At 36.6% G+C, this 72,089-nt stretch overlaps 3 protein-coding genes across 4 annotated transcripts; 2 read left to right on the top strand and 1 right to left on the bottom strand.

Moving 5' to 3' along the window:
- Positions 1-31,073: 31,073 nt before the first annotated feature.
- On the top strand, positions 31,074-33,864 carry LOC107810345 (receptor-like protein kinase HERK 1). The gene has a single exon (XM_016635108.2). It carries the CDS (start codon positions 31,351-31,353, stop codon positions 33,790-33,792), a length of 2,442 nt encoding a protein of 813 aa, XP_016490594.1. The 5' UTR covers positions 31,074-31,350; the 3' UTR covers positions 33,793-33,864.
- A 1,230-nt stretch (positions 33,865-35,094) lies between these two features.
- On the bottom strand, positions 35,095-45,660 carry LOC107811722 (uncharacterized). Of its 2 annotated transcripts, none has more exons than XM_075227800.1 (14): positions 45,510-45,660; positions 44,826-44,938; positions 44,474-44,715; positions 43,212-43,284; positions 42,740-42,814; positions 42,542-42,652; positions 42,292-42,334; positions 41,542-41,638; positions 36,548-36,650; positions 36,374-36,469; positions 36,213-36,239; positions 35,828-35,927; positions 35,447-35,531; positions 35,095-35,367 (listed from the first exon to the last, which is right to left on the bottom strand). In XM_075227800.1, the coding sequence occupies exons 2-14, from the start codon at positions 44,919-44,921 to the stop codon at positions 35,235-35,237; spliced, it is 1,281 nt and encodes a 426-aa protein (XP_075083901.1). In that variant the 5' UTR covers positions 44,922-44,938; positions 45,510-45,660; the 3' UTR covers positions 35,095-35,234. The 2 variants fall into 2 exon arrangements, with proteins under 2 accessions (XP_075083901.1, XP_075083902.1); XM_075227801.1 differs by lacking the exon at positions 45,510-45,660 and adding an exon at positions 45,027-45,046.
- A 2,470-nt stretch (positions 45,661-48,130) lies between these two features.
- LOC107811721 (protein RDM16-like) lies at positions 48,131-53,702 on the top strand. The gene is made up of 6 exons (XM_016636710.2): positions 48,131-48,843; positions 50,256-50,540; positions 50,796-51,260; positions 51,349-51,543; positions 51,655-51,818; positions 52,579-53,702. Exons 1-6 carry the CDS (start codon positions 48,274-48,276, stop codon positions 53,462-53,464), a joined length of 2,565 nt encoding a protein of 854 aa, XP_016492196.1. The 5' UTR covers positions 48,131-48,273; the 3' UTR covers positions 53,465-53,702.
- Positions 53,703-72,089: the final 18,387 nt, after the last annotated feature.

Below are 72,089 nucleotides of genomic sequence, written 5' to 3' on the forward strand. Positions count from 1 at the left end.
AGCTTACATATTTTGTTTATTAATATTGAAGATATTATTAATATAACCTTAAAAGGAATAAAAGTCCAATAATATTATAGGGTCATTTTAGTCTTTCATATTCAACTTTTAATTTTCATGCTTATAATATAGTATATGGTTCGCCTGAGATGTCGCGTTCTCACTAAGGTTTGTCCCACTACCTTCTCAAAGATGTGAGATTCGCCTAAATTTAGTTGACCGCTGAGGTTTGTCCCACTATCGTTCAAAGTTGCATGCGGATAACAACTCAATCTACTAGTAATATTGTCCGCTTTGGATCCGGCCCGTACGGCTTTAAAATATGTCATTAGAGTTTAAGGAGCGACGGATCCAGGATTTTGGCAGGATGGGTGCACTATTAAGAAGAGGTGGATCCAGAATATAAATTTTATGAATTCAACCTTTAGTTCTTAAGATTGCATACCCATTGTACTTTTGGAATTATAAGTTCAAATTTTTATTTTTTTTAAATAGAAATTTTCTTACATCTATATCTATTTTCTATGTTGAAACTATTGAGATCACTTGAACTCATTGACTATATGCTACATCATACACTGCTGCTAGTTTTAATATACACATTTTGTTTAATGATATAAGATCTTACAGCGACAAAAGAAGAATAGAAATTTCAATGTGTGAAAAGTTTGAAAGAATTAACCAAACAAAAAAAAGAAATAAAAAAAAGTACTTAATTAATACGCAAAAAATAATACCAAACACGCACATCTCTCATGGACGTCTACTTCTAGAAGAAAAAAAAATAAATAACAAGATTGACATAAGATTTGAACTCACAACCTCACCTAGAGAGATACACTTAATAACCATCACATCACATAATATTTTGAGCATGGGTGCACACACATATATTTAAATATTTTTTGAAAAAATATAATATTACTATACATGATTTAGGACGGGGAGCATGAGTTCACGTGCCCCATGGAACCCCCTAAATACGCCCCTGAGTTTAAGGCTTATTTATTTATATACCCCGCATCTCTCCAGTATTTTGTCGATGTACGATTCGCCGAGAATGTTACATTTGATTTCCCATTCGTTATTCATTATGCATTAGGCTAGAACTAATCTGGATTTGCACCACATATGATCCATTAAAAGAGAAAATGCTCCCTAGAAGAAATTTTTTATTCTCAAAGCTCGAATTCGAGACTTTTAATTAAAGGTAAAGAAATCCTATTCATTCTACCACAATCCTTAACGGTGTTTCTAATTTAGTCATTGAAACAACTTATTATCTCTTTTCCATGTTATCAATTCGTGTTTACTATAGATAGATATTCTCTAACTCGTTTGGTTGCTTGGTATAAGATGACGAATCATATAATCTTCAAGAAAAGTTTAATAAAGTAACTATTAGTTGCTATAAAATGACAATGGACTAAATACAATTAAATAGAATCTAAGAAATGATCCAAGTACAAATAATTTTCGAACTTGGATTTATTTTTAAATTTCAAGAAAGAAGTTAGGCGATACAACTCTTATAAGTTTATAGTTTACATGCACAAAATTTATTTAATAAATCGGTCAATTGAAATTGTTGGATGTATAAATATTACAGATGACCATATCAAATTTCTTTTATGTCTGTCACTTTATTTTTGTTGATGTTATTTACATATAATGATATATGAATTAAATATGTTTTATTCAACTTATTCTTTCAATTGATATTGAGATTTTGCCTATCCTCTTTTTTATTTTGCAAAAATTGAAACTTAGGTAGATGCTTTTATGCATATGATTTTGAATTTTTGAAGGTTTACGGTCTTTGGGATTGTACATTTGCTGCCAACTTTCATCTAAACAATAATGTTAGAACATTGAGAATATCGTCTCAAGAAACAACAAGAACTTGCTCCATGTAAGGAAGTCGTCTTTAGTAATGAGTTTTACCTTTAAAGTGAGACTTTTTGACACGAATCTGAATTAATAAGTTCGCAACTTTTAAAGTGGATATCGAATATAAACAAGAACTTTTTTAACTCCAATTTAAATCTATTCGAGTAGGTGTTTATGTCGTTGCTAATTGCGTATTATAGAGCATCCTTGCCCACAAATTGCCTCTCAGAACACCAAAGGGCACAACTTTTTTTCAGAGAGACAGAAAAGGAAATAAAAGAGCAATTACAGGTAGAGTGGATGATATATGACCCACCAATTGCAGAAAATGTGGAAGCTGTTGTTCTAATTGTTCATGGCAAATACAACAAATATTAGAGAACCTTTCTTAGTTCGACAACATCTGCACTGATACAACAATATTGAGCAAATTTGATAAAATTTCTCCTTACGCTTAGCTACCTCAAAATCTGCACGTTTGGCAGTCATTTCACGAACCCCATGCTTGTCGGTCAGTAGCGGAGCCAGAATTCTCACTAAGGAGATCAAAGTATAACGAAGTAAACCCATAAAAAAAAAAGTGTCAATATATAATATATATACATAAAAAATATTTTTTTATCTAATTACACAGTGTAATTTTTCCGACGAATGGGTGTCACATGTAGTTACGCCACTATTGGTAGGGATGAGCAATAATAAAGTTGTAATTGTGTGACCCGAAGGTCACGAGTAAAGTTGCATACTGTAAGACCTAATGTGTTTCGATCTTGTGGTCCGACCCTTTTCTGGATCCGATACACTCTTTATATCCTCAAAAGCATAAGAGGCCCTGGACAATGATTCAGCCATCCAAAAGACAAGACAACTTCCAACTTCTATATCAGGAAATTTTTAGACCATCTATTCTGTTTCACAAGAAAGAAAAAAGGTTAAACTGCTCCTCCTCCTAGTCTTTTTCACATCAGCTCCTTCAAAGCAAGCACTAGAGGTCCCCTTCCTTCCATGGACCTAAGTGTCTTCCGATAATGCGTCGCAAAAAAATTATGTGTACAAAATTAATATGTTTATATTTAAGATGTCGATATTAGTAAAAAATAGTAAAAAGGACAGCCTGATGCACAAAGTATTCTGCAATCACGTAAGGTCCGTAGAAGAGTCACAGTCTATCATAATGCAAGCATTAGTGGTTGTTTCTATTTTTTGAACGTGTGACCTATACAAAACGAATTGTGTCATATAGGCCAATACAACTTTTACAAAATCTTTCTTGCGCTATTGTTTAGCTTCACAATCACTAACATACACTAATAGCAAATTACTATACTGACAAGAAAGATGCATAATTTCGTTATTGCTGGAAATATTCCTATATACATGTTTGTCATAAGTGTGCATCTATGACCATTTAGTCTTGGGCTATATAACCGAGACGGAGCTAGAGCTTTGGTAATGGGTTCGGTTGAATCCAGTAGCTTTTGTGCAAATCGTATATTTCTTTTAAGAAATCCATTGAATAGGTATAAATTTTTTTTACTTTAGAACCCAGTAACATAAAAATGCTAGAATCGAGAACCTAGTAACTTTAAATCCTGAATCCGCCTATGTCTTTAACTATTTCTGAGCTTTGTGTTCAGATTTTAGTTTCTATTTCATACTCCATTGCTAAGTACAAAGATTTCCACCTACATGTTATGAAAGCGATCATCAAGTGAACTGACCCTCAATCCGTTAAAAGAAGAAAAACCAAGCATTAGGTTGTGAAATCACAGAGTTCACAATACATAAATGTTGTGAATTTAATAATGTATTTATGCAAGATATCAAAGGCCTTAAAATAATCAAGAGCTTTCTCTCCATACATTAAACAATAATTAGAGAAGGTGGCAAAAAAATCTACTTTGCACATAGGAAATCAATTGGAACTAATAACTGATAGCTCTGATGAAAATTTTCTTTAATTTGAAAAAATAGGAAGTAGGGAGCAACTAAAATGCTGTAGTAGTTATATGTATGAATAATGGGCCACAGTCATGAGCCCAAATAAATGCATCATCTTTATCAGTTAAGGACTTGCACATCACCTATGTCTTCTTATCTAGAAATTTGATAAGAGAAGTGTGAAAGAACTGCTGGCCCAATTCAAGGAATTTTAGTTAATTAAAGAGGAATTTTTACAAAGCACTATAGTTTAGAACCTATTAACTATCGCCTAAATACCATTCTTAGTTATTATTCAATTGTTAACGAATACAACATAAGTCAGCTGTATTCGTTCGCGATACAACTTGCGTCGACTGTATATAGAAGTGTATACTAAGGATACAACTAGTATCGACTGTATTTGTTCGTGCAACAAATACAACCAAGTGAAATACAGAAATACAGAAAAATAAAATGGTCTTATTGAGAGTCGAACTCAAGTTCCGCTACCTAAGCGGACGCTCTAACCGACTGAGCTACAAGAGCTTGTTGCTCTCTTATTTCGGTTTAAAACAAGTAATCTATTATTTTATGTATTTGCTATAAAAGTCAAATATAGCTACGAATGGTAAATTTGTTGAAAGTATAGATGCGGATGACAAATACAATGTATATATTTGATGTGTCGCGTAATTCCACGCAACTTTTAAACTTGATTAGGTCTTATAGGAAATTACACTCAATGACCTTGAAAATAACCACTCTTGATTTTTTGACCCTCACTTGCCCCGTGACCAAACCTTTAAGGTCAAAAGTCAAAAGTGTTACTTGTTAAACTTGATGTGTCGCCCACAGGACAAATAAGGTAAAAAAACCAATAGTGGCAGTAAATTATCCTATTTCTGTCATTCACCTTAAGTCCTAAATGTACTTACTAATTGTGTGATGAACATTCAAGGCAAATATTTGAAGGAAGGACAAGAAGGACGCCAGATTTCTTTAACTTAAACTTCTCATAATAAACAAGATCGTAACTCCATATCCTCTTAGTTTCTGTCTGCCGAAGTATATCCTCAAGAATTGAATGGATATTTCCAGAAAATTAAGTTTTTTTTTGGGTAACCAAACAACATAAAGTTAAATAAGTGTAAGGAAAATGACATCTTCCCACAAATGAATTTATAAAGAAACTTAAATTACAACTATGTTGGGCTCATGCCCATGTTGTCCAGCCAAAGGCCCAATGGCCTAATCTTATTCTCTTTTAGTTTCCATTCCTATTCGGAATTGAATTAAGTTTTTATTCCTATTTATAGTTGGTTGAATTTAAGAGAAAGCACCACCCATGATCTATTAATAGGACAACCTTGGTGAATTGTTCGATGCTCATTGGTATAAGTCTTTGAAAGATTTAAGCACATAAGAGTGGTTTTTGAGAGAGTTTAGTTGATATTGATCTAGTTTCTATTGCCAAGACACCTATTGCACATGAAGGAACTCAAGAAAATAATGAATATAGTGATCAAGATCAAAATGATCATCATAGTGTAGATGTTATGAGTACTCAAGTTGATAAAGTTGTGGTTGATCAACAACCAATTCCTCCTCATGTAGCTACTTCAAATGCTCATGAAACCTCTCTTAGAAAATCTACAAGGGAGAAGCAAAAAATCCATGCGTTATCCTCATGATGAGTATGTACTTTTGACTGACATGGAAGAACTTGAGAGCTATGATGAAGCCATGCAAGATACTCATAAAGATCAGTGGATAGAAGTCATGGAAGATGAGATAAAATCACTCCATGAGAAAGGCACATATGAGTTAGTGAAATTGCCGAAAGGTAAGAAAGCTTTATCTAACAAATGGATATTCAGAGTAAAGCAAGATAATCATACTTTTGCGCCTAGGTACAAGACGAGGTTAGTAGTTAAAGGTTTTGGCCAGAAGAAGGGAGTTGACTTTGATGAAATTTTCTCCCCTGTTGTGAAGATATCTTCTATTCGTGTAGTTCTAGGCATAGCCACAAGTCTAGATTTAGAGGTTGAGCAGATTGATGTCAAGACTACTTTTCTTCATAGTAATTTAGATGAGAAAATTTATATGGAGCAGCCTAAGGGTTTTGTAATTAAAGGAAAAAGAAAACTATGTCTGCAAATGGAAAAAGAGCTTGTATGGATTGAAACATGCTCCAAGCCAATGGTATTTGAAGTTTGAATTTGTAATAGAATAACAAGGGTACAAGAAAACTTCTTTAGACCATTGTGCATTCTTCTAGAAGTTCTCTGATAATGATTTTATTATCTTATTGCTTTATGTAGATGATATACTTATTGTTGGCAAGAATAAAACCAGAATTACAGTCCTTAAGAAGCAGTTGAGCAAATCATTTGCAATAAAAGACTTGGGGCCAGCAAAGAAAACCTTGGGCATTCAAACCCACTGACACAAAGATATAAAGGAGTTATTTTTGTCCCAAAAGTAATACACTGAGAAGGTACTCAAGAGGTTCAATATGACAAATGCAAAAGTGGTTAGTACTCCTCTTGCTAAACACTTCAAATTGAATATTAGTGAGAGTCCATCTACTGATGAAGAAAAAAATGAGATGTCTCGTATTCCTTACTCATTTATCGTTGGTAGCTTGATGTATGCTGTGGTTTGCACTAGACCAGATATTGCACATGTTGTTACTATTGTTAGCAGATTCCTTTCTAATCCTGAAAAAGAACATTGGGATGCAGTAAAATGGATATTAAGATATTTGAAAGGTACTGCAGATTTGAAGTTGTGCCTTGGCAATGGCAAGCATGAACTTGTTTGTTACACAGACTCTGATTTAGGAGGCAATCTTGATAATTCAAGATCCACTTTCGGTTATTTGATCACTTTTGCAGGGGAGAGTTGTTTCTTAGCAATCTAGACTACAAAAGTGCATAGCTCTATTCACCACAGAAGCCAAATATATTGTTGCCACGGAAGGTGCCAAAGAATTATTATGGATGAATGAGCTTATTAATGATCTTGGCTTTGAGCAGCCAAGGTACATATTATTTTGTGATAATCAGAGTACTATATGTCTCACCAAGCACTCCACTTTTCATTCTAAGACCAAACATATAAATAAAAAGTATCATTGGATAAGAATGACTGTGAAGATACACACTGATGAAAATTCTTCAGATATGCTAACAAAAGCAGTGGTTGCAGATAAGCATATGTTTTGCAGAAAATTGACAGGCATGAACCCTGTCAATAGTTCCTCTACGTGAAGATATATTGGCCCCTTGGCTGGAGGGGGAGTTTGTTGGGCTCATGCCCATGTTGTCCAGCCAAAGGCTCAATGGCCTAATCCTATTCTCTTTTGGTTTCCATTCCTATTCTAAATTGGATTCGATTTTTATTCCTATTTAGAGTTGGTTTTGGCTTTAAGAAAAAGCACCACTCATGATATATAAATAGGACAGTCTTGGAGAATTGTTTCATGCTCATTAGTACAAGTCTTTGAAAGACTTAAGCATATAAGAGTGATTTTTGAGAGAGCTTTCATCCACAGAGAAAAGAGAAGAAAAATATTTATTTTGCTGGAGATTGTTATTCCGACCAGCCAATTTCATATCACATTTTCTAATTTGTTGACCGTTGGACCGGGCCGAAAGTTTAAATGAGTGTTTGTAACATTTTGGTCTTTAATTTAAATGGTGGAGATCGGATTTTGAGTCTTGTAGAATCTGATTTTGTGGCCCAAACAGTAGCTCCAATTTTGTGACTTCTTCTCCTTCTTAAATTGATTTGTTGTTGCTCTTGCTGCCATTGTTGCTCCGTACTTGGCACTTGTTGTGTAGTAAATTTGAAGAACTTTTGTAACCCTCTTATTATTATAGTAGAATTTTTTGGATCTTTGTGATCCCGTGGTTTTTCCCTTCGATTTGAAGGGTTTTCTACGTTAAAATTTAGTGTTCTTTATCTTCTTTATTTTCGGGTTTGTCTCTTCCTCGACATAACAATGGCTTGTTAGGATCAAAAAAATCAGGTGTCATGCGGAAGCTAGTAAATCAGACCTTGAACGATGATAAATCAGACAATAAAAGAGACATAAATATTTAACGTGATTCGGTCAATTGACTTACGTCCACATGCGGAGATGAGCAATCCACTATAATAAAAGAGTGTACAAAATATCGAGAGAACAACCTCACAAAGAGACAAACACAAGTAATACACAAATACTTGTCTCGTAAAGTTCTCCCCCTAACAAGACTCTCAAACCCCATATGCATACATTGTAGATGCTACTGAATGAGAAGGAAAGATACTCAATTTAATTTATAGAAGTCAAACATTTTCGTACAAGAAAAGAGACTAATCAAATATGGGAGATTTATAATTTTCTTCTACAATAAGAAAAACTCAATTATGATAAACATGCTGCTCTTTCCTTCAAGAGATAGAAAAATCAAATATGTTACGAAAATTAGAACAACACCTAACAAACTATCGTTCCTATCTAGTCGCTCCCTTCAAATTACTTGCTCCAACTACTATTTAGACATTACTATTAATTTTAGTACTCAAAAATATCATCAGAACACTCTTCGATTTGTTAATGATATTCTTATTTTAATATACTTTTTCAGAAAATATTTTCCAACAAGAAACCAATCATCGAAAAACATTTACATGGTCACACTTCGATAATACGTTACAGATAGGAATAATTAGTTCAGTAAAATGACGTTTACTTTTGACCTGAGAATATTTCCATTCAAAATTTACATGGTCATATTAGGTGGCTGTTCAGGTTTTCAATATTTAGTGGGATTAGTTTACTTAATTAGTAGTTGGTACACCAAATTAACATGCTTGTCTAACCACCTCAATTCATAATCAGAGACATACTATAGTCACTAAAGTATCTCTGCAGCAGGAAAGAGACTATCGGTTAGCTAGATGTTTTAATTTCACTAACAATGTTTAAATTATAACACTTCAATCCAGGGGCGGAGCTACAGTAGTGGGTGCGGGTTCGGGTGACTTTTTTCGGAATTCTGTATTTGTATTGAAATATTTACTAAATTTATATAAATATATACTGCTGAACCCAGTAACAAAAGGGGTCTTGGTTCAACAGTAAAAGTTGTGGGTTTGCTGGGAAAGATATGGGTTCGATTCCTCTGCTTCAATCACCATTAGTAAAAGACACACCTAGCTCATAGTATCAACCTATCGAATTTCAATACTATATATTTTATGCAGCGTTATTTGACTGGGCTCGAGTTAAAATTATCGAAACAAGTTAAAATTTTGATCAAGCATAGACTAGTCTGTTCAGGCAGTCACAAGCTTGCTAAGGCTAAAAACTGAACTCAATAGACCTCAATATCTATCAATAAAGAAGATAAAGGAGTGAAGGTCTGATTGAAAGTAGTACGTCTGCAAGGATGTTTTGTCGTCGTTACCGATTTGACCGGGACATATCCAATTAAAAGAGACAACAGAAAAACAGTAATATAGAAATAAGTCGATTGTTACAACTTGTGATCTTAAATACATGAGATTTTCATGGCTATAAAACTATATATATGTCACTAAGGGTAAACGAAAAGTTTACAAGTTGTTTAATTTCCAAATATAGAAAATGACATTTTGAATGAACTAATAAAAGAGAAAAACTCATAATTAAAAAAAAGGAATAAGAGGGACTAACTCTTAATCGTAATTGTTGGATTTACGACTACCTCATCCGTTAGCATGCACAGAAATAATATTTCTATCTTCACAAGGTAGGGGTAAAGTCTACGCATACTCTACCCTTTTCACACCCCACTTATGTAATTATATTGGGTTTGTTGTTATTTTTGTTGTCATCCATTGATACACAAATCAAATAAAAAAATACTATGGAAAATATCCAATGAATTATGCTAAGAATATAATAGGTACTTAAGTCGACAAAATTGAAACAGATTCCCAAATCAATCAAACACAATTAAATTCAAGAATAATTTTTATATTCATTAATTCATCAGTTTGAAGTTTCTATTCAAGCAATATTGCAAAAGAAATAAATGTTTCTAGAACTAAAGCCACTGAACCACAGCATACGCAAATCATCTTTCTCTAAGTCATTTGTCCATATACCTATATGACAAATTAACGTACAAATAAAAAAGCCACTTGCCTAAGTTGCTATCAAATTAGTTGTTTGAAACGTTATAAACAAAGCGCGTTTTAGTCACATCAGACAAAGACATTAGCAGATAGCCCATCTCTATTTATTTGTGCCAGAAAAATCAAGACTTTTTAGTTTATCGTATTAAAGTTAGTAAATTAATTTTTGTAACAGGAAATAATACAATTATACTTGTACATCAAAGAACGTAGAACATGTCGGAAAATAATAAATTTGGTCCTAATACTCCCAGGCTTCCAAAATTGTCATCTAAGTATAACCATGTTGATCGCTTATCTTACATAATATCCACGTAGCATCATTTAAAGATAAAGAATCTTATTTCTTGACCCAATTCTTTTTTTTTTTTAAACATGACGTGTCGTATGGTGAACGACATAGGCTACACTACTAGAAAATTGTCAAAAACCGTCCATAGAATACCGACCAAAACCGGTCGGAAAATAGGTAAATTGGTCGCAAAAGTCAAAGAAAAAATTTCACACAAACATCCGACCACCATCGGTCAGAAATAGTGGTCTCACAACAAAGACGTCTGACACATATAACAAATACCGACCGATGTCGGTCGGCAATTGGTCAATCTTTGACCAAGACCTGATCATACTTTCATTTTATCTACTAAAATAAGTTTAATTAAAAAAATTCAAGTATACCAACCCAAATCGGTCGAAAATTTGAATTAATTTTTTTCCGCCCAGGATTAATTGGTTTTTTCCATAACAAAAATTATATATATAAAATTTACCAATCGATTTCGGTCGGTATTATTGTTAGATTATTTGTTACTTACAATATCTACATATATTTAACAATACATACACACACAAACACACACACACACACACACACACACACACACACACACATACGCACACATAGTCTTGAATATTTTATTCTCGATCATCTTATTAGTACTTTGCTCGGATACTTTATCAGTAGATCAATTGGAAATTCAATTATATTCGATTAAAACTTACTATAACATATTTAAAAATAAAGTGTATAGTTCTATAATATGTAGTGCTATATTAATACTTAAGTTGTAGCAACAACAACAACATATGTATATTTATATTAATATATATGCTATATTAATACTTAAGTTGTAGCAACAATAACATTTGTATACATATTAATGATATATTAACATATGTTTTATATATATATATATATATATATATATATATATATATATATATATATATATATGTTGTTATGGCTGGAAATTAATATATATAGCACTACATCTTATAGAACTATACACTTTATTTTTAAATGTGTTATAGTAAGTTTTAATCAAATACAATTGAATTTTTAATTGATGCACTGATGAAGTATCCGAGCAAAGTACTAATAAGGTAATCGAGAATAAAATATTCAAGACTATGTCGATTGTACACATCTTGGAGTATCTAGTTACTCATTTGTCATGACCCAAAATCCCACCACAGGCGTCGTGATGGCACCTAGTCTCTAAGACTAGGTAATCCGATTTAAATTACATTTTTGAAGCCATTTGTTTTTATAAGTAATCAAAACTAACATCGAAATAAATATGAATATACAACCTCCCATGACTGGTAGTACTGAGTTAAGAACTCTAACTGAATACATGGAATGATCATGAGGACCGAATATACAATACTGTTTAATTAAAAATTAACAGTACAATGAAATGAAAAGACTCCAAGGGACTGCGACGACCAAGCAGCTCTACCTTGAATCCTTACGGTCCCGCTTTAACTCTGCTCAAGTCCGATATCTCCAATACTTAGCTCTGCACAAAAATATACAGAAGTGTAGTATGAGTACACCACGGTCGGTACCCAGTAAGTATCAAGACTAACCTCAGTGGAGTAGAGACGAGGTACAGTCAAGACACCCACTAGTCTAATAACCTGTGCAATATACTGTACAAGATAGTAGGAAACAGAAATAATAAGGATATCATAAAACAACCAGTGATATGCACAGCAAGACAATATAACACCATTTAATATCGCACAACAAATAATAATACAAGTACACCCAATTAAATTAAATTCTTCAAATAAATGTCCTTCACATATAATTTTACCAAATACTCTCTTTCAAATATAATTCTTTCATCATAAAAATCCTTCCAAATAAATATTTTAAATATAATTCTTCAATTAAAAAGTCATCATGTGACACCTCATTTCATAATCATAAAAATACGGGTCTCAGCCCATTTTCATATTTTTCATAAACACGAGTCTCAGCCTATTTGTTATATCTCCACGATACTTCGTGCCCATAATTAAATCATCATATTTTTCCGGCACATCGTGCCCTCATTTCATATCTCAACTGCACGGACAACTCACGTGCAAAATATCATTATCATTTAATCACAATACCTCGTGCCCACATTTCATATCACAACCGCACGGACAATTCACATGCCAATATCCTCAATATATATAAGATCTACATGATCAATTTATTTCCACTAAAGTGAGTTTAGAATTTTTAAATCAAGTAAGAAATCAATAAATAATTAAATTTATTTTTAGAAATTATTTGGGTGAAGAAAATAACATTGCACTTAAATTAAAGTATCAGATAAACTACTGGTTTGGTTGTAAAACTATTTAATTTAAAATATAATAATAATTCCTGTTATTTAAATCAACTCAATCATTGAAAATCAGTAAGAAAAATCAGAAATATACTTCTTCAGAGTCTCGTACTAAAAAGGCAAAGCCAACACAATACAACTAGGAGCACAAAACACATGATAATAAAGTCAACTAGTACATCACGGAAGAAGACAAGAATTTACATATTAAATGAAACAAAATCACCCAAGGCAAGAACATAAATAAAGAAATATCAACAGGACACTCCCGAGGTACCGCCTTGTAGTCCCAAATCATAAATAAATTCACAATATCTCATTTCCTTATATCACCGCAGGAGACTTAACACTTAATTTTAAAGAAATTATTTTTTCCGAAATAGCATCTCGCGTTTTAGCCACCCTTATCATACCGCATGGCTTCTAGTAGTTCCCCTACTAGCCACGCGTTTCAAGCCACCCTTATCTCACCGCATGCATTTCAACACCCTAACCTTATATCACTGCATGACTTCTAGTAGTTCCCCTACTAGCCACGCGTTTCAAGCCACTCTTATCTCACCGCATGCATATCAATATCACAATATTTTACAAATCGCACCTCAAATGCCCAAATATCACAACATAATACAACTTACACCTAAAGTGCCCAAATATTACAACATTTCACAAATTGCACATCAAGTGTTCAAATCTTACAACATATCACAAATTGCACATCAAGTGCTCAAATATTCAACATATCACAAATTGCACATCAAGTGCCCAAATATTATAACTTGCCACAGAAATCAACAATACATAATTTTTTACAATAAGGAGCTCATGGTTCGACCATAATGTGCACAAAATCTTAACAAAAATATCCGAAAGTAAACCGCTCAACAAAATAATATTTCACATAAAATCAAGGTGGCAATCACACCAAATCATCGTATAAAATAATTTCAACAAACAAGGATCTAGGCATGACAATTAGAGGATTTAATAAGTGTCAATAATTTTTAATTTAATACCTAAGGGCATTTAAGGATTTTAATCAATGAAGTTTGCACATATAAACCAAGTACGTACTCGTCACCTCGCATACATGATTTTCAATTACACAGTTTGCATATAATACTCAATGCCTATGGGGTATTTTTCCCACTCGAGGTTAAGCAAGACACTTACTTTTTGAAGTTATGCCGATATTCCAAAATCGCTTTCTTGCTTAAATTGATTTCCGGACCGCTCAAATATATCCAAATTAATTGTATAACTTCATTAAAATTCATCGGAAATAATTTCGGATAATAATACGTCGACTTTAAAATTTATTCCAAAAAGTTAACAAAAGTCAACGCGGGGCTCGCCCCTCAGAACCCGATAAAATTTTCATGAAATCCGAACATCCATTCCGATACGAGTTCAACCATACCAATTTTATCGAATTCCGATAACAACTCGACCTCTAAATCTTAAATTTGTGGTTTACGTAGTTTCTACAATTTTTCCCAAATTTTCATCTCAAAGTACTAACTAAATGATGAAATTAGTGGTATATTCATGTATATTAACCAAATCCGAGTTAGAATCACTTACCCCGATGAATTTCTTGAAAAATTCACAAAAAATCGTCTCTAACCGAGCTCCAAAAGTCCAAAAATGAAATAATAACCTAAACCTCGGATATATAGTACACCTCTCGGATTCTCAATATGCCGACCGCGCATTTCCATCGCCCCCGCGAACGCCTCACCGCGGTCCGCGGAAATCCCATCGCGGCCGCGAAAGTTTGGTGGCTGTACTGTCAGGCTTTAGTATTTTGGCCATAACTGTCTCTACCGATGTCCAATTATGAATTCTTTACCTTTATTGAAACTAGACACGAAGGGCTACAACTTTCGTTTTTGAATCATCTTAAAATTCCTTGTAGATCAAAAGATATAGGCTTCTGAAATCGGACCGGCGAATCTGCAGAACTCCCTGGAGCGCCTCCGCGGCCAAATTTATGCGGTCCGCGCCCCCTCCTCCGCCCTCAACGAAATTTTGCCACCCTCAGCGGAATGTTTACCACCAACGGCAAAATTTTAAGCACCAGAACCATGCCTCAGTTCTGGTAATGCCCGGAATCGCTCAAAACTCATCCCGAAACTCATCCGGAACCTCCCGGACACAAACCATATATGAATTTCAATCATAAAAAATACTACGGACCTGCTCGCGCACATAAAACACTGAAAAGAGGTCGTTTTGACCCGATATTGACCATGGCCAAACTCCCAAAATTCTTAACTTTACAAATCTCTCAACTTCTATGTTTTGCGCTGAAACGTATCAAATCAATCCGGAATGACTTCAAATTTTGTACACAAGTCATAAATAACATAATGTAGGTATTACCATTTCCGAAATCAAAATTTGACCTCGTTATAAAAAATTCAGCCTTCGGTCGGACTTTTTCAAAATCTTATATTTTTCAACTTTCGCCAAAATGTGTCGAATTGTCCTACAGACTTTCAAATCCAAATCCGAACATACGCCTAAGTCCGAAATCAACATACGAAGCTATTGCCATCCTCAAAATTCTATTCCGGGATCGTTTGCTCAAAAGTCAACTCTCCGGTCAACTCTTTTTATTTAAGCTTCTAAATAAGAATTGCTCTTTTAATTAAATTTCGAATCTTCAGTAAATCAAACTCGACCACACCCGAAGGTCATAATACATATTACGAAGTTGCTCGAGACCTTAAGTCACTGAACGGGGTATTAATTCTTAAAACGACAAGTCGAGTCGTTATATCATTATACCGGAGCATGTAGTCACTTAAACTTCAATATTTGTTTTCTTATTTATCCACCGATCAAGCATTCGAGCGATGTAATGAAAAGTTGAGAATAAATCATCAACGCTTGTCATATATATGTAAGTATAAATTATCACATATGAAATAAAATCATACACTCTATTATAATCTATTACACGTATACAAATATGAAGTGTAATTTATACGAAAGCACACAGATGATAAATATTATAAATATAATTTATCGAGTTTAATTGAAATAGTCGTTATATTGGTCGGTTATTTTAATATAAAAAAATTAAAATAAAAATAAAAATCAGATTTTCGATCGAATTCGGTCGGTAAGTTTATGGTCAAACGGTCAATATTTCACTTAAATGCACCGACCGACTTTTACGACCGAAGTCGGTAGGAAATCTCCAAATTAGAGCCCACCAGCGGGCTTTCTTCCCCATTTCTAAATTTTCTCTATCTCTCATTCTCTCCTCAATCCTTAGCCGATTTCGCCCAAATCCCACCCAAAATCTATTTCTACTTCCATTCTCTAGCAAAATCAAAACCCAAAACATCCCCATTACCTTCTTCGTCCAAATCCCCAATCCCACTGCCTCATTGCCGCCGCCCTCCTCCACCACAGCCTCACAGTGACCGCCACCGCTGCTTCTTCCACCACCTGCCTCCCTTCTCACCACTGCTCAATCGCCGCTGCTTCACCACATGAAGGTTAGTCACCTAGTTCTTTTTAAGCTACTTTAATTCTTAAAATTTAGGGTTTAATTTATTGTTCTATTTTTATTTATTGCTTTTAGAAATTTAGGGAGGGTTTATTAATTTAGGGTTTATTTTATTGTTTATTTCTGTTTATTTCTTTTAGAAATAATTTATTAATTTGGGGTTTAATTTAATGTTCTATTTTGTTTATTGCTTTTAAAAATTATTAGTTTAGGGTTTAATTTATTGTTCTATTAGTGTTTATTGCTTTTAGAAATTTAGGGTTTATTAATTTAGGGGATAATAATATTATATTAGTATTTATTGCTTTTAGAAAATTAGGCTTAACTAATTATGCTATATTAATTGAATGAGTTAATCTAATTAACTGTGTTAACTAATTATAATCTTCATAAGTTAGTCTAATTACGATTAATGCTAGTGTTTGCTATCCTGCAAGTATTTCAATTATATTGCTTGTTAATGGTCTAATTGAATTTGAAAAGAACTTATTTAGGGATATATGAGAACTTTAAAATTAATATGCACTCAAATTATTCAAATTAACTACTTTGTAACTAAAGTTTATTATGTAACTTAAACTATAAATTAATTTGCATACTTATTTAATATAACATGCAATTTATTTGTTCTTTGTGTAGATGGAATATCGTAGTTGGATGTATAATAGGAATTATCCTAATCGTCGGTTTTCTTAGGGAGGAATTTATAGAAGGGGTTAATGAATTTATTAGGCATGCAATGTCACTTGAACCATTTCAAATCGGAGGGATGATTAGGTGTCCTTGTGTGAAGTGCAAGTGTTTGCATTTTTTTGGTTCGGAGGATGTTAAGACTCATCTTTATAAAAAAGGGTTTATGGATAATTATTTTGTGTGGACTAGTCATGGAGAGGTTGATGGTTGTGATGGTGTATATCATAACATAATTGTTGGTGAAAGTAGTAGGTCGGTGGGGAATAACGTTCAACATCCTAGATACCATGAAATGGTTGCGGATGCTTTGGGATGCATTTCGAGTTTGAACCCCATGAAAGTGTTGAACAAGCTCCTAACGAAGAGGCAAAATATTTTTATGAACAGTTAGAGTCCGTTAGTCATCCACTATGTGAAGGGAGTATGCACTCGCAGTTTTCTATTGCGGTTATATTATTAAGTATCAAATCAGATACCAATATTTCTCAAGCGGTAATGGATTCTTTTATTGGCCTTATGAGTGAACTAGTTGATCCAACTTTCAACATACCTAAAGATTTCTATAAGGCTTAAAAGATTGATTTCTAAGTTAGGAATCTCGTCTATGAGAATCAATTGTTGTGAAGATGGTTGCATGTTGTATTATAAGGGTGATGCAGATTTAGAAATTTTGTGAAAGACCTCGTTTTAAGTGGGTTTCCAGCGGGAAGAATGTTGTTGTGAAATCAATGCATTATTTACCTCTTATTCCTAGATTAAAGAGGTTGTACGCATCGATGAGTTCCGCTCCTCATATAAGATGGCACTATGAAAATAGAAGGTCGCCCGGTGTTATGTGTCATCCTTCAAATGGGAAAGCTTGGAAGCATTTTGATAGGACGTATCCGAATTATGCTAGTGAACCGAGGAATGTTCGGTTGGGTTTGTGTGCTGATGTTTCATGCCATTTTCTATTTCTGCAACACCATATTCATACTGGCCGGTCTTTATTACGTCGTATAATCTTCAACTTGAAATGTGTATGACTAGTCCATATATTTTTTAAAATTGTGTTATTCCCGGTCCCCGCAATCCAATGAGTTTGATTGATGTATATTTGCAACCTTTAATTGATGAGCTAAAATAATTGTTGTATGATGGAGTTGAGACATATGACATATCAACTAAGCAAAATTTCAACTTGCGTGCTAATTTAATGTAGACCATTAATGATTTTCCTACGCATGGAATGTTATCTGGTGGATGACTGCTGGAAAGTTAGCATGTCCTTACTGCATGAAAAATGGTAAAGCGTTCACTTTAAGACATGGCCGAAAGCAGTCATGGTTTGATTGTCATCGTCACTTCTTGCCAGTTGATAATGAGTTTAGAATGATGAAGAATGCATTCAAAAAGAATACAGTTGAACATGATTTGCCACCTCCAATTTTGTCCGGTGAGGAAATTTGGGAGAGGGTTCATAACTTCACTAAAGTTATCGAGGCCCCGCCTTCTAGATTTCCTAGGGACCTGCACCTACAGTTACAACTATGTCGAAGTATTTTGTGAATGGTTACAAATTTCACATTGAGGAATGCTCCAAGTATAAAAAAAAGTAATAATAGTGGGGTGTGTGTCAAAGGCGGTGAAGGCAACCAGGATAGGGAAAATGATTATTATGGTATGATCAAAGAGATTCTAGAATTATCATATTCGAGTTGTCCAAATAAGAAGATAATACTTTTCTGATGCAAGTGGTTTGACCCAACACCTAGAAAAGGTACAAATGTACACTAGTAGTACAACATAATTGAGGTTAATAAAAAGAAGGAGTATGATCGCTATGATCCTTTTATAATTGCAGAAAAAGCTAGGCAAGTGTATTATGCTCCATATCCATTACGCAGGGATAAGGCTGATTGGTTGGTTGTAATAAAAACTAAGCCTATTAGTAGGGTGGAAGTTGAGAATGTGCTAGATATTGCTTACCAAAACGATACCTCAAGTGTTAACCAAATGGTGGATGATCAGTTAGAAAATGACTTGGAGCATCCTCAACGAAGAAGTTGATATACAGGAAATAACAATCATAGAAAATAAGGATGAATAATCAGCTGATGAAAATGAAATAAGTGAAGAGGAAGAATTTTTGGACGAGGAAGGATACTTCGAAGACGACTAGCATGTTAGTTTTTTCAAGCGCTCTCAACTTATATAGATTTATATTCTCAATTCTAATTTTTTTTTAATTTATGCAGATGACCGGTAGGGGTCGAGGTAGGTCTAGGAAGGATAAGAGGCCTATTGATCATGATGATGGTGCTACACCCTCGCTTCCTTCCACTCCACACTTGTATCCCTCCGCTGCTTATGGCCGACATCAATCTTCTAGGCACACATCTTTTCCACCACATCCATCTACTCATCAGACTACCTACCATTCGCCATCCCAGCAGTATTCTTACCATTCTCCACCACAGGACTATACCCCGCTTCCTCCACATGATCCTGCATATAGTTATATGGGTCCACCGAGTCAGCAGTCACAGAGCCATGTGGTGATACGCCCGTCATATGCTCCATTTGCTTCACCACCAACAGGATCACATCTATCTAGATTTCAGCCACCCGGATCGCAACAGTGGTCTGGATCACAGCAAGGGTCTAGATCACAGCAGGGGTCTAGATCGCATCCATCTTCATCAGTGACCTCGTCTCCCTCTCTACGGAGTTCATCTCCTAGCATTTCTAGACTTCTCCTTCGGGATAGTAGTGCTGGGATAGATACCTCCCCTTCTACGCACGCTTCAGATTCATCGGAGGATATTGATCCAGAGAAAGTGCGGTATGATCGTTATCATAGGATGATCATCAGGCCTGAGGGCAATGGGTAAGATTTATTTATTACTTCTTTGTTTTTTCTGAATTATAATAGCTAGACTTATTTATCTAATGTAATTTGTATATTGTAGGTTCATACCTAGTCATCAGACTACAAAGATAATCATTGAAGCTCTTGGGCGGTTGTATGATGCACCCTATGCGACTTTGAGTGAATTTTCACCGAAGCTCGTGGAGCAAATTTTTAACCAATTTAAGGTTTTAATACAATTCTTATCTATTTAAGCATTATATTAACAATAATTTCATCTAACGTTACACACTTCATTTGCAGACTAAGTGTACTTGGGAGAACCGGCATAACACTACCATTCTTGCAAATTTTGATTTCAAATGTCGTAAGAGACTATATGATTCCTTCTGTTCTGCTCGAAGGAAGAGCAAGAAGCCTTCATGGGTTCTACTGCACATATGGGAGGATCTGCCGAGGCAATAGACTACTGATAAATTCGAGAAGAGGAGTGAACATGAAAAGAAGGCCCGAGCATCTAAGAAAGATGACTCCTTGCACTAGTAATTCCTTTAAATATTTAATTCTATTTTTATTGAAATATATTTATATATTTTAATTAAGTTAACATGTTTTATTATATTTGTAGGAAAAAAAATATGGGAGGAAGATGACTCATGATGAGTTCTTCATGGAGACTCACATCTCGAAGAAGAAGGAACTTACATATCTAACTAGATGGGTCGAGGACCGGGCGGAGACTACATATGTAAGTTTCATAACTACTATAATTTAAAATTAATATTTATAATATTATATAGTTAATAATTTTTTATCTTCTAAATAAAGGATCTCTACAAGACTAATGTGGAAGAGTACACTCAAAGCTTGCCACAGAGTGAGCAAGGCGAGCGACCACCCCTTTCAGACGAAGAAGTGCAGAAGATATGGTTGGATGTTGTCGGTGGTCCTAAAAAGGGGGTAGCATACGTCCTTCCAGAGAGATCATTTCGGCACTACAGAGCTGGATTGCAAGGTATACGGACTTTCGCCCAGGGCGAGGCAATTGATAGGTCGACTCTCTCGTCTATGGAGAAGAAGATCGCAAAGCTGACAGCAGAGCTTGAAGAGACAAAGGCTAGAGAACAAAAGAGAGATAAACAATTTGATATCCTTCAAGTTAAGCTAGAAAGGAGGGACCAACAATTTAATGTCCTTCAAGGTCAGCTGGCCAATCTTCTTGCTAGTGGTGCTTTTCCCATTCCCCGATCTCGTGAGCCTTCCTAAGATGCTAATCCTTCTCGTCGTGATCCTTCGAACCATGCCGATGATGAAGGTTCTAGTAGTGGATATGGAGATGATGAAGTACAAAACACTCATTGAATGATGTTTGAAACTTTAACTTGTGAAACATTTTGTTGTTGGATATGATATTTTGTTAATATAGTTTAGTGGAGATGGAGATGATGTTTTGTTAATATAGTTTTGATAGTTGTTGTTGTTATTGTTGTTGTTATTGGTTGAATGGCAACAATGTAATGCTGCCATTATAGGTGATTGATTGTTGGCAGGTGGTGCAACAATAAAACAGATCTATTCTGTCAAAAACTTACCCAGAAAGCTGTAACGACCCGGCCGGTCATTTTGAGTATTACAACCCCGTAGTTGGTTATGTGATTGGTTGTTGGCAAGTCATTTATAGTTGTTATATGACTTACCGGGGTAGTTGGTTCGGGTCCGGTGAGGTTTCAGAATGAATTGGAACACTTAGTTCCAAGGTTTAAAGCATAAGTTGAAAAGTTTGACCAGATGTTGACTTATGTGTAAACGACTGCGGAATAGAGTTTTGATGATTCAAATAGCTCTGTATGATGATTTTAGACTTAGGAGTGTGTCCTTCAGACTATGTTATCATTTAGATGCTCATCTACTCAGTGACCCCGGGTTTTGGGAGTGTATTTATATTAGTATTTGTGAGATTTTCTAATAAATTTAAATATTATGTTTTCAAACTTAAAAGATTATAGTGTTTTATTGAGGTTATCAGCTTGCCTAGTATTGAGATAGGCGTCATCACGACATGTGAATTTTGGGTTGTGACGAGTTGGTATCAGAGCCTAGGTTACATAGGTCTCCCGAGTCATGAGCAGGTTTAGTAGAGTCTTGCGGATCGGTACGGAGACGTCTGTACTTATATTCGAGAGGTTGCCTAACCCTTAGGAAAATTTCACTTTCTTGTATTCTGTCGTGCGAATTTGTTGATTCAGGAAACTAAAACTTCTGCTATTCTATTCTCTCACAGATTGTGAGGACACGTACTACCAGATCGAACGGTTAGTTGGTCGGGGCCGTGGTAAAGGTCGAGATATAGCTCGTGCAGCAGTTGGAGCAGCACCTGTAGAACCACTAGTTGCTACAGCTGAGGAGCAGGTTCCAAATATAGTTAAGCCCAGCAACCTAAATATGGCACATGTCGCAGGGCCCCGGCGGGACCAGCTCAAGAACCAGCTATGCCTATTATGATTCCAGGACTTCAGAAGGCTTTAGCCCAGATATTGACTATTTGCACTGGCCTTGCTCGGGTGGTTTCGGCTCAGGCCGCATCATCCACTTATCAGGCCGGGGGAGGTACTCATACCCCTGTCGCCCATACTCCAGAGCAGGTAGTGCAGGGACTTCAGATATCGGGGGCACTACCAGTCTAGCCGGTTGCAGCTGCTCAGGCCTAGGTGGGTCCATTATCAATGACAAGGAGCATAAAAGACTAGAGAGAATTGAGAGACTCCATCCTCCATCATTCAGTGGAACTAAGTCAGAGGATGCTCAGGATTTCTTGGACAGATGCCAGCGGATTCTTCGTACACCAGGTATTCTGGAGACCAGTGGTGTCTCATTTACTACTTTTCAGCTGATCGGAGTAGCCTTCAGATGGTGGGAGATTTATGAGAGGAGCAGACCAGTTGGTGCAACACCACTATCATGGAATGAGTTCTCCGTATTATTCTTAGAGAAGTTTGTGCCACAGACCCACAGAAAGGAACTGCGTAGGCAGTTCGAGCATATATGCTAGGAGGACCTGTCCATGACCCAGTATGAGATCCGATTTTCAGAATTAGCTCGTCATGCAATTTGGTTGGTTCCTACTGAGAGGGAGAAGATCAGAAAGTTCATTAATGGCCTCAACCATCAGTTCCATTTTGTTATAACTCTGGGAAATGTAGCAGGTGCTAAATTTGATGAGGTGGTTGACAGTGCTCGACAGCTAGAAATGGTCCGTACTCAGAAGCATGAGGAGAGGGAGGCCAAGAGGTCTCGTGCTCCGGGTAATTCCAGCGGTGTTCCCTATGGGGGACAGTCCTATCACAGCAGGGGTCGACCTTATAGGCCCGCTCAAATGGCTAGTCCAGCTCATCGTGGCGCATCAGCTAGCCATGGTTCATACAGTGATTGACCGAGTCAGTCTTCTCTTAGTGCACTTCCAGCTCAGAGTTCATCTCGTGTACCATCAGTTCAGGGTTCATATGTACCAGGTTCTTCTGGTAGTTATTCTGGTTCTCGAGGTCCACCTCAGTACTTGCCAACATTTTCAGATAGGGGTTGCTTTGAGTGTGGAGAGTTGGGTCATGTGAAGAGATATTGTCCTCGCCTTTCGCGAGGTCCAGTTTAGCAGAGGAGTCAGGCTATGACTCCCGCACCAGTTATTTCACCACCCGCCCAGCCAGCATGAGGTGCGACACATGTAGCTAGAGGTCTCCCTAGAGGGGGAGGTTGATCAGGTGGCGGTCAGGCCCGATTCTATGGTATTCCTACCAGGCCAGATGTCGTTGCTTCAGATGCAGTGATCACACGTATTGTCTCTGTGTGGCACAGGGAAGCTTCTATATTATTTGACCTTGGATCCACATATTTGTATGTATCATCATATTTTGCTCGTTATCTGTATATGCCACGTGAGTCCTTAGTTTCACCTGTTCGTGTATCTACGCCAGTGGGTGATACTATTATTGTGGACCGTGTGTATCGGTCGTGTGTGGTAACTATTAGGGGACTAGAGACTAGAGTTGATCTCTTATTACTTAGTATGGTTGATTTTGATGAAATCTTGGGTATGGATTGGTTGTATTCTTGTCATGCTATTCTCGATTGTCACGTAAAAACTGTGACGTTGGCGATACCGGGATTGCTGAAGGTCGAGTGGAGAGGTTCTCTAGATTATGTTCCCAGAAGGGTAATTTCTTACTTGAAGGCCCAACGGATGGTTGGTTTGTCATATTTGGCCTTTGTGAGAGATGTTGATGCAGACACTCCTACTATTGACTTTATACCGGTAGTGCGAGATTTTTCGGATGTATTTCCTGCAGACGTGCCGGGTATTCCACCCAACAGGGATATTGACTTTGATATTGACTTGGTGTTGAGTACTCAGCCCATTTCTATTCCTCTATATCGTATGGCACCAGCTGAGTTGAAGGAATTGAAGGAGCAATTTCAGGAACTTCTTGATAAGGGATTTATTAGGCCTAGTGTGTCGCCTTGGGGTGCACCGGTTCTGTTTGTGAAAAATAAAGATGTTATTGTGCGGATGTGCATTGACTACAGGCAATTGAATAAAGTTACAATCAAGAACAAGTATCCTTTGCCGCGTATTGATGATTTATTTGACCAGTTTCAGGGAGCGAGAGTGTTCTCCAAAATTGATTTGAGATCTGGATATCACCAATTGAAAATTCGGGATTCGGATATTCTAAAAACGGCATTCAGGACCCTTTATGGTCATTATGAATTTCTCGTGATGTCTTTTGGGCTAACCAACACCCCATCAGCATTTATGCACTTGATGAATAGTGTATTCCAACCGTATCTTGATTTTTTTGTCATAGTATTTATTGATAATATCCTAGTGTACTCACGTAGCTAGGAAGAACATGCACAACATTTGAGTATTGTACTACAGAGGCTGAGGGAAGAGAAACTTTATGCCAAATTCTCTAAGTGTGAGTTCTGCCTTAGTTCGGTGGCATTCTTGGGACACATAGTGTCTAGTGAGGGAATTACGGTGGATCCGAAGAAGATAAAGGCAATTCAGAGTTGGCCCATGCCATCTTCAGCTATTGAGATTCAGAGTTTTCTCGGTTTGGCTGGGTATTATCGTCACTTTGTGGAGCGTTTCTCGTCCATTACAATGCCCTTGACCAAATTGACCCAGAAAGGTGCTCCATTCAGGTGGTTGGATGAGTGTGAAGAGAGCTTTCAGAAGCTTAAGACTGCCTTGAACACAACTCCAGTTCTAGTTTTGCCTTCATCTTCAGGCTCTTATACAGTGTATTGTGATACTTCTCGGATCGGTATTGGGTATGTTTTAATGCAGAAGGGTAGAGTGATTGCTTATGCTTCTTGCCAGTTGAAGTCACATGAAAAGAACTACCATGTTCATGATTTAGAGTTGGCAGCCATTGTTCATGCATTAAAGATTTGGAGACACTATCTCTACGGTGTGTCCTGTGAAGTATTTACGGATCATCGGAGTCTTCAGCACTTATTCAAACAGAAGGATCTAAATTTGAGGCAGCGGAGATGGTTGGAGCTACTAAAGGACTATGATATTACCATTTTGTATCATCCCGGGAAGGCCAATGTGGTGGTTGATGCCTTGAGTAGAAAGGCGGTGAGTATGGGTAGCCTTGCATTCATTCTTGTTGGTGAGAGGCCTCTTGCAGTTGATGTTTAGGCCTTGGCCAACCAGTTCGTGAGATTAGACATTTCAGAGCCCAGTCGAGTTCTAGCTTGTGTAGTTTCTCGGTCTTCCTTATATGACCTCATCAGAGAGCGCTAGCATGATGATCCCCATTTGCTTGTCCTGAAAGAGACAGTTCAGCACGGTGATGCCAAAGATGTTACTATTGGAGATGATGGGATGTTTAGAATACAGGGTCAAATTTGTGTGCCAAATATAGATGGGTTGCGTGAGTTAATTCTTGAAGAATCCCACAATTCACGGTATTTCATTCATCCGGGTGCCACTAAGATGTATCAGGACTTGAGGTAACATTATTGGTGGAGAAGGATGAAGAAAGATATAGTTGGGTTTGTAGCCCGGGGTTTAAATTGTCAACATGTGAAGTACGAGCATCAGAGACTTGAAATTCCGGAGTGGAAATGGGAGCGTATTACCATGAACTTCGTAGTTGGACTCCCACGGACTTCGAGGAAGTTTGATGCTATCTGGGTGATTGTGGATCGGTTGACCAAGTCCGCACATTTTATTCCAGTTGGTACTGCTTACTCTTCAGAGCGGTTGGCTGAGATCTATATATCCGCGAGATTATTTGCCTACACGGTGTGCCAGTGTCTATTATTTCAGATCGGGGCACGCAATTCACATCACAGTTTTGGAGAGCAGTGCAGCGAGAATTAGGTACATAGGTTCAGTTAAGTACAACATTTCACCCTCAGACGGATGGATAGTCTGAGCGCACTATTCAGATATTGGAAGACATGCTATGTCTTGTGTTATAGATTTCGGGGGTTCATGGGATCAGTTTCTGCCACTTGCAGAGTTTGCCTATAATAACAGATACCAATCGAGCATTCAGATGGCTCTGTATGAGGCTTTGTATGGGAGATGGTGTCGGTCTCCAGTGGGTTGGTTTTGAGCCGAGTGAGGCTAGGGTATTAGGTACTGATTTAGTTCAGGATACTTTGGAAAAGGTTAAATTGATTCAGGATCGACTTCGCATGGCGCAGTCTAGACAGAAGAGTTATGCCGGCCAGAAGGTTCGCGATGTTGCTTACATGGTAGGGGAGAAGTTATTACTCCGAGTTTTGCCTATGAAGGGTGTTATGAGATTCAGGAAGAAGGGCAAGTTGAGTCCTAGGTATATTGGGCCTTTTGAAATACTTAAGAAGATTGGAGAGATGGCTTATGAACTTGCATTGCCGCCTAGTCTATCGGGTGTTCATCCAGGGTTTCATGTATCTATGCTTCGGAAGTATGTCGGAGATCCGTCTCATGTTTTGGATTTCAGTATGGTTCAGGTGGATGGTGATTTGACTTATAATGTGGAACCGATGGCCATTTTGGACCGGCAAGTTAGACAGTTGAGATCAAAGAATATAGCTTTAGTAAAAATGCAGTGGAGAGGCCAGCCAGTCGGAGAAGCCACCTGGGAGAATGAGTGGGAGATGTGGAGCAAATATCCATACCTATTTGAGACTCCAGGTATGATTCTAAACCCGTTCGAGGATGAACATTTGTTTAAGAGGGGGAGAATGTAACGACCTGGCCGGTCGTTTTGAGTATTACGGCCTCGTTCCCCCATTTACTGCTCATTTTGTGCTTTATAGCTGTTATGTGACTTATCGGGGTAGTTGGTTATGGTCCGGTGAGGTTTCGGAATGAATTGAAACACTTAGTTCCAAGGTTTAAAGCTTAAGTTAAAAAGGTTGATCGGATATTGAGTTATATGTAAACGACCCCGAAAAAGTGTTTGATGATTCCAATAGCTTTGTATGATGATTTTGAACTTAGGAGTGTGTCCGGATAATTATTTGGAAGTTCGTAGTTGATTTTGGCTTGAAATGGCGAAATTAGGAAATTGAAAGTTTGGAAGTTTGACTGGGAGTTGACTTTTTGATATCGGGGTCGCAATCCAATTCTGAAAATTAGAATAGGTCTGTTATGTCATTTATGACTTGTGTGCAAAATTTGAGGTCAATTGGACTTGATTTGATAGGTTTCGGCATCGAAAGTAGAAGTTGGAATTCGTTAGTTTTCATTAGTGCGATTCGTGATTTTAGCGTTGTTTGATGTGATTTGAGACATCAACTAAGTTCGTATGATGTTTTGCGGCATCAAGGTTGCAGAATCGGAGGTAGTGGAGGTCTTGACAAACCACAAAAGCGGTTTGTTTCTCGCACCTGCGAGACCGCAAAAGCGGCTAAGTGAATCGCATGTGCGGAACCCCTGGGCAGTATACATTTCGAAGGGGTTCCGAATTTTTGCCATTTTTGGACCTTTCAAGCATGGTTTGGGGTGATTTTTCAGAGAGAATTCATGAAAAATCTTGAGGTAAGTTACTTGTGATCATTGTTAGTTAATAATATTGAACTACCATCGATTATCCCCACTAGATTACGTGTTTTTGAGGTATAATTCGAGAAATTGGGCTTAAGGATTTGAAAATAAAATTTGAGATTTGGAGGCTGAGTTGATGTCGGAATTTGGTAAATTTGGTATGGTTGGACTCGTGGTTGAATGAGCTTTCATATTTTGTAACTTTGTTGGGTTCTGAGACGTGGGCCCCACTGACGATATTTTAGTTGAATTTCGGATTTTTATTGGAAAATTTAGTATTTTCATATGGAATTGATTCCTATAATTTGTGTTGACTGTATCGAATTAATTATGACTAGATACGAGATATTCGGAGGCCAATTCGCGAGGCAAAGGCTTATTGGAATAAAGAATTTCACGATTTGAGGTAAGTAACACTTCTAAACTTGGTTCTGAGGGTATGAATTCCTGAATTTCGTGTTATATGAATTATTTGGAGGTAACACACATGCTAGGTGACGACCGTGTGGGCGTGCACCATAGAAATTGCGACTTAATTATTTCTGTGGAGTTGCATAATCAATTAATGATGTCATTATCCACATATCCTATACGTGTTAGAGAAATTGAGTTGAGAGTCGTATTAAAGATCATGTTTAGGTTACGTGCCGATATTTTTGGGACCCACAGGGTCGTGTTGCTGTTGAATTAATTGTTTAAAAATGTAAATTTTGTACTCAATCACATCTATTATTTGCACATCATATCTCAGTCTCTGTTGTCATTCATTGATACATCATATCATTATGTCGGGTTGATTTTTATGCCATCGTGAGCCCGAGAGACTAGAGATTGTGAGTGATATTTATGAGATCGGGTTGCACGCCGCATCATGTTTTATTTATTTATGTGTGGATCTGGCTATTATAGCGCTTGGGCTGAAGGAGCCCCTCCGGAGTCTGCACCCCCAACAGTGAGCACGGTTGATTTTTTATTGAGGGATGGATCTTTCCCGAATCATTTATATTTTGGGATGGATTTTTTCTGGGCATGGATCTTGCCCGAATCATTTATACTTTGGGATGAATTTTTTCTAGCATGGATCTTGACTAATTATCTATATTGAGGGATGTATCTTCCCTATGTTGGATTGGCCTTATACAGTACTGAGTGACTGACTTTCAGTTGATGTATATTTGGGGATGGATCTTCTCTGGGCTGGATTGGCCATATATAGTATTGAGTGATTGATTATTCTGAGAGTGTGAGTATACAAGGTTTCCATTGTGGTACATCACATACATCATACATTTGGCATGTAGATATAGAGATGTCATATTCCTCTTATCATGTAGAATTTATCCATTTTACTTGTATTGGGCCTATTTGTTGAACCTGAGAACATGCCTATATTTTTGTACTGTTGTTTCTATATTGGACTGTACATATTGAGCTCGTCACTACTTTCAGTCCAAAGGTTAGTCTTGTTACTTATTGAGTACATGGGGTCGGTTGTACTCATACTACACTCTCCACGTCGTGTGCAGATCCAGGTACTTCCGGATACGGCGGTTGCTAGATTTCGGAGTTTCATCTGTTGGAGACTATCGAGGTAGCTACTTGGCGTCTGCAAACCTTGACTCTCTTTCCTTTTTGTTATGTGTATTGTTCTATATTTTCAGACAGTATTTGTATCAGTCAGACTATGTTATCATTTAGATGCTCATCTACTCAGTGACACCAGATTTTGGGAGTATATTTATATCAGTATTTGTGAGATTTTCTAATAAATTTAAATATTATGTTTTTAAATTTAAAATATTATAGTATTTTATTGAGGTTATCGGCTTGCCTAGTATTGAGTAGGCGTCATCACTACATGTGAATTTTGAGTCGTGACAAAAATCGACCGCCTACCGACCGAAGTCGGTCGAAAATGTTCAATTGATTTTCCAGAAATTCAAATTTACCGACCGACTTCGGTCGGAATTTTTTATGTTAAATTTTAAATATTTTAATAATACTGACTGATTTCGGTCGGAATTGAACAATTTTTAAAAAATGAATAATTAAAATTCCGACCGAAGTCGGTCGCTAATTTTAAAAATAATTAACAATTATTTTCAAGAATACCGACCGAATTTGGTGGGTAAGTTTAGTTTGTGTCATATTATTTAGTCAAAGTGCATTGAAAATTACCGATCGATTTCGGTCGGAAACATCGACCGTCTGCGGTCGATATCCGTTAGCGGCAATTGTTTTTTCGACGAATTGAAAAAGGTCAGAAATCGGTCGGTTTTTGTTCGATTCCAACCGATTTCAGTCGATTTTTCTGGACGCTTTTTGACAGTTTTTAGTAGTGGTGCGAAAATAGTTCTTATTTTTTTATGGTACCACGTGAATGTTATGTAAGGCGCGTTGTTGATATGGTATACTTGTATTTTCCATACATAATTTAGTAATTTCGGCATTATTTATTTTTTGGGATATATAGCATATTTTTCATTAAAAAGAATTAATTTTATGACTTTGGCGCAATATACTGAAGATTAGATGACATTTGGTGAAATTAATTTTCAAAAATCTTTCTTGTTGAAATTTCAAGGAAACTTCTCTAGCGTCAAAGCAATTAACAAATAAAGTTAGTTAAGTGCTTGTGAATATTCAATGTCTGTTGACAATTTATTGCCCTTTCTTTCTCACTTTAGTTTTCTTCTTTTTTACTGTCCAATCATAGTTCTAACATCATTTTCTAGTTTCACATGTAACATATGAGACCTTGTCCTAATACTAGCTGTTATCCTCCATTACCTACTGGTCTTTCTTTCTTTTATTTTGGAGCTTTGTTCATAATTCCATGCACCAATTTAGCCTTTGACTCTGGATTATTTTATTATTTTTTGGTCCCTTTAGATTCTTCTTTGGAAATTTTCAAATAAAATGTGCCACATTCAACAACTAATAAAAAAAGGTTTTGGTTGCTTTCACTTTTTTGACTTGGCCATAAAAAATTTAATTTTTTCGATTTTTTTTTAAAATTAGTGTTTGGCATGAAAAATTCAATTTCACTAGTTGAATTTTGGAATTTTTCGGAAATTTGAAAAATTCCAAAAAGTTATTTTTCAAAAATTCCACTTCAAAAATAACAACAACAACATACTCAGTATTATCCCACACCATGGGGTCTGGGTAAGTTAGTGTGTACGCAAACCTTGCCTCTAACTTGTGAGGATAGAGATTCATAAAAATTCAAAAACAGTTCCAAATTGTATTCATGTCAAAACACAACTCTAATTTTCAAATACTATTTTCACTTAAAAATATCCACTTTTTTCCGTAATTTCACAATTCTTATGCCAGTCTTGCTTTTTGTCAGTCTTGCTTGTGTTAGAAATGTGTAGAAAGGTGGTTGTGCTTTTTATCATTTTTCTCATCCACCAAATAGAAAATAGAAAATCTTCTCTCCATTTTTGCACTCTCAGAAATTAGACTTGTACTTCTTGAATGCTAAGTGCATCACAAAGGTGACAAGTTTTTTAAAATATAGAGGTTGTGGTGATATCAGAGATTGAGTTTATTTCAAGATTTCATTTGATCAATGACTTAAACCATTGAGTTTTTTCCTCCTCAGTTGAAGAAAATGAAAACCAATATGGATTTTGCAATATTTCAATTGCTTATTTTGGTATTGTTTATGTTGTTTTTGATGTGTTCTTCATTGGAATTTGATCCTGTTGATAACTATCTTATAGACTGTGGATCATCAGAAAATACAACTATAGGTGATAGAATTTTCTTGGCTGATAACTTGAATTCCACTCAAAGGGTATTTGTTAATACAAGTCTTGAGTTCATTCCATCTACCTATAGTTCATCTCTGTATAAAACTGCTAGAATTCTCAATGAGACTTCCAAATTCACCTTTTCGATCAAGAAACAAGGGCGCCATTGGATTCGCCTTTATTTCTTTCCATTTTCCAATGAAAAATTCAATCTAAGTTCTGCTAAGTTCTCTGTTTCTGCTCAGAACTTCACTCTTCTTAAGAACTTTCAACCACTGAATTCTCCTTTTGTAAAGGAATACTCTTTGAACATTACTAGCAATAGTTTAGTTCTTACCTTTACGCCATCTGCTACCTCATTTGCCTTTGTAAATGCTTTAGAAGTCATTTCACTTCCTGATGAGGTCATTCCTGTTGATGTTGGTATTCATAATCTGAGGACACAAGCATTAGAAACAGTGGTGAGAGTAAATATGGGAAATATTGCAGTTTTGCCTCAAAATGATACCTCGTGGCGATCTTGGGAACCTGATGAAAGATACTTAACAGGCAAGAACCTTGTCCAGTTTGTATCGAACACACGAGCTGTGAACTACACGAGAGGAGGGCCTTCTCGGAATATTGCTCCTCCGTTGGTGTATGGAACTGCCACGAGGCTGCAATCCGAGAAAGATCCTAATACGTTAGCAAATGTAACGTGGTCGTTTGATGTTGATCCTGGTTTTGATTATTTCATCAGATTCCACTTTTGTTACATAGTAAAAGGCCCCTCTGGTGATCTAATATTCAATGTTTTCCTCAATTCTCAGTTTGTTTTCAAGTACCTTGATCTTAACAATGAGACATCAAATGTCTTTGGTGCTCCATATTACATGGATGTTGTCACAAGGTTAGACAACAGAAATAGCATTGGCATTAGCATTGGTCCAACAGATGTACGTAATGCATATCCGGATGGACTCTTGAATGGTCTCGAGATCATGAAAATAAGCAATTTTAAGGGCAGTCTTGATGCTTCAGACGTTGAACTTCAGTCCTCATTGCCTGCTTCTAAGACTAAAACATGGTTGATTCTTGGATCAACTATTGGAGGATCGATAACTTGCATTGTTTTGGTTGTGTTGTCTGTTCTTCTTTGCAGAAGTAGAACACGAGCGCCAGTTGATCACTCAACTGAGGATCATCATACAACAGTTGGATCAACTACGGAGGAAAATAAATCTATCATTTCCAACTCAAATATGGGGTACTGGTTCCCTTTCAGAGCAGTTCAAGAAGCAACCGATAATTTCAGTGAAAGCATGGTAATCGGCTTTGGTGGTTTTGGCAAGGTTTACAAGGGAGTTTTGAGGGATAACACAAAAGTAGCAGTGAAGAGAGGATTTCCTCAATCACAACAAGGTCTTTCCGAGTTCAAAACTGAAGTTGAAATGTTGTCTCAATTTAGGCATCGCCATTTGGTTTCACTGATCGGTTACTGCAACGAAAAGAATGAGATGATAATTATTTACGAGTACATGGAAAATGGAACACTTAAGGATCACTTGTATGGCTCAGACCTTCCAAATTTGAATTGGAGACAAAGGCTTGAAATTTGCATAGGATCAGCAAAAGGACTTCACTATCTGCACACTGGTTCTCAGAAGGCAATTATTCATCGCGATGTCAAGTCTTCCAATATATTGCTTGATGAAAATCTCAGGGCTAAAGTTTCTGATTTTGGACTATCGAAAATTGGTCCTGAAATTGATCAAACACATGTTAGTACTGCAGTTAAAGGGAGTTTCGGATACCTTGATCCTGAGTACTTAACAAGGCAACAACTAACTGAGAAATCTGATGTCTATTCCTTTGGAGTAGTTATGTTTGAAGTTCTCTGTGGCAGGCCTGTTATTGATCCATCTCGTTCAAAAGAAATGGTAAATTTAGTTGAATGGGTGAGAAACTGTTTAAGGACAGGAGATTCAGAAACAATTGTTGATTCAACTATTGTACGCGAGATAAGACCAGAGTCTTTGATAAAATTTGTAAAGACTGCTGAAAAATGCTTGGAAGAATATGGTGTAGATCGACCGACTATGGGAGATGTTTTGTGGAACTTGGAATATGCATTGAAACTCCAAGGAAAAGATGAAAAAACAAGACAAGAAAATGAGATATCTGAAAATCAGTTGGAAAACAGTGTGTTAAGTACAGAATTCAGTATGGGGAGTATGGCTGATCTTGCTGGTGTTTCAATGAGTAAGGTTTTTAGCAATATGGTAAAAGCTGAAAACAAAGATTCATGTGACATATGTTAGATCCTAAAGATACAATGCAGGTCCATCTTTTGAACTGCCTATGGATGGTATATTTTGTATTCTCTTTTTTATAGATTCTCTTGGTAAAGTTGTTGACATGTGACCAGGAGGTCACAGGTTCGAGCCGTGGAAACAACCTCTTGCAGAAATGCAGGGTAAGGCTGCGTACGATAGACCCTTGTGGTCCGGCACTTCCCCGGACCCCGCGCATAGCGGGAGCTTAGTGCACCAGGCTGCACTTTTTTTTTAATAGATTCTGTATGCTTCTATTGCGCGATAGAGCAGTTCAAACGCGTCTGGTTGATAAGGTTGATGATCATTTATTTAAAATGTTGTGTCTTTATTCATAATCACAAATTCACAATTCAATGTGACAATGCTATTGCATTTATTCATCATCACAAGATTGGGATAATTCTACCCAAAAAAGTTACAGTACAACAATTTCACTGAGTGGTTCAATCAATCTCTATAAAACAGCTCAAATCCTTCAAATTCTCTTTATTTTACCAAAACCGATGGAATATATAACAATATCCTATATTTTCACATCACCCATAAGAAAAGAAGCTGATATTTTCGCAAATAATGGATTGGAAGAGGCTCAAGGAGGCGGCTATTGTTGGTAGTAAGGAAGTGAAAATAGCTTGAAATGGTGTACTCTTTGACTGTATGAAAGGGTAATGTGTACCATAAACTTTAAATTAGATGACCAATTTCATTTGTGATAAGGTTAAACCGATCGTTAAACATCACCATGCTAAATATCAAAGGTTAAAAACGAAGTGTATGCAAAAGATTATTACCATGAGCTGTGCTAATTTTTACCTTCATTGAGATTTGAGAATTAATATGCTTCATTGAATCGGTAACCACCTTAAATTAATCAAGTGATTCTCTTTCTTAACACAAATTCGACCAATTATTAACTTTCAAAAAAAGTAAATGCAACACATGAACTTCCTTTCTTAGCATAGAAACCAAAAGCATAATTATCCAAGGCTCGTTCGCAGTTCAAGATATGAAATAAAGGATCCTCTATGCTTATCACTAATACAAACAGAACAGAAAACTATTGTTAAACGGCATTACAAGTTACAGAACTTCCGCGAATTGCAGAGGAATCACACGTAACACTTACTCATTTTTTTTGAAAAAAAAATGCAGAAATGCGTAAAAGAGAGGGGAGACCAGAGGAAAGAGAGTATTACTGAATAAGAGGAAAAAAGCAAGAATGACAGTAGTTTTAATTATCTGTCTCTCATCTATAATTACCCCAATTAAATACCCAAAAACAGCATAAAGTGAGAACTATGTGATTAATGATTGATTACGAACTGACAACTGGTTAAAACACTTTACTAAGTACAGAGTAATAATCATTTGAATTACATATTTTATATCGAATAGGAACAATTTTAGGAGCCTTCAATTTTTGGGGCCTAATGCAAGACATTTATTGGCCTATGGGTAGAGCCGCCCGTGAACAAATTCTCAAACAATTTGGGGGCCATTGGTGGAAGATTTACAGGCTGAGGAGCCATGAAATTGACAATCTTTTCATGAATATTGTACCTGCAAGAACCAAAACAAGATTTTGTAATCCAGGAACTTTAGAAGTAACCTTGTATGATAGAATCGGTTAATCAATTACCGTATTTTACGACTCTTTGATGCACGGCGATCAACAATTTTTCGTTTCTTTGTTTGCAGTCTCTTCAGTGCATAGAATGCCGTCTCTGTAAAGTTTTGATAAAAAAGTGGTTAGTTTTAGGTGTTCTTTTTCCTGGAAGCAACGGTATAAAAATGCATTCTCTGCCAAAAGCAAGAACTATAGTTATGCGAACACATCGCAACAACACATTTTCTGATAAAGCTGATCTGTAGCTGTTACGTTTACAACTTTTTCATGATGGATACATGCAATCAAAACAATACCATCATCATAGAAGGTTAGCAAGGTGGATTATTTGAAACATGACCAGCTTATGTTGAGAGGAAAACGAAAAAGGGAGGGGGGCCTGACGCATCTTACCAGATGATGCAGGATCGACTGCCTCAAAAAACTCCTTCAGCAATTGTTGATAGAATTCAGAGTCATCCAGAAGCTCAGGATCACCATCCATGTTTGGTCCCTGGTCCAAGTTAAGGATAAGTAGATGTGTTTTACTCTCTAAGGAAATAATAATCCATGCAAGAGCATTCTAAAACAAAAACTAATGTATTTTCCCATAAGGAGAATGGCCAATTTCCTCTGTTGTACCAAGTGGATAAACCTGAAGCACTACTAGCATGCCTAGATTCTTCTAGGCAACACATCGACAAGGAGATTTATTGATCTAATCTTATATCAATTTGACTTCAACGACAAACACAATTCAGGCCAAACCTGGCAAAATGCATAAATAAAACACTGATACCTCTCCATTTCCAGTAGCATCTGAAGCCTGCACAAAAGCAGGTACATAAATCAAAACTAACGAAAACTAAAAATAATTATCCTGAACATTAAGAAAAATAGCAAGATCCATGTGTACAATTCAGCTGCCATTCTCAAAACAACTCACGAAGTGAGACTTACAGTTCCAAATAGTGCAACTGCCGATCTGCTCTGCTGCATTCCTTTTATCATTTTGCTAGGATCCCTCATATAACCGGCCACTTGTTGACTAATGTCCTGTACAATATCAGAATATTAATTCTAGTCATTGTGATTGTTGCTGTACGTATCAATTTTCAAGTCCCAGAAATAAACCTGATTAAATGCTTGCAATTTGCCTTTGATTGCGGCAGCACCAGAAGTCACCTGGGTCTTTCTCTGCCATTTATCTATCGATTTGTCCCTAAAAACAGCCATCCTATGACATAAAAGAATTAGCAACATCAATTTCCAACGGCGGGCCAATTTATTTAGCAAAAGGGAGAAAGGGCAATTGCATGAGAATGCAATGCCGGGAAAAGGGCAGAGTAATAGCTGTTCTGGAACCTAATTTTGGAGTTGTGTTACTTGTAACTATGCAGATTTTGTTCCTAACTGCTATAGATGTACATAAAATCTGACTCCAGAACAACATTAATAATGGGGCTTAGGACATTCTTCACCGGAAGCAGGACCTAACTGCATAGAAGAATGGAACAGATTATGAGAAACAATGACTAGAATAAAAGCAATCAAAAAGGTCATCTACAACACCAGTTCCAGGGCATATAACCCCAAATAAAAGCAACCAAAAAGGTCATCTACAACACCAGTTCCAGGGCATATAACCCCAAATATCCCCCCAACCCCCCAAAAGCCGCAATCTCATTTCCAGCAGCCTGTCATCTATCCCTTTTTTAATTAGGGGCAGCCTGCCCTCTACCCTTTGCCCTCTGAATTAGACAATTAAATTAACAAAACCAACACGGCTTAACAATCTTGATTATGTTGGGTTCAAGGTTCCTTCCCTTTAAATTTGATGTTTACTTGCTTTTAGCTCACATCAAATGGTAAAAGCAAAGTATTAATTAGCTCTCATTTATTCAAAAGAAAACATAAACTTAATCTATCCCAAATTTCTATGACACTCCGTCTATTTTGGGACGTCATAAAATATTTGATACCAAATATTTTCTTTTTGGATAAGGTAATAAGATTTCATTAATGAAGGGCATAAATACCTGTATACAAGAAGTATACCAAAATAGTAGAGAAACCTCCCAAAATAATATGGTCCCTCTACGAAAGACACCCAATCATCTATGCTTAAGGGAATCTCATGGGTGCACCAAAACATAATAAGAGAAAAGAGGCTATTTCTCAAACGTACAAAAACCTTCTCTATTCCATCGAAAGCCTCCTATTTCTCTCGGTCCAAAAAGTCCACATGAGTGCAAGTGGAGCGACATCCCAAGCCTTGCGTCTTCTTCTCCTCCTTCTGAAAGTCCAGGTGAACATTACTTATTTAACCGTGCCTGGCATTACCCACTGAAGTCCAAACCAACCCAACCTTCATGCCATAAGCAAGATGCAATATGACAATGTAAAGTAGATGATCTACATCTTTACCCGAGCACTTGCACATGAAACTCCAATTGACACATGTAATTCTACTTTTCCTCAAATTCTAAGTCGTTAGAATCACTCCCCTCGTAGCTAGCCATGTAAAGAAGCACACCTTTGTCAGTACTCTAGGAATGCAAACTGAAGAATAAGGAAAGGCTGCCTCCTCTCCGCCCAGTAGTAAACCACAAAAAAACTATACCACTATCTATCGATTTGTCCCTAAAAACAGCCATCCTATGACATAAAAGAATTAGCAACATCAATTTCCAACGGCGGGCCAATTTATTTAGCAAAAGGAAGAAAGGGCAATTGCATGAGAATGCAATGCCGGGAAAAGGGCAGAGTAATAGCTGTTCTGGAACCTAATTTTGGAGTTGTGTTACTTGAAACTATGCAGATTTTGTTCCTAACTGCTATAGATGTACATAAAATCTGACTCCAAAACAACATTAATAATGGGCTTAGGACATTCTTCACCGGGAGCAGGACCTAACTGCATAGAAGAATGGAACAGATTATGAGAAACAATGACTAGAATAAAAGCAATCAAAAAGGTCATCTACAACACCAGTTCCAGGGCATATAACCCCAAATAAAAGCAACCAAAAAGGTCATCTACAACACCAGCTCCAGGGCATATAACCCCAAATATCCCCCAACCCCCCAAAAGCCGCAATCTCATTTCCAGCAGCCTGTCATCTACCCCTTTTTTAATTAGCAGCAGCCTGCCCTCTACCCTTTGCCCTCTGAATTAGACAATTAAATTAACAAAACCAACACGGCTTAACAATCTTGATTATGTTGGGTTCAAGGTTCCTTCCCTTTAAATTTGATGTTTACTTGCTTTTAGCTCACATCAAATGGTAAAAGCAAAGTATTAATTAGCTCTCATTTATTCAAAAGAAAACATATACTTAATCTATCCCAAATTTCTATGACACTCCGTCTATTTTGGGACGTCATAAAATATTTGATACCAAATATTTTCTTTTTGGATAAGGTAATAAGATTTCATTAATGAAGGGCATAAATACCTGTATACAAGAAGTATACCAAAATAGTAGAGAAACCTCCCAAAATAATATGGTCCCTCTACGAAAGACACCCAATCATCTATGCTTAAGGGAATCTCATGGGTGCACCAAAACATAATAAGAGAAAAGAGGCTATTTCTCAAACGTACAAAAACCTTCTCTATTCCATCGAAAGCCTCCTATTTCTCTCGGTCCAAAAAGTCCACATGAGTGCAAGTGGAGCGACATCCCAAGCCTTGCGTCTTCTTCTCCTCCTTCTGAAAGTCCAGGTGAACATTACTTATTTAACCGTGCCTGGCATTACCCACTGAAGTCCAAACCAACCCAACCTTCATGCCATAAGCAAGATGCAATATGACAATGTAAAGTAGATGATCTACATCTTTACCCGAGCACTTGCACATGAAACTCCAATTGACACATGTAATTCTCCTTTTCCTCAAATTCTAAGTCGTTAGAATCACTCCCCTCGTAGCTAGCCATGTAAAGAAGCACACCTTTGTCAGTACTCTAGGAATGCAAACTGAAGAATAAGGAAAGGCTGCCTCCTCTCCGCCCAGTAGTAAACCACAAAAAAACTATACCACTATCTATCGATTTGTCCCTAAAAACAGCCATCCAAAAACAAAAATCACATCTAACACCATAATTAAACTGTGAAATATTCTGTTTGTGGAGCAAATCCGTCAATCTCTGTAACTCTACAACCTCCCAATCTTGTAAGTTCCTCCTAACCTCAAATCCCAATGTGTTTCTCCTCCTTATATCCTCTGTATGCAACATCGTTTTTGGCATGAAATCCTAAACATATTAGGAAATATGATACACGAAGTGTTATTTTCACACCATCTTTGTCCCCAAAAACTTACTTATTTTCACACCATCTTTGTCCCCAAAAACTTACTCTTCACCCATTCCCCACTCCAAGTGATATATTCCTAATAAACGTTTCCCACCCTTTTAAGATATTCCTCCATAAGCTGCACCAGTAAGGAAGTGTAATTCTTTTGGTCCTCCATCCCCCTTCCAAAACCCCATATTTCTCTGCAATCACCTCCCTCCATAGAGCATTTCCTCAAACCCAAATCCCCATAACCACTTCCCAACTAACGCCTTGTTAAACACCTTCCCTACAATTTTCAATACTTCCAGGTCACAAAACTATTCAAGTATTAATTTGAAGTGTGATTTGATGTTTTTGCCTGCCAACTAACTTCTCAACCGTTGCTTTAAGATGTGCTGCACTATGACTAATATATTACTAAGTCAAATTAATATCCCAAATTCTTCGTATACTGTCATATAAAATAGGAGAGGGGGAGTACAAGGTTAAGCGAAAACTTACATATACATTGTTCTTATCTAGCTCTCAGCTCTCTAGAACTAGACATTGAGATATGTCAGACAGACAGTCACATACATGTCGTAAATGCATACATACTTAGGGACAGCGGAAAAAAAAAAAAGATAAATTATGATCCAAATAGAGGTTTAAGATATCTGTAACATGCAATTCATATATTGCTCTTGGGAACTACACATTCAGACACATCATACAGATCGAGAAACACATGCATGGAGTAGACACATACAGCCTAAGAAGAGAAAAATAAGATAAATGAACAAAAATTTTGGTTTTCCATTACTCATATGTTAAAGTGTGCAAGGAAGACGAGAATGAACAAAGTGAAGATTGCAACCACCAGATCCGGTTACCTATTCCCACTTAAATTCTTCCACCACCAGTCTCTTGTTCATTTTGATTTTTGATGTGTAGAACATAAAGAGAAATGCACCTTGCATCTCGCATTCGAACATTTCCCTTGCATTAACTATATTTTCATAATTGGGGTTTATGCATTTAAAATGTAAGCTCATTTTAAATTCGACAAAACACAAAAGTTACTGTGAGGATTAAGTATTGTCTATTCACATTCTGCCAATGATGTGCTCCAACTTAGGATACACCATAATACCAATGCTGGTGTTCTATGGTATGCAAATGAAATTACCAAGGAAATGCTTACAAACAATTTGGCCACCTTCTGCTATTTTCTTTAGAGATCATAGGTCCCAGTACGCCACTCCAACGCCCGTAACTCACTTTATTTAATTGGTGTTATTTGAAGCCCAGACCAGAATAGCATATATTCTGCTTAACAGGTTTTCGGGCTTTTTAGGTTTCAGGAATAATACATGTCAATCCCCTTAAACGCCTAGGCCACCATAGTGGGGTCACCTGCAAATATCTTTTTTTTTCTTTTTTGTTAGTGGGGACGGACTACCTTCCCCAGACGTCTCTATCCTCACAAGGTATGGGTAAGGTCTGCGTACACACTACCCTCCCCAGACCCCACGGTGTGGGATAATATTGGGTATGTTGTTGTGTGTTGTTGTTGTTGTTAGTGGGGACAGATAAACATCTACCGGCTCTGTTGGCTGAATTTCCACCTAAATCACACTCGTCTTCATAGTGTTAACAGTTTCAAGGTTGGAAGTTTCTCCTGATGTGTCATATAAACCATGTATATCTTGTAGCAAAAAAAACTAAGATCATGATCTAAAGCAAAAGAAGAGTTTGACCAACTCCAGTTCAAAAAGGAAAAGGAATTTGGCCAACAGCTATAAAACAAGCAAATGCACTAATAAGCCTCAGTTAAACATTCTTACCTTGAATGCATTTGAGAAATCTTCTGCCAATCTTCATCAACTTCACCATTTGACTCAACAGAATCTTCCGAAAGCTTCGGCCTTTTACCAGAATTAACTTCAGGAAAGAAAATTACAAAAAACATCAACCAGTGAATATGTTAATCCCAAAAGGTATGTTTATGTTGTCTTTGTAGCAAATAGCTAAGAGGAAAATTGATGGTCACTAGGCCCTTAAACATGAAAATTATGCAAAAAAGTCAGGGACTTGGTTTTCCAGTTTTGGCAACATTCCTGAATGTGGTGACTTATCAAACAATTTCCAGAAATTCTTTCAGTTAATCAGAGTCAGAGGCTTATAGAACTTTACTCAGAAACCACAGTCTAGAGCTGCAAGATAGAGGAAATTGGTTTTTTTGCAATAGTACTTTTGGTCTTGAAAATCTAGCAAATTTCTGACACTCTAAAACCTAATTTGATGCTTTTAAGCAAGCCCCCAAATCCTTTCCAGTGGTTATTCAATCACTTAGTCAATACCTCGAGTTGAAGGATCAGATTTCGATAAAGATCATCTTGCTGAATTCTACTTTTCAGCAATATTTTATTATTAGATATTTCAAAAAGTATCATATGTTACCATCTCAAAACAAAAGATATTTCAAAAAGTAAATTCAGATTTTCAAAAAAATCAGAATAAAGATCGTTAGACACTCAAAATTTGCATGTAGATGCAGCTCTTTGAGTGTGAAAAATCAAATCTACAAGTCATACCGTCCATTGATTGAGTAATTGATGGATTCTTCTCAAGCAGTACCTGCCAAATGGCAAAATGTTTTTGAATAACAGGTTAAATAAGCAAATTCGACCAATTATTAACTTGGCACATTCCAAAGTGGAAACTCTATCACATAATGGGACAGCGGAGGGAGTAGCAACGATTAGGTTTCCAGCAAAACAAAAGCATACTAATCTTGTTTTACTTCAAAGCAAAATTGACTAGAAGTAACTGTTCTCACTGTACCTCTTGCAATTCCAGTATAGTATCCAAGGTTTTTCTGGAGGAGGCAAGTAGATCTGAATATGCATCTTTAACTCTGTCCTTAGAATCACAAAAGGAAGATCTTATTGGTTCCTGCAGGCAGTAAACATGCATTAAAGTTCAACTTGTCAATATCATGACTCTAGCATTGTGTTGAAACAAAATGGTAACCCAATGAACCTGCGGAAGTCTATTGGAGTTTGAGAAAGCCTTTTGCAGCAAGAACCTTAGTTCAAGTGTCTTGTCCCAGAGTGCCTTTGTGAAATTAAAAGAGGGAAACGAAAAAGGGACAAGTTAATAGCATAATTATGATATTAGCACTAGTCAATCATTAATCATGTCACTTTAAAGGAATAATCATGTAAATGATATTAGCACTAAAGCTATTAACTCAGCAATTAACAAACCAAGAAGCAAAAGATGTATCGTCTATATGCAACTCAATCACATATCTATTGAAGATACAACATAGATATTTATGGAAAACAGAAGGAGCAAATAACTGCAAATCACACAGTAGGCATTTCTGTTCCCCGTAACCAGGACTTCTTTTAATTGAAGCAATGGGAAGTGTGTATACAAACAATAAAGATACACGCTCATAAGAAGATGAAAATAAAGACTATCATCTGCACCATCTGGTACACTATACCTTCTGGTTTCTAACTGCTTGGCCTTTGAGAAGATCCTCATCTTTATGGAGCTTCAGATTACCCAAAAGATCTCTGTGTACACAATGACCGTCAAAATCAGATGTCTACCAATAGTAGGCAAAAGTGAACACATCTTAGATAGCAAGTACTTCCTATTTGTTTTACTGTTGACACTAGTAATGTTTTATTCTTACTATAAGACCATCAAGACTCTAACCGAGCTGGTAAGAGGAACTGGGCTGAAGCTTGATAAGAATATGATGCGAGTTATTTTAATATTAGAAAGATGCATTAAACTATGGCGAAGCTTTGATATAATTACGATGAATTTTTTTAATATTAGCCAGATGTATCCTCAATAGATTAAATCCATTACTAAACAAGTGATAATAACGAGTTTATAAATTGTAATTTGAATCATTCATTAGCTCTGAAACCTTTGTGTCTCTTTGACTGAGTTTTGAATATTAAGAACATTAATGAGATTAGAGAGCAAATTATGGGCTTCACTTTGGAGAAGCTTGCGCTTCATTTCTACCAAGAACTTATTGGTTTTACAACAATTTACCCACATACCTTGGTTCAGACTTTTATATTTTATTTTATTTTATTTTAAGAAAAGATAAGTATATACCTTGGTCCAGAGTTCCTGCCATAACTTTCTGAAGGATTTTCACAAACTACATAACTTTTTTTTTTAGGGAAAAAACCTATTTTAACTTTAGTAAGTATACTTGCGTTCACCAAATTTCAGTAATGATATTCATTCCTATAGAGAGAAGGAGTTTGTTATTGCTATTACATCAATCTATTACCTAATCTTTGCAATATAATCAAAGCACAAAGGTCATATCACTTTATCTCTTGTGTATTTAAGCAGCAAGGGGTGATGTGTTCCTAGCTGAAAACAACATGTGAACCATGCGGTTCAAATATGGGTTATGAGCTCAAAAGTCAAACCACGTGGGGTTAAACTGCAAACCAATATCATCAGTTGAAACGCCTAATCATAAAGACCAACCAATACCCAATCCCTCTTCCAAAGAAGTGACTTTCACATTATTTTACACTATATACTGCCAATCTTCATGTCATATCAATAGTCAGTTATCCCTTTTTATATTGAAAAAATTCAAATGAATTTATAGGTTATAAGTTCAAAATAGAAGCTACAATTCTAGAAAATGCAGACATGAAACAAACGCTTCTTTTAATAAAACGTATCATATAACTAAGCTATGTGGTAGAGAAAGGAACTTACTGTTCCTTGTGCTTAAGCTCCATATATTCTTTCTTAAGTTCTTCAATTCCAGCAATTTTATGGTCCTCAGTCAGTTTCTCTCCGTCTTCTTCTTCTTCTTCTTGATCTCCTTCCTCGTCTTCCTCTTCCTCTTGTTCTCCACTTTCATCTTCATTGTTGTAATGGTTAACATCATCATCGTCGTCACTGTCACTATAGTCATTGTTGTCATCGCTGTTGTTGACTTCATCAAAGTTCTCAACCTAAGCATATCAAAAACATATATATCACATGCAAACTATTTGCGCAAAAACGTTAAAGCTCAGAACAAGGTAAGAAATACATAAATGTGAGATAAGTGAGAAAAACTAACATCATCCGACATCTCATTTAACATTTCATCATTCTCAAGCTCAGAGTTGCTTTCACTCTCCTCTACTTTCCTCGATCTATTAGAAGACTTGCTCATTTTCCTGTCTCCTAAATCTGAAAAAAAAAAATGCATCAGTTATCAGTAGGGTTATTAAAGGTGCACATGACAAAAACAAAAGCCTATTTTTATCAAAAGCAATACTTTTAAAGGTAAAGTTGGAAATCTCCTTGACGCAAGACACACTCCAAAGGCCTCGAGATGGCAATGTAGAAAAAGAAAGTAGAATAGGAGCTCAAGCACAACTTTTCTCACTTCATACTCGAATACAGAATGGGATTACATCAAAATATCTAAAGATAAGCTACCTATATACAAGCCAAACTACATCAAACATCCAAACCATACTAACTAAAAATAAAATAAAAATACCAATGGAACCCCACAAATGAGGTGTGGGGAGGGTAGTGTTTCAGATACAACAAAGCAAAGGAAATAAAGTACTAAAAAGACATGGAAAAAGCAGTAACAACAGCAAGATAGTAACAGAAGCAAAGCATCATACTAACTAATTAAGTTAGCTAAAAACAAGAAGAAGCACATAACTCTTATGTCCCTTTTTTAACCTCAAATCCCAACCCCACATTATCAGAATAATGCCCTAATCGAGCTAATGAAACGACTTACCTTGAGTGAAATTACCACTATTCAATCGGAAATTTTGTCCAATCCTCCTTCGGTAGTAACCCTAGCAAAGGTGATTTGGAGATTTTAGGGAAGAAAGCAACGTTACTTGTCAAAGAAAAGAGAGTGAAATAAATGCGGGGGGCTTAAGCTTAAAACCTATTAAAACGAAAGGGGTTTAATTGGGGGCAATTAAAAACGAAAGGGGGTTTACTTAGGAGGGGTACCCTAATTAGGACACGTGTCATTTTCTGAAGAAAAACAGATTTTAAAGGCTCAATTGAGCTAAATTAACCCTCTCTGTGTTCGAGAGACTTAACATCTGCATATACATTACCCTTATCGGGCCTTATTCGTTGAATTATACTGAATTTGATATTATTATTGTTGAGCTAAATCTAAGGTCTGTTAGTGCGAAGTGATATTTTTAGGGCAACTTGCTCGCGACCATAGCATATATAACCTCTACTATTAACAAGGGACATAATTGCTCTATTTTGCATAATACAAAAGCATATTTTTGACCATTTCCCGTAATATAATTAGTACTCGTAACAAGTTATGATTTCATAGTTAATTCATGATGTATGAAGAATTACATCTCTTTTGAGAGCTTAAAACTCTTTTGTTGAATTTCAACATCTTGTCCTAGTTAAGAATCTTTACAACATATAATTATAAAGTTATTTTAAATCACATAAAAGTTATTGAATTTTTTTATTCATTAAATGAGTTGTAATGAATAATAACGCATTTCGAATACCATATGATTTGAAAGTACAAATAGATAGTATTTATAGCGATAACATCCGACTACTTGATAGTATTCTAACCTATAGTCATTGTTAAATACTAATAAACTTCTCTATGAGTTATTTCAATTCACGCAATAGAAATAAGATGGTTTCGATTTGATGAATTAAGGACTTATTTTTAAACCCTTGTACATATAACCTACGTAAGCGAATTGTCATGATCAAAGCCATGGCTAGGCTCAAAGTGGATAATACATACAATTTTGGGTCGTGACATATATGGTATCAACATCGAATCTCCATCGGTACAAAGGTGGGGCAAAACTCGGCGAGGATGCTGAGTCCCAAGGGTGGTAAATGTGATGCCTATAGCAAAAGACGGACTAATGATGGCGGGTTAGGAAGAACCGCCAGGCTTCTACTTTAGCAAGCTTCTAAAGAAAGGGTGCACATATCACATTAGGCGAACCCACATCGGAACAGGGATAGGAAAGTGAAAAACTTTATAAGGCACATAAGTTCACATGGTAAATGCACTTTTAGGGCTCGATGTGACGTAGCCTGAAAGATAAACTCGTACTTGCTTGGGTCTAAAGTGGACAATACGTGTCGTGGACTTAAAAGAAAACTATATTTAATTTATGGACAATTCCTATTAATTAATCAAGTAAGTAAAATAAGAATATACGTAATTCGAAGAAAATATCTCATATCTTATACAAATACACTCTTTCTGTCTCCGAATATAGCAAAATAGTTATTTTTTCATATACTTAACCTTTATAACATGCAAAAACGAATTTGGTCCATCATAATTTAAAATTTCTTTAACATTTAATATATCTTTAACTAGTAACATAATTTATGGTCTACCTGGAATTATTTTTTTTCATTATGCAGTTAGGCTTTACTTCACAAAAATTTAATCTGTCATGTTCCTCTTAATTTTACTTTTATCTTATATCTTTTTTCCTCTTTAGATTTGAATCAAATTTCAATATGAATTGTTTTCAGAGATGTTATTGATTACTACTAAAAATCTAACATTCTGAATGTAATAGTGATTGATAAAACATATATATTATGAATTAGCTACAAATATGATGTCTTTAATATCTTCATAAAATATAAGTTGCATGACTTAGTTCACTATTAATCTAAGTGTAATTATATTGTACAATTTTAATTTTATTTTCTTACTTTATATATTTCTCTTATTAGTTGGGGTGCTATATAGAGATGTGCATAATTTGGTAAATACCGAATTACCGTACCGAAACCGAAAATTTTGGTATTATGTATGGTATTTAGTTTAAGTTTTTTAAAAAATTGGTATTAGGTATGGTATTTGGTATTTTAAAATAAAATACCGAAATACCAATATCGTACCGAAATATATATTATATTACACAATACACATTTTATTAATTATAACATAAGTATAAGAAATCTAAAATTTTACTTTCCTTTATTGTCTAAGTTCATCAATTAACTTTAAACAAGTAACAAGACATTATTCTAAGTTTTCTCTCTCTGAGTTAGTATATGCTGGTTTTGAACAATTTTTTTGTCAACAAAAGTTTTTAGTTTTGTACTTTTGAGTACTTTAATTAAGAATATTACCGTCATGACCCTATGCACTAGTTAGTATTCAAATCGAATAAACCGAAGTTACCGAACCGAATAAATCGAAAGAAAAAAAACTGAACCATATCGAATTTAATTAGGTGCGATATTGGTATAGCATTTTACGAAATCGAATATAAAAAATATCAAACCAAAATATCTAAATACCGTAATTTACCGACCCAGTAACACCCATGTAAACTAGTAAAACATATAAGTGGAATTTAGCATGTTAAATTTTATATCCAATCAAATATCATCCTTAAACCCAACCCATCAGTGCGCCCAAACCCAAATCCATAATTTCCGGATTGTTCTCAATTCGTGAAACACAAATCTATTCGAGTGCGAGATATCTGAAGTTTCAGAAACCCTAGAAATTTGGAATGGAGAGAGAGAAATCGAGTAGGAGAGAACGAGCATCCAGAGAGGACGACGACGACCGCCGCCATCATCATCGCGACCGTTCGAAGCACCACCACCGCGACGATGAGAACCGACACCGATCCGATGATCGAAAAGGTCGCGATCGCGAAAGGCGTCGCGAGAAATCACACGAATCGGAAGTTATCAGAGAAAAATCTTACGATAGAGAGGATTCCTTGGAGAGAAGGCATTCGCATAGGAGGAAAGACGATCGAGAGAAACGCGAGAAATCGTATGAGAGAGAGGATTCAGTGGAGAGAAAGAATGCGCATAAGAGGAAAGAGAGAGGAGAAGAGAGTGTGGATAAGAGCAATGGAGGAGATGAGAAGAGAGCTAGGGTTTCGGAGGATAAGAAGGAGGAGAGAAGAGAGAGGAGGAGATTTGATGATAAAGTGAAGAAGGAGGAGGAAGAGGATGTGGAAATTGATGAAGAAATGAAGGGGAAAAGATTTGAAATGAGAATTGTGAAGGAAGAACCGAAACCCGAGCCCAATAATGATAATGGTCACGGTGTTGGTTCCATTGATAATGTGAGTTTCTTACTGCCATGCCCTTTTTCACCAGTATATACCAAGTTGCATGCCTTTGTATAGTGTTGATGAATAACAGTCTTTACTCGGATGTAAATTTGTTAGAGGCAAACTACTTGATTTCTTCCCATCTGCCTAAGGTGGGCAAGTTACTTGGTACCTATGCTGGCAGGAGCTAGAACGTACCCAGTAGAATAGCCAAGCTTGGCCCTGGCACCACCGTCATAGAAAAAGAAGAAGAAACATTTTACATTGTTATGCTTGCTTATACCTATGTTTGTATATGTCGTGCTTTGTTTCTTACTGCCAATGCCCATTGGCGGAGCCAGGAATTTATATTATGGGATTCAAAAAAGTAATGAAATGTAACACTTAGGATTTGGACCTATGAACTAAAGCAGTTTTGAAACCCCTTTACAACTACACTAATTTTTTCCCTTATGTTAATGTTAATGGGATTCAACAGTTTATATATAACCAAAAGGATTGTCGCGAAAAAGATACAATTTACCCCCCTTGACACAACTAGATCCGCCTCTGGCCATTCGCCTTTGTTACTGGGATACGAGGTTGCATACTTCTATATCATCTTGATGAATTACAGTTCCCATTTTATGAAAAAATCTATTTTGAGTTGGGTCGCATTTTGTTTGTTGTGCTTGCTCTTGGCGATATTTGTGTATGTCGTGCTTAGTTCAACCACTTTAGATGATTTATCCCAAGCTTGTAAGGAGATTTTTGGCTTTCCATGATGTTGCATTGTGTTAGTCTAGATGTCAATACTATGCCTTTGTGATAATAGGTTTCTATTTGTCGAAGTGCTGTCATTTTGTTCTTGTTGTTGCATGGAATACTATGTGGTAGATTTGGAGTTGCAAACAGCTTTTCATCTTTCCACCATTCATGTTAGACTAGGGAGCACAGACCTCAAGAACTGCATTCATCTGTTAACTACCTTTATTATCTATTGGCATGATCAATCGTTCTTCAATCTCCTTCATCCTCCAAATCTGTCCTATCCTTCTGCTTATCTTCGTCTAGTGCTCATGTGTGGAAATATCTGCTTCTGTTTGGTGAGTGACCATAGAAACTTATCTGAACTTAAACTTTCTGTAGGATTCTTTCATCATATTGCCACTTGGTATTATTGTCACGCTTTGTTTGGTCTTAGATAGTAGATTGGGGAACTTAGAGGAAGGATCCATGTAACTTGTTTGGTTATATCATGTTCTTTTCATTATGCTCTTATTATGTCCTAAGAAGTCTGTTGTGTGGTTTCCTTTTTATCTGATAGGGCTTAACTTGGTTAGTATGGCACTTGTTTCTCAGTTGTATTGTTTTATGGTGCATTTTATTGGTCCTTTCATCAGGATGTTTATCCTGATTTATGCATTGGACTTCCTTATTTGCAGGGTGTGACAATGGGACCATACAATGCAGCATCAAGGACCTCCCCAGATAAATCTTTGACTCGTATTGATCCTCCTGTTACCAAGGTATCTTCAATTTCTACAACAAATGAAAATAAGGGAGTTAATATTAACAGATCTCATGCGGTTCCTGGGAAATCTAGTACAGATGGGGCAGCTTCTGATGCTGGCAAGAGTGCCACCTTATCCCTTGATGCCAAAGGAAATGCAAAGGCTCTCATACAAAGGCAGAAGGAGCTGGCAGCAAAGCTTAAGAAAATTCCTTTGGTAAGTTTTTGCACCTAAAACCCGCCGTATTTCTACAGTTTGTAACTCTATTATCCTTCTCCTTTGGCTCCCTGTTCCTATCTGTTTCTTTAAGTTAGAGAAGCACTGCATTATTAGACGTATACAGAAGAGCTCTAAAGAGAACATGCTTTTGTTTTTTCTTTTCCTCTTAGGTTGAACGAAAAGAGCTTTCTTCTTTGTTTTGTGCCAAAGGTATTAAACTACTATTTATGTGCCCTCATTTTAATTATGTAGCTAAACAAGGGTGCCGACTTTACGAGAGAGGGAAGTTCACAGATTGGTCGCAAGGATAGCCTTTATGCCGCTTCAACAGATGCGGGGATATTGCCCCCACCGGTTGCATCTTCAAATTCAGGGATATTACCCACTCCAAGTTCAGCACCTAGCACATCGACTATAGCTACTGTGGCTTCTGCAAATACGCCACCCAGTGGCTTACCTCAGGTCGTGGGGCTCACAGTCACAGCACAGAACTACGATAAAGTGAAGCGTGCACATGAGCTTTTTGCTAAGATGGGATTCCGGCAGGACCCGGAGTTTCCCCCCCTCATTAACATGTTTCCTGGGCAAATGCCTCCAGAGGTTACCATTCAGCCAAAACCCGCTAGAGCCCCTGTTCTTCGTTTGGATGCATTAGGCAGGGAAATCGATGAACAGGGAAATGTGGTTAATGTGCCTAAGCCATCTAGCACCCTTAAGGTACGGATTATATGTGTTCATGCCATCTTTTTTTCATGTTTTAGTATTTATTAAAATTGCTTGTGGTGACTTTGGGTTGTTTGTGCAGGTGAACATCAACAAGCAGAAAAAAGAAAACTTCCAAATTCTCAAACCTGAACTTGATGTTGATCCTGATAAAAATCCTCATTTTGATCCAAGGATGGGGATTGACAAGAACAAAATTTTGAGGCCAAAGAGGATGTCATTTCAGTTTGTGGAGGAAGGTAAATGGTCCCATGATGCAGAATTAATTAAGTTAAAGGTACTTTATAATTAATCTCCCTGTTGTATTTTCGCATTCTTTTGTGATTCTCTCTTTATTCTTGTTCCTGCTCTTGATTGGACTTTACTAATTATGCAATACCTAATTTAGCAAAGCCAATATGGTGAATCACGAGCCAAAGAGTTGAGGGCAAAGCAAATGCAATTGGCAAAGGCAAAAGCAGAGCCTGACATAAATCCAAATCTTATTGAGGTGGCAGAGAGGGTTATCACCAAGGAAAAACCAAAGGAACCAATTCCTGATGTTGAGTGGTGGTAAGTTGATTTCAATCTCCCTTCTGTTTAACTTGCTTTTGGTTATCATGTGTTTTCCCCCTTAATGGACCCTTAATTTGTCTCCCAACTCATTGTTGAGCCACCATTCATTTATTTGTTTAGTATCACAGATGGAACTTGAATACTGTTAGTCTTATGTTTAACCATGAGATGAGATTTGTTTTGATGGTTCTGCATCCTTGGTGCTTCTAGTCTATGTACGCATCACCAAGATATGGGGATTACATAAATTTTTTTTTATTGCGATTTATCTCCTGGATGTGATTGTGTAATCTTATTTCGTCCGCGTCCTATCTGCTGGACTTTGCACTCTCTAGATGAAGTTCCTGTGATGTGGATTCCTCTTTTTTTTTTTTTTTTTTTTTTAAGTAATCCTTGCTTGTTATTTGGATACAATTGGTGTGAGATGAGTTTAAATGGAGTAATTGGTCAGTGAGGATTCATATAGCCGGCCACAACTTGTTTGGGATTGAGGTATGATTGTTCCTGTTTGTTGTTAATAACCCCCATTCCCCGTTTAAGAGGAATCCCTCAAAATTGACATCTGTTACTATTAGCGGAGCACCTTACTGGTCTTCTGCAATTATAGTCTGATTGAAGTGACTTAATTTTGCCTTGTGTTATTCAATTTACATGATTCGAGTGTGATTTCTAATTTTTTTTATAGCTATCTATGCTTACCTTGTTTGAATCTTCAATTTACACTAGGTGATTCTTGTTTCTTTGTTTGACCTGCCAGGGATGCTCCTCTGTTACGATCTGGTACTTATGGTGGTATGGTCGATGGTGACTTAACTGATGATATGTTGAGGATGGAGAAGATCACTATTTATGTTGAACACCCCCGCCCTATTGAGCCTCCTGCTGAACCTGCTCCACCTCCTCCACAACCATTGAAGCTGACCAAGAAGGAGCAGAAGAAACTACGTACCCAGCGTCGACTGGCTAGGGAGAAAGAAAGGCAGGAAATGATACGTCAGGGCCTGTTAGAACCACCAAAACCAAAAGTTAAAATGAGCAATCTTATGAAAGTTCTTGGCTCAGAAGCCACTCAGGATCCCACAAAGCTTGAAATGGAGATCAGAAGTGCTGCTGCTGAGCGAGAACAGGCTCACATAGACAGAAATATTGCTCGAAAGCTCACTCCTGATGAACGTCGTGAGAAGAAAGAAAGAAAACTATTTGATGATCCAAATATCGCAGCGGAGACGATAGTTTCGATATACAGAGTTAATGACCTTTCACACCCTCAAACTCGCTTCAAAGTTGATGTTAATGCTCAGGAGAATCGGATGACTGGGTGTGCAGTTATCTCGGAAGGTATAAGTGTGGTGGTAGTTGAAGGTGGTAAAAAGTCCATCAAGCGGTATGGGAAACTTATGCTTAGGCGAATAGACTGGGCTGCTGCTGTTAAGAAAGAAGATGATGAAGACGAAGATGAAGATGAAGATAAGCCTCTCAACAAGTGTGTGTTAGTCTGGCAAGGGACTGTTGCTAAATCAAGCTTCCATAGATTTTTTGTTCACGAGTGCAGGACTGAGGCTGCTGCTCGTAAGGTCTTTGCTGATGCTGGGGTTCCTCATTACTGGGATCTTGCTGTAAACTTCAAAGATGATGAATTTTAGGTTCTTTGGATATTATTTCGCCATTGCTTATGATGAACTCGAATATCAGTTCAAGCTTCCTACCGAGGAAAGGCTAGGGGAATACTAGTACTCATTTTGTAGATTCCTTTTCTTGAAGAGCACTTATGACTCTTCTAATGCGTTGGTGTCCATGTTGTTGATGACCTGGGTAAACATTACTGTATCTTGGTAGCTTCTACTTGCTGTTGCTCCATCTAGTATTACTTTAATTGTGCCATCTGTTTGTTTTTGTTGCATTGAATCTATATAGAGATTAAGTGATCTCGCGTTGATTTCTTGGGTATGATAGCTAATTTGAGCTGAGCTAGTGACGTAGTTTACAACCTGATAAATACCTCTCGCAACTGAAACCAGATGATTTCTTTAGGAGATCACAGGATAGGTGAGTGGTAAATATGGTTGCTCGTGTATGGACTATCTTCTACCCTTTTGTTCTGTTAGAAATCACAGAGAAAGTGTGGATATTTGTTATCAAGACTTAACCTGGTGCAGTTAAGTCTTTTATGGTTGCTTTATCACAAAAACAGTGATTGCTTTGTGTGTGATTTTTGGTCTGCTTAGTCCCTTTTTACCTTCAATTACCATGGTCCTACTCCTATGGCCTCGAAGTTGAAAAATGATTTACTTAGTTTTGTGTTCCTCTTATTGTTTGGGGATGAAATGATTCTGCAATCAGAGGCAGCGGATGCGTCCTGTTTTAAAGTGTTCAATTGAACTGATATTTTCGATACAGAATATAGATATTATGTAAAATAGACTACCAAAATTAAATAGATTTAGAATTCTGAATTTTAATTTTTCAATGCTAAGGGATTTATGATGGATGATGTCTCTTGTTTTGACATGTTTGGTTCATCCTATTCATGACTAGTTGAAAATGAGTTTCGTAACAAAATACTTTTGCTTTCAAAAAATGGTTTACAAATGAGTGTGTGTGAAGGTCCAGGAGAAAGATAAAAAGATAGATACCTACGTCTACTTATCTAGAGTTGGAGTGTTGATTATTTACTATTAATTGACTAATTAAAAGGTTTGTTTCTATTGTAGGAGTTGAAGCAAACGAGACCTACGTTTATTTAACAAAATTGACAGAGGGGTTTGCCCCACGGTGTAGGATAATACTGTGTATGTTGTTGTTGTTGTTGTTGACATGGAGGGGTTTGGAATTTCTGCAGTTCCATTTATTAGTAGAGAAATAGAATAATACATTTTTCTTCCTTTTATTATTGTACTTAATTATTTCTCCTCCTACCCGTCCTCTCTTTTCACCCCAATCAAAATAGTCCGAGTGCATAAATAAGGGGGGTTTTACACTACATAGCACCCTAACAAAACCCACAACAAAAAATAACTCTAATATTTATTTTTTATAAATTTTAGCCAGTATAATATGTGTATAATAATCAATATGTATGCATTATACATTGATTATATACTTGTTATACCGGTGATGGCTAAAATGTCAAGAATATGATTATAGTCCGGTAGTGCTTTCCCTTTTTTTCGGGGAAAAATAAATAAAAAATTGCCAGATTTACAACTGGTAATTGAAAAATAGCCACAGTTTCAAAAATAATCGAAATTTAGCTATTTTTTCATGTATAAATAAAATCTGAACAAAAACACCTTTAAAAATCCGGAAATATTCCAGCATAATATGCTGGAGTTCGAATATTTTTACATATGAGATCTCAGCATAATATGCCGGAGATCGAATATTTTTACATATGAGATTCCAGCATAATGTGCTGGAGTTCCAACATAATATGCTGGAAATTTATACGCAAGAGCTACATAATCCCGATTCTTGCATATTATGCCGGAAAATTCCATTCTGGTGGAGTTCCAATATAATCCGGCATATTATGCTAAAACTTTCCGTGTTTCAGCAAAACAATGGCAATTTTTCAATGACTTTGCAAACACTCACTATTTTTCGATTACCAATCCGAAAAATGACTAGCCCGTACTATTATGATAATTTTCTAAAGTCTAGTTCCAGTCATGAGTAAGAAAGTCTATGATATTTATTACGGCAAATGGCCAAATATACCTATGTACTTTCGAAAATAGTCTAAGAATACCCCTCGTTGTACTATTGGGTCATCTATACCCCTCCCGTCATACTTTGGAACAAATATACCCTTATTTTGGATGGAATGCCACGTGGCAGCACCAGATGAAAATGACCCATTTCTTTTTTTTACCCGATCTGTTTTAAAAAACCCACCACCCGACCCGTTTTAAAATTTAATTTTTTTCAGTTTTTTTAATGAATATATTTTGTAAAAACTGGATTTTTTTTTTTGTAAAAACTGAAAAAAGGAATTTTCAAAATATATATTTTAAAGTTTTTTCAATTTTTTAATAGTATTATTTTTTGTAAAAACTGAAAAAAATAATTTTTTTGTAAAAACTGAAAAATATATATTTTGTAAAAACTGAAAGAAAAAAAGAGAATTTGCAATATATATATATTTCAGTTTTTTCCGTTTTTTAAAGTATTTTTTTTTGTAAAAACTGAAGAAAAAAAGGATTTTGCAAAATATTTTCTTTTTTTTTAAACTAATGCATATGTAGTCGCTTTAGGAGTTTTTTTTCTTTTTTTTTTCTTCAGTTTTTACAAAAACAATACTTTGAAAAAACTTAAAAATATATATTTTGTAAATTTCTTTTTTTTTTTTTCCAGTTTTTACAAAACATAAGCTTTAAAAAAGCTAAAAAAACTGAATTTTAAAACGGGTTGGATGGTGAATTTTTTAAAACGGATCGGGTAAAAAAAAGAAATGAGTCGTTTTCATCTGGTGCTGCCACATGGCACTCCATCCAAAATAAGAGTATATTTATTCCAAAGTATGATGGAAGAGGTATAAATGATCAAATAGTATAACGAGAGATATTCTTAGACCATTTTCGAAAATACATGTTATATTTGGCCTTTGCCGTATTTATTAAGTACGATGCGGATATACTCAACCTTATTGAGCACATTGTTGCCATAAGAACGCCACCTCATTCACGCACAAGAATGCAATGGGACAGTGACAAAGGGGCGGCCAATAGAAATAGATAATGCCACTATCTGCTAGCAACCGTAGATTTTAGTAACTAGGTTTTGAGTTTAATTTTTATGTATGTATAATAAATTTTTAATACAAATATAAAATTTATATTAAAGTTACTAAGTTCGGCGTAATCCGTAACTGTCCTTCTAACTTTGGCCATGCCTACAATTGTAGTCACAGTAATCCTCCCGATGGAAAGAGTTGGCGTTTCTTAGCTGCACGTTTCATTTGATCTAGAAGTTCTTATGGCATTTCCTTTTTTTTTTGGGTGTTATGTAGATGATCCATGTCTTGTACTAAACTAAAATGAATACTATTAAATTGTTCAACAAGTTTGAATTTCTCAAAATTTTCTTTCTTTAGCACCTTTCGTGTTTAAACATCTTAAATAAATATTTGAAGTCAAAACTCCAAAAACAACTTGGTAAACCATCCCAAACACTTTCAGAATGAAGACAACATAAATTTGGCCAATACCACGTTGTTGTTGCGTTTCATTTGGTTAAAGTTTGTATTATCGTGTTAATTTTCTTCAATTTTCTCATATGGCTTTAGCTTTCGTATAGTACAACCTATATATTTCTTTGTCTATATATAAATTTTCTTGCCACCTTAAGGAGACTTCGTAAATAACCTTTGAGAAGTCTCTAACACTCAACGATTCTATTTATTTATTTAAGGAAAAATGAAACTGTATAGCCGCTTTTAAAATAATAGTTAAAAAATATATTTTATATATATATATATATATATATAATGTATGTTATATACAAAAAATATACAAATTTTATATACTTTTAAGACTAACGGATATAAATATATTTGGCCGTAGGCTAAAAGTGATCTTTGCCCTTTATTTTGCTTTGTCTAATGGGCTAAAGCAACACTCCCATACCCATTTCTTCCCCTAAAGAGCAAATGAAAAATATAGAAGAAGTAGAGAAAAATAGTTTCGTCAATTTTAGTCCATTATTGATTAGATATAAGTAAAGTCACGATGTGCATGTGGGGTTAGCAGACAAATTAAATGCAACAACTGTAAATCGATCGATAAGTATTTATAAGCTGCAGACTTTAAATTTATCAGTGGGAGGTTTTTGCACCCAAAGAACTCCACAATATTGTAAACAAATAAATAAAAGTGTGTTGTTTTACATGCACTTCTATATATCTTAATCATATGATTAATTAATGTATAGTTTTACCTTATATATATATATTATACATCCGACTAATTTTAATTTAAGCGTTGGACGGCGGCTATCTAGGATTTAATTCTCTCCTGTAACTTTATACCTCCACAATATTGTAAACAAATAAATAAAAGTGTGTTGTTTTACATGCACTTCTATATATCTTAATCATATGATTAATTAATGTATAGTTTTACCTTATATATATATATTATACATCCGACTAATTTTAATTTAAGCGTTGGACGGCGGCTATCTCCACAATATTGTAAACAAATAAATAAAAGTGTGTTGTTTTACATGCACTTCTATATATCTTAATCATATGATTAATTAATGTATAGTTTTACCTTATATATATATATTATACATCCGACTAATTTTAATTTAAGCGTTGGACGGCGGCTATCTAGGATTTAATTCTCTCCTGTAACTTTATTTTCCAGCTAAAGAGGCCCATGCGATCTGTTTGGAAATTTCAACCGTTTGGTTAGGGGAAGTAAATGGTCAGTTTTACCGGATAGAGATAGGTAACTAACAAAACTAAAGCTAACTCAAATGGTAAAAAATGAGTGAGAATCTGAGATGATGAGAAAGACGTTAGATCAAAAAACAATTTGAGGAATTATGGAAGGTAAGATTTTCCTCCTTTGTACCCATAAACGAAACTGAATAGATACATTGTAGAATAGTTTAATAAATTCATCTATTGACAGTTAGGAATATTTACAATATCATATTACTTAAAAGCTTACCATATGTAATCGGAAAAAGAAGAGTAATATGCTAATTTTCAAGTATTCAAAACTCATCTCGTTGGTCTGATTAATTTGAATTCGTCGGTAGATCTACCTAGGGGTGTCAATGGTTCCGTTCGGCGGATTATTTTATATAATTCGTATCATACCAATTTTTCAGTTATTCTATTATGTATAATCAAAATTAGACTTTTCGAAACTGTCCCAATCATGTCGTTTTCTCTTCGGTATCGGTACGGTTCGGTTAATTTTCGGTATTTTTTTTAAATATCATGTAAAAATCATTAGTAGAAGTAGAATGCAATAATATACGTACTTTTATAGAACTTAGAAAAACTCTAAAAAAAAATTTATTTTTTAAAGGGTAATGAATTAAGAAAAGATGAAAGATAGGCAGAGTATAGATCAATCAACTATTCTACAACAGTGTAAAAAGAAACTAAGTAAATACAAAGAAAATATAAATTACAACGTGAAAAGATATTAACCAAGCTGGGACTCAAGAATAAAGTCTATAAAATATTAAATATTCAAAAGATAAAATCTAAATCATATGAAAGCAAATATATTCGATACATTGTAGTTTGCTACTCATAATCACTAAAATATACCTTGTGTCTTGCTAGTGAATATGCTGAAAATAATTTAGTTTCAATAGGAGTAAGATAATAGGTTTGAGAATTAGAATTTTGAGTTTTAATTACTTGTTGGCTTGTAACTGTTTTCATAATTTCAAGTCCCAAAGAAAAATTTAATGCATTATTATTTTTAAACTTAATATATAAATATATTATTCGGTACGGTTCGGTATTTTTTTTTTAAAAAATAAAATTTAAAACCTATCTTAATTATCGCTACAGTTATAGATTTATATAAAATCCTACGGTTTTATTAAAAGAAACCTAAAACTCGACTCGGTACGGTACGATTCGGTAGGTTTAGTCGGTTTTTAAATATCCATTGATGCCCCTAGATCCACCCATAAAAAATAGATCTTGAATCAAACACAACCTCAAAAGTTAACTCTTGAGGCGAAGATTATCCAAAATCATACAAAGAGATCAATTATCACATTCACAACCGATGTGAGATTATTCTTAACACCCTACACGCCCAAGAGTATTGGATATCTAGAGCGTGACAATATAATATGGGGGCTTAACATCGGGTAAACCAATAATTGAAATATGTTTGGCTCTGATGCTAACAACAACAACAACAACAACAAAAAATCCAGTATAATTTCACAAGTAGGTCTTGTATGGGTCAAAGTCCTTCTTTAGTAGAAATGGTATTAGTAAAATATTTCTAGGACGCCACGTGTCGAAGTAATCTAATTAGCAACGAAGTCCGTGGTTGAAGAGTCAACAAGTACTGAGGTTGAAGAGTCATCAAGGATCGAGGCCGAGGTCGAGCACACTTGATAGAGTTATAACGGCTAGTTTCAAAATAGGACATAAAAGAGAATATTCTAGTGGATATTCTCTGCACTTGTACTGTTAGGGGTTTTAGGAATATGTTCCCTATAAATAGAAAGAGAAACAATGATTGGGTATATATGATATTCATTTGTAAAAACACACTTTGACTTTAGAGAGAGAATTGGATCTTATTGCAAGCATAAAAATATCACATTTTTACTAAGATTCTTGTCTACACTTTTTCATTGGATCAGAGAATAACTCTGATATTCAAAAGATTATCCATCACTCATCATTGTGAGAAAGAACATTCACTGGTTCCATTCTTTCTTGGGTGACTCATTCGTTCTATTTACTCGAATGCCATTTATTGCTATTCATCAATATTTAATGCTACATTATTTCCTTTGACTTCTTAAATACTGTTGTGTGCTGTCGTCGCCATTAAAATATTCCTGCATAGTATTTATTATATTTCTGGGAACTTCATCTTTGGGATATTATTGTTAACTAAGATTAACCTTCATTTATATAAATTTAATTAGTTAAACCAAGATCTATATTTTTTGGTCGAACAATTTGGTGCCTTCTGTGGGGATTTCTTAGTTAAATTTTTAGTTTCTTCTAGATCTATAATTAACGCACGTCACTAACATAAAAAACCCCGAGATCTCCTTTCTTTGTGCGTACAAAACCTTACATGGTAGTTAACCAAGGAGAAAGGACAAAAATAACAAGTGACTTTCCAAGAAATCTCATGAATGTTATCAACGGAAGTTGCGAAACAGTAGGCGAGGACGTGACGCCCAACGCATTCCCTAGGCGCGAGAGGTCGCCTCCCCCACACTGCAGCATAAAAAAACACAGTGGAAAAAGGGCCTCCACGTCTGCAGAAGAAGGAACGCCCCCAGCTGTGAAAAAACTCCTCGAAGCATGGCTGACCGACATGCTAGTGAGCGTCCTCAACAAACCTGCTCCAGGCATGACTGCACAAACCGCAAGAGCTTGCATGATACAACTAACAGACGAGCAATGGAACCGACCAAACCCTCCAACGGCAGATATAACTCACAATATTACTAACAGTTCAAGTGACAGTGCCCTCGTTGCCGTTCTAAAAAGAATGGAAGAAATGGAGAATGAAAACAAAGCGCTCCGAGACCAGATGAAAGAACACCAAGAACGAGTCGACAAGATACCGGGCGCTCCTAAGCTGCTGCCAAAAAGGGACGTAGGAAGGTTCGTAGAGTAGTCATACATCGATGACGCAACCCCATATGCCATACTAAAGACCTTCAAAATGCCACCCTACCTCAGGTTATACGATGAAACGACCGATCCTGAGGATCATGTGACTCATTACGTCTCTGCCGTGAAAGGCAATGACCTCGCCAAGGAACAAATGTCCTCTATTTTGCTGAAGAAATTTGGTGAAACGCTTACGAGAGGGGCATTAACATGGTATTTATAGCTACCAGCCCGATCCATAGAAACTTTCGAGGAAATGGCCGATAAGTTTGTAACCTCCCATGCCGGAGCCAAGAAAGCCGAAGCAAGAGTAAACGACATATTCACTATTAAGCAGTCCTTGGGAGATAGACTAAGGGACTTTCTCGTCCGGTTTAATAGAGTAAGGATGACTCTGCCGAACGTATCCGAAGGTATAGCGATTGCCCTCTTTCCAAAACAGACTGAGTAGGGATGGTTCAAGAGCAACTAAAAAACTGTTGAGCTGATTGATGAAATATCCCCCAACCACTTGGGACTAAATCCATAATGCTTATTGCGCCGAGGTCCGAGAAGACGAAGACGACCTCAACGGACCAACTCACTGGCTAGCATCGGTGCAAACCGAATCCAGAAAGGAACAAAGAGACAACATCAGGAGGGATCACCAGGTTCCGTGACCGAATAGGGAACGACATCAACCATATGTCAGGGCGGTCGCGGCCACTTCCTCCCGCTATAAAGAAGGCCCATCCAGGCCAAGGACACGGACTCACCGGAATGAAAGAGGTATGCCCCTTTGTTATCTGCTCATAATTTTTATGTGTCGCCTACAGAAATAGTCTATGCTCCTGAGAAACTCGGAGCAAAGGTGAAGTGGCCGCCGAAGATGAGATCAGAATCAAACACCAGAAAATTCGATGCCCTATGTGTGTTACACCAGGAACGAGGGCACAAAACTGAAGATTGCATCGCCCTCAGACAAGAAGTCATAAACATGTTGTGGCTGGGACACCTCAAAGAGTTGTTAAGCGACAAGGGGAGAACCAATTTTGCTAGAGGACGTGAATACCAAGGCCCGCCATCACCAGCTCGTACTATCAACATGATCATCGGCGGCGGTGATGACGCCTCTATGATCGGCGTGAAATTCACCACCACTCATAAGATCAAGTGGTCTATCACACACGAACGACACGACAAAATCGAAGTAAGTATCATCTTAAATGAGTCAGATGCCAACGATTTGACTTTTCCTCATAATGATGCCCTCGTTATTACTTTACACATTTTAAATACCGATGTAAAACATATCATGATGCACGATAGAAGTGGATCATGCATTATCCATCCCCAAGTCCTCACCCAAATGATACTCGAGGACAAGATTGTGTCACGCCGCATCATGCTAATCAACTTTAATAATGTAGTTGAACGGACGTCCGGGGAAATTACACTCCCCATCTTGGCCGGCGGCATGACTGTGGAGACGACATTCCACATCATGGACCAGGACACCGTGTACAACTCCATTGTGGGAGGATACATCCCATGAAAGTCGTCCCCTCCAACCTATACTAAGTAATTAAATTCCCAACACCATGGGAAATATTCAATATACGCGGAGAACATCGCACGTCCCAGGAATGCCACCGCATTACCTTAGACAACATGACAATCCAACAGAAAAAAGACAAGCAAAAAGAGGCCTAGCAATCAACAGGGTCGAGGTCGACACAAGAAGAGATCAGGGACGTCATCATGGATCCCGACACGGTCGAGGTTGCAGGTTCGACCATAGAAGGCCTCGACCCCATTTAATTGGACCTCAACGATCGTAGCAAAAAGGCCTATAACGGCTGCAAACTCCGAGAACTAGGTAAATTCAGGCAAATTTTAACATCTAATGCAGATTTGTTTGCCTTCAGCCATGCAGATATGCCGAGCATCTCAAAGGAATTCGCCGTACACAAATTAAATGTCGACCCGTTCCACCCCCAGTAAGACAGGTCAGGTGTAAATTCAACTCCGCCATCAACGATGCATTCCGCGAAGAGGTGGAAAACTGTTAGAGAACGGCTCTATCAGGGAGTCGAAGTACGTCAAGTGGATCGCCAACGTAGTGATGGTCAAAAAGAAAAATGGAAAATGATGGATGTGCGTGGATTTCACAGACTTGAACAAAGCATGTCCGAAGGATTTGTTCCCATTACCCCATATCGACCAACTCATTGACGCAATAGTCGGGCATGAACTATTGAGTTTCTTGGACGCTTACTTAGGCTATAACCAAATTCTTATGGAGGAAGAAGATCAGGAGAAGACCACGTTCATCACCCACCAATGAACGTATTGTTATAGGGTCATGCCGTTTGGGCTGAAGAACGCGGGGGCTACATATCAAATATTTGTAACAAAGATGTTCAAAGACCAGCTCGGTAAGACTATGGAGGTATATATAAACAACATGTTGGTCAAGTTCGAAAAGGCAAAGGATCACATCGATCATTTGAAAGAAAATTTTGACATACACAGACGGTACGAAATGAAGTTGAACTCGGAGAAATGCGCGTTTGGCGTAGCCTCGGGAAAGTTCTTCGATTTTTGGTGTCGCAACGAGGGATCAAGGTCAAACCAGACCAAATCAAAGTTATGGAGGGGATACTAGACCAGAAGAAAGTCCAAAGGTTGACTGGTCGAATCATCGCTCTATCAAGATTCATCTCGCGGTCGTATGATAGATTTTATAAATTTTTGGCATATTAAAAAAGGACAACGGCCTCGAATGGACTCCCGAGTACGTTCAGGCTCTGCGAGAACTGAAGGCATACCTATCTTCACTACCCCTGCTTTCAAAACCCGAACCTGGGAGCAACTCCTCGTTTATCTAGCCGTCTCCGAGGTAGCGGTAAGCGCAGTCTTGATCCGCAATAACAAAGGTACGCAATCTCTTATCTATTACATTAGAAAAACACTCGTCGACACCGAGACGAGGTACTCGCACCTCGAAAAATTGGCTCTGGCCTTGGTCATAGCTTCACGAAAGCTTAGACCCTATTTCCAATGCCACCCCATCTCAGTCGTCACAACCTTTCCCCTAAGGAGATTTTGCATAAACCTGAGCTATCAGGGAGGCTGGAAAATGGGCCATCGAGCTAAGCAAGCACGATATCACATACCAGCCATGAACGGTGATAAAGTCGCAAGTGCTTGCCGACTTTGTCGCCGAATTCAGTACAAAAATAATGCCCGAAGTCGAAAGGGAAGCCGTCCAAGATTCCCTCCAAACACAAGACCTCTGGGTGCCGTGCACCGATGGCGTACCTAACGCATCAGGGTCAGGACTGGGATTCGTAATCGAGGTCCCTACAGGCGAAATAATTTTCCAGTCCATAAGGTGCCCGGATATGACTAACAATAAGGCCGAGTATGAGGCCGTAATTGCAGGGTTGAGATTAGCGCTCTAGTATGGGCGAAACTGTTGAAACTCCACTGTAATTCCCAGCTCATAGTCAACCAAGTCACTGGGACTTTCCAAATCAAGGAACAAAGGTTGCAAAAATACATGACTAAAATATGCAAGCTGTTACCTGAGTTCGAAGAATTCCAGCTCGACCAGATCCCACGGGCGTAGAATGCCGAAAAAAACGGGCCTCGCCAAACTGGCCGCAGTACCAGAAGCATCACGACAAGGGATAAAAGCGTAGTCCATCTCCTCAAATCATCACTAGACCAAATCGAGGTAAGAACCATAAACTTAACTTGGGATTGGCGCAATCACATTATCGCATATTTGCAGGATGACACATTCCCAGGGGACAAGAAAGAAGCCAAGAAACTAAGAATGCAAGCGACCAGATACAGTCTCCTTCATAGCGACCTATACAAGAGGCCTTACGGCTGCCCTCTGGCAAAATTTTTGGGCCCGAATCAAACCCGGCGTGTCCTCGAAGAAGTCCATTGCGATGCTCACTCCGGCATTCAAGCACTGGTCAGATGCCTCATACGGGCGGGATATTATTGGCCCTCCATGAAAAAGGACGCAGCAGACTTCGTGAGAAAATGCAAATAGTGCCAAAAGTACGCCCTAATGATTCACCAAGCGGGCGAACACCTCAATTCAGTCACCTCCCCTTGGTTGTTCATCAAATGGGGAATGGACATCGTGGGTCCCCTCCCAGCAAGGCGAGGTAATGTACGATTCCTTTTGGTTTGAAATGATTATTTCTCTAAATGGGTGGAAGCAGGAGCATTCGCCCAAATACGAGAACATGAGATAATCACCTTTATATGGAGAAACATCATCTGCCTATGCGGCCTACCCAGGGAGATCAGTTGTGACAAAGGACCCCAGTTCACGGGGAAGAAAATCCTCGAGTTCTTTGAGAAAAAGCATATCAAGAGGATACTATCAACCCCATATCATCCAGTGGGTAACGGGAAAGCAGAAACCTCTAACAAGTCGATACTAAACATCTTGAAGAAAAAGCTCGAAGACGCCAAGGGATTGCGGCCGAAAATACTACCAGAAGTATTATGGGCATACCAAACAACTCCGAAGTCGAGTAAAGGAGAGACGCCCTACTCTTTGGTCTATGGGATCGAGGCAGTAATACTGGTCAAGGTTGGAGAACCCACCCTAAGGTACTCCCATGAAAGCGGCATGAGTAACTATAAGAGGAGAAGGTAAGAACTTGACGAAATCGACGAACGAAGAGATATGGTGTACATAAGAATGGTTGCCCAAAATCAACAAGCAGAATGCTATTACAACAAGAAAGCAAAGGTCCGACCGCTTAAAGTCGGAGACTACGTACTGAAAGCCAAAACTCAAGCGAGTAAAGACCCCGAAAAGGCAAGTTGACAACAAACTCGGATGGTCCGTACAAAATCACAGCCAAAGCGAACAAGGGTTCATTCCAACTAGAGGCAATGGAAGGAAAGCAACTACCAAACAACTGGAACATCAGCCACCTCAAACACTTCTACTTCTAAGAGAAAAAGTGTCCCCAAGTCGTACTCTTTTTCCCTCACTTGAGTTTTGTCCCATTTGGGTTTTCTCAAGGAGGTTTTTAACGAGGCGGCGAAGGGAACACTTCGAGTCGAAGTACACGAGGGAAAGGACATTGTTACTATTTCATTTCTCTACTTCTCAATACTCTCAAAGTCAAATAATGAAGAGACTAGGTAGACTGGGACTGGAACACCAGCCAACACCCAAAATCTGTAACTTTCTCCAAGTATGTAACCAAAGCAACAATGTCAAAGTAAAAAAGAAACTTACAACATCTACCGTCCCTCGATCGCGATTTAACGAAAGGCTATGTTCGACCTCGCTCGAACAACACCTGCTGACCCTCAACTGTGTTTTATCGAAAGGTTGTGCTCGACCTCGCTCGAAAAAATACCTACCGGCCCTCGGCCGCACTTTAACGAAAGGTTATATTTGACTAAGCTCGAGCAAATACCTGCCGGCCCTCGGCCATAATTTAACGAAAGATTATGTTCGACTAAGCTCGAACAAACACCTGCTGGCTCTCGGCCATAATTTAACGAAAGGTTATGTTCGACTAAGCTCAAACAAACACATACCGGCCTTCGGCCGCGATTCAACGAAAGGTCATGTTCGACTAAGCTCGAACAAACACCTACTGGCCCTCGACCACGATTTTAAGAAAGGTTATGTTTGGCTAAGCTTGAACAAATACCTACCAGCCCTCGACTGCGATTCAACGAAAGGTTACGTTCGACTAAGCTCGAACAAACACCTATCGGCCCTCGGCCACATCTCAACAAAGAAACGCACGCGACCCATAAATATTCAGCTCCAAGGCCACGACCAACTAAAAGATAACAACAATAAGGACAAAAGCAAAACGCACAAATAATAGAAGCAAAAAACATATAAGTACATAAAATAAACCACACGAATGGAATAAGATGTAAGGTACAACTTTGATATTTCATACATAAAGGTTTACAAAGGCTCGTGAAGACGCCGACAAAAATACACAAAAAGTCAAAAATAAAACTATTGATCGCCGCCATCACGACCTTCAGTGCCCTCGCCAACTCAGTCTTCAATGGCGTAGCCACCCTAACCACCGATACCCTTACTATCTCGGTCCCCCTCACCATCTCCACCTTTGCCCTCAGGATAAGAGATATCGTACCAGGCGTTCTCCTCAAGTCAGTCTACACCCTCGTCTCCCTCCTCCTCATCGACCTCAGGTGTAGCGGGATCATATCTACAAGCGACTCGAGCTTCACGAGCCTTAACACGAACATCTTCGAGGGCAGCCTCAGAAATGGATCCTGCCGCATGCAAATCTCGAAAGACAAATAACTAGGTTTCGACATGAATCCATTCCTCATATAACTCCAAGGAACATTGGAAAAATCTGAAGTGTGGGAAGAGGATGGCTGTACAAATAATTGGGCCTTCTCAGCCTCCAAAGTGACCACTCGATCACGAAGAACGAAGTTATCTTTCTCCAACTGTCCGATCCTCTCCACGAGTCGATCTTCCTTAGCTATCGTCATTGATTGATCGTTCTCCCGCTCGGCTCGCAGAGTTCTATTTGCCAACTCAAGCATCTCCGTCTTCCTCTGAGCATTCAAACGAGAGGACTTCGCCTTCCAAGCTCCTTTTGCTTCTCAGCGATCTTACTATTGAGGGCCTCCAACGATCTCATTATTTAGTCCCTTTTTACCTTCAATTACCATGGTCCTACTCCTATGGCCTCGAAGTTGAAAAATGATTTACTTAGTTTTGTGTTCCTCTTATTGTTTGGGGATGAAATGATTCTGCAATCAGAGGCAGCGGATGCGTCCTGTTTTAAAGTGTTCAATTGAACTGGCATTTTCGATACAGAATATAGATATTATGTAAAATAGACTACCAAAATTAAATAGATTTAGAATTCTGAATTTTAATTTTTCAATGCTAAGGGATTTATGATGGATGATGTCTCTTGTTTTGACATGTTTGGTTCTTCTTATTCATGACAAGTTGAAAATGAGTTTCGTAACAAAATACTTTTGCTTTCAAAAAATGGTTTACAAATGAGTATGAGTGAAGGTCCAAGAGAAAGATAAAAAGATAAATACCTACGTCTACTTATCTAGAGTTGGAGTGTTGATTATTTACTACTAATTGACTAATTAAAAGGTTTGTTTCTATTGTGGGAGTTGAAGCAAACGAGACCTACTTTTATTTAGCAAAATTGACAGAGGGGTTTGCCTCACGGCGTAGGATAATATTGTGTATGTTGTTGTTGTTGTTGTTGACATGGATGGGTTTGGAATTTCTGCAGTTCCATTTATTAGTAGAGAAATAGAATAATACATTTTTCTTCCTTTTATTATTGTACTTAATTATTTCTCCTCCTACCCGTCCTCTCTTTTCACCCCAATCAAACTAGTCCGAGTGCATAAATGAAGGGGGGTTTTACACTACATAGCACCCTAACAAAACCCACAACAAAAAATAACTCTAATATTTATTTTTTATAAATTTTAGCCAGTATAATATGTGTATAATAATTAATATGTATGCATTATACATTGATTATATACTTGTTATACCGGTGATGGCTAAAATGTCAAGAATACGATTATAGTCCGGTAGTGCTCTCCCTTTTTTTCGGGGAAAAATAAATTAAAAAATTACCAGATTTACAACTGGTAATTGAAAAATAGCCACAGTTTCAAAAATAATCAAAATTTAGCTATTTTTTCATGTAAAAAAAAAATATGAACTAAAACACCTTTAAAAATCCGGAAATATTCCAGCATAATATGCTTGAGTTCGAATATTTTTACGTATGAGATCCTAGCATAATATGCCGGAGATCGAATATTTTTACATATGAGATTCCAGCATAATGTGCTGGAGTTCTAACATAATATGCTGGAAATTTATACGCAAGAACTACATAATCCCGATTCCTGCATATTATGCCGGAAAATTCCATTATGGTGGAGTTCCAACATAATCCGGCATATTATGCTGAAACTTTCCGTGTTTCAGCAAAACAATGGCTATTTTTCAATGGCTTTGCAAACACTCCCTATTTTTCGATTACCAATCCGAAAAATGACTAGCCCGTACTATTATGATAATTTTCTAAAGTCTAGTTCCAGTGATGAGTAAGAAAGTCTATGATATTTATTACGGCAAAGGGCCAAATATACCCATGTACTTTCTAAAATAGACTAAGAATACCCCCTCGTTATACTATTGGGTCATCTATACCCCTCCCGTCATACTTTGGAACAAATATACCCTTATTTTGGATGGAATGCCACGTGGCAGCATCAGATGAAAATGACCCATTTCTTTTTTTTACCCGATCTATTTTTAAAAACCCACCACCCGACCCGTTTTAAAATTCAATTTTTTCTGTTTTTTTAAAGCATATATTTTGTAAAAACTAGATTTATTTTTTGTAAAAACTGAAAAAAAAATAATTTCAAAATATATATTTTTAAGTTTTTCAGTTTTTTTATAGTATTGTTTTTTGTAAAAACTGAAAAAATAAACTGAAAAATATATATTTTGTAAAAACTGAAAGAAAAAAAAGGAATTTGCAATATATATATATTTTTCAGTTTTTTCCGTTTTTTAAAGTATTTTTTTTTGTAAAAACTGGAAAAAAAATAGGATTTTGCAAAATAGTTTCTTTTTTTTAAACTAATGCATATGTAGTCGGTTTAGGAGAGTTTTTTTTTTTCAGTTTTTACAAAAATAATACTTTGAAAAAATTAAAAAAACTTAAAAATATATATTTTGCAAATTTCTTTTTTTTTTTTTCAGGTTTTACAAAACATATGCTTTAAAAAAGCTGAAAAAACTAAATTTTAAAACGGGTCGGGTGGTGGATTTTTTAAAATAAATCGGGTAAAAAAAAGAAATGGGTCGTTTTCATTTGGTGCTGCCACGTGGCACTCCATCCAAAATAAGGGTATATTTGTTCCGAAATATGATGGAAGTGATATAAATGACCCAATAGTATAACGAGGGGTATTCTTAGACCATTTTAAAAAATACATGTTATATTTGGCTCTTTGCCGTATTTATTAAGTACGATGCGGATATACTCAACCTTATTGAGCACATTGTTGCCATAAGAACACCACCTCATTCACGCACAAGAATGCGATGGGACAGTGACAAAGGGGCGGCCAATAGAAATAGATAATGCCACTATCTGCTAGCAACCGTAGATTTTAGTAACTAGATTTTGAATTTAATTTTTATGTATGTATAATAAATTTTTAATACAAATATAAAATTTATATTAAAGTTACTAAGTTCGGCGTAATCCGTAACTGTCCTTCTAACTTTGGCCATGCCTACAATTGTAGTCACAGTAATCCTCCCGATGGAAAGAGTTGGCGTTTCTTAGCTGCACGTTTCATTTGATCTAGAAGTTCTTATGGCATTTCCTTTTTTTTTTTGGGTGTTATGTAGATGATCCATGTCTTGTACTAAACTAAAATGAATACTATTAAATTGTTCAACAAGTTTGAATTTCTCAAAATTTTCTTTCTTTAGCACCTTTCGTGTTTAAACATCTTAAATAAATATTTGAAGTCAAAACTCCAAAAACAACTTGGTAAACCATCCCAAACACTTTCAGAATGAAGACAACATAAATTTGGCCAATACCACGTTGTTGTTGCGTTTCATTTGGTTAAAGTTTGTATTATCGTGTTAATTTTCTTCAATTTTCTCATATGGCTTTAGCTTTCGTATAGTACAACCTATATATTTCTTTGTCTATATATAAATTTTCTTGCCAACTTAAGGAGACTTCGTAAATAACCTTTGAGAAGTCTCCAACACTCAACGATTCTATTTATTTATTTAAGGGAAAATAAAATTGTATAGCCGCTTTTAAAATAATAGTTAAAAAATATACATTTATATATATATATATATATATATATATATATATATTATATACTATACTAGTATACTATATATAAATATAATTTGTCGCAGGCTAAAAGTGATTTTTGCCCTTTATTTTGCTTTGTCTAATGGGCTAAAGCAACACTCCCATACCCATTTCTTCCCCTAAAGAACAAATGAAAAATTTAGAAGAAGTAGAGAAAAAGAATGTGCATGTGGGGTTTTATTGAAATAGCAGACAATTTAAATGCAACAACTGTAAATCATATCGATCGATAAGTATTTATAAGCTTTAGACTTTAAATTTATCAGTGGGAGGGTTTTGCACCCAAAGACCTCCACAATATTGTAAACAAATAAATAAAAGTGTGTTATTTTACATACACTTCTATACATCTTAATCATATGATTAATTAATGTGTATATATATATATATACTACGATTATGGTTTGATGTAGATAAAAGTGTGTTGTTTTACATGCACTTCTATATATCTTAATCATATGATTAATTAATGTATAGTTTTACCTTATATATATATATTATACATCCGACTAATTTTAATTTAAGCGTTGGACGGCGGCTATCTAGGATTTAATTCTCTCCTGTAACTTTATTTTCCAGCTAAAGAGGCCCATGCGATCTGTTTGGAAATTTCAACCGTTTGGTTAGGGGAAGTAAATGGTCAGTTTTACCGGATAGAGATAGGTAACTAACAAAACTAAATCTAACTCAAATGGTAAAAAATGAGTGAGAATCTGAGATGATGAGAAAGACGTTAGATCAAAAAACAATTTGAGGAATTATGGAAGGTAAGATTTTCCTCCTTTGTACCCATAAACGAAACTGAATAGATACATTGCAGAATAGTTTAATAAATTCATCTATTGACAGTAAGGAATATTTACAATATCATATTACTTAAAAGCTTACCATATGTAATCGGAAAAAGAAGAGTAATATGCTAAATTTCAGGTATTCAAAACTCATGTCGTTGGTATGATTAATTTGAATTCGTCG

Source organism: Nicotiana tabacum, chromosome 13 (genome assembly GCF_000715075.1).
Source record: "Nicotiana tabacum cultivar K326 chromosome 13, ASM71507v2, whole genome shotgun sequence".
Lineage (NCBI taxonomy): Eukaryota > Viridiplantae > Streptophyta > Magnoliopsida > Solanales > Solanaceae > Nicotiana > Nicotiana tabacum.

Excerpts from the sequence above, each read along its gene's own strand:
- LOC107810345 (XM_016635108.2), top strand. The coding sequence starts at position 31,351 with ATGAAAACCAATATGGATTTTGCAATATTTCAATTGCTTATTTTGGTA.
- LOC107811721 (XM_016636710.2), top strand. The coding sequence starts at position 48,274 with ATGGAGAGAGAGAAATCGAGTAGGAGAGAACGAGCATCCAGAGAGGAC. Across the intron at positions 50,541-50,795 it reads AGCTTAAGAAAATTCCTTTG|CTAAACAAGGGTGCCGACTT; the intron begins GTAAGTTTTTGC and ends TTAATTATGTAG. Across the intron at positions 51,819-52,578 it reads ATTCCTGATGTTGAGTGGTG|GGATGCTCCTCTGTTACGAT; the intron begins GTAAGTTGATTT and ends TTGACCTGCCAG.
- LOC107811722 (XM_075227800.1), bottom strand. The coding sequence starts at position 44,921 with ATGAGCAAGTCTTCTAATAGATCGAGGAAAGTAGAGGAGAGTGAAAGC. Across the intron at positions 42,815-43,211 it reads AAGCAGTTAGAAACCAGAAG|GCACTCTGGGACAAGACACT; the intron begins GTATAGTGTACC and ends AATTTCACAAAG. Across the intron at positions 42,335-42,541 it reads CTATACTGGAATTGCAAGAG|GTACTGCTTGAGAAGAATCC; the intron begins GTACAGTGAGAA and ends GCCATTTGGCAG.